At 44.0% G+C, this 71,170-nt stretch overlaps 2 protein-coding genes and 1 pseudogene across 4 annotated transcripts; 2 read left to right on the top strand and 1 right to left on the bottom strand.

Moving 5' to 3' along the window:
• The first annotated feature begins 25,746 nt into the window (after positions 1-25,746).
• On the top strand, positions 25,747-68,177 carry FAM76A (family with sequence similarity 76 member A). Of its 3 annotated transcripts, none has more exons than XM_033227557.1 (9): positions 25,747-27,069; positions 28,379-28,443; positions 34,888-34,942; positions 36,293-36,445; positions 48,025-48,182; positions 52,149-52,235; positions 58,966-59,101; positions 63,330-63,431; positions 65,548-68,177. In XM_033227557.1, exons 1-9 carry the CDS (start codon positions 26,989-26,991, stop codon positions 65,632-65,634), a joined length of 924 nt encoding a protein of 307 aa, XP_033083448.1. In that variant the 5' UTR covers positions 25,747-26,988; the 3' UTR covers positions 65,635-68,177. The 3 variants fall into 3 exon arrangements, with proteins under 3 accessions (XP_033083448.1, XP_033083447.1, XP_033083450.1); XM_033227556.1 differs by lacking the exon at positions 34,888-34,942 and adding an exon at positions 33,800-33,854; XM_033227559.1 differs by lacking the exons at positions 34,888-34,942; positions 52,149-52,235 and adding an exon at positions 33,800-33,854.
• Positions 43,538-44,509, top strand: LOC117093026 (annotated as a pseudogene).
• Positions 64,079-64,985, bottom strand: LOC117093027 (probable ribosome biogenesis protein RLP24). Its single transcript, XM_033227560.1, has one exon. It carries the CDS (start codon positions 64,934-64,936, stop codon positions 64,445-64,447), a length of 492 nt encoding a protein of 163 aa, XP_033083451.1. The 5' UTR covers positions 64,937-64,985; the 3' UTR covers positions 64,079-64,444.
• Positions 68,178-71,170: the final 2,993 nt, after the last annotated feature.

Genomic DNA, 71,170 nt, shown 5'->3' with positions numbered 1-71,170 from the left:
AGTCTAGATCTTGCTGGGAAGTCAGTTTTTAGATAAGATTAACAGTTAAATAAGTAGACTTTGAATAAAGCAGATTACCTTCCATGATGTGGGTAGGCCTCATACAATCATCTGAAGGCTTTAAGAGAAACAGGACTGACTCCCCCAGGGAAGAGGGAATTCTGCCTGCAATCTGCCTTCAGACTCAAGCTGCAACATCAACTCTTCCTTGGGTCTCCAGCCTGCCTGCCTATGTTGCATATTTGGAACTTACCAGCCTCCACAATCGCATGAGCCAATTCCTTAAAATAAATCTATGTATTATTTGTGTTTACATAGGTGAGGAATCAAACCCTGAAATCATACCCTGAAGATCTCTTTTGGTGCTGAATGTCAGCCTACGTTCTCTAGAAAGCAGATAATGAATCAAAGGTCGTATGCTAATGCTTTCCTCGGGGTTGCAATCCTAAAGAAGTAAAAGTCTGACTTTGGGATTGTGTTAACTGCTTCCACTGGGCAGTTGCTGGGGAAATCAGAGCCTTCATATCCTTAGTCGGGTCAGACACAAGTATTTAAGTTGCTGTGGTCTCATTATAGCAGGCTTAATCAAGTTCATGCCAAACACTAGCACTTGTTTCCCCATGAGGCTGAGGCAGCCAATAATATCTGGAGATGAGACAACTATGTTGGCTGCTGGGACCTTCCACTGGGAGGCATCTAAGCTGAGTCTGGCACAGTCAGAGTAAGTAAGGACTTTGGCATTTACTTAGAAGCTATTGGAGGTATTTGAGCAGAGAAGTAACACATCTATCTGCCCAGTGGAGCAAGGATAGCAGCAGGGAGATCAGTTAGGAGTCAATTGCAATAACCCAGTGTATTTGGGTTCTATCGGAGCAGCAGAACCATTAGAAGTTATATAGAATAAGGGATTTATTACAAATAAGGATTTGATCTGATGCAGTTGTGGATGTTGGTTAAACAGTTTATGCACAGCTGCTTCTTGTAGATCTGATTTTGGACTAGAAGTCATCAGGGCAGGTAACTGGAAAGGAAAAATGGACACGAAAAGGGGGAGGACAAGGTCAAAATGGAACCCATGAAAACAAACTAGATCTCCTATTGGTCTCTCCCTACCCCTAAGCCTCGAAGTTTGATGATGACCTACAGGAGAAGCTGATGACCTTCATCAACATATACCTAGCCCAGGAGTTTGGGAAGCTGAAGGTAGAAGTCCAGGGGCAGATGAAGTGGCTTTGGGCCCAGCTGCTGCCTCACACCAACAAGGGGAGCCAGAAGATTAATGAAACCATGCGTAAACTGCAGTAGCATCTGACTCTATGTCGGCCTTCCAATTGCAAACATGGCTACATCCGAACATCTTCTTTCTAAATTGTGTCCACATCTTCTTCTGGTGGCAAATTCTCACCCAAAACTACACAGGAAAGGAATTTCTAAGAAACATAATTCCATCTTAGCTAAATTGACTACCAAGCCCACTATATCAGTTGAGAAATTAAGATGGCTTGGACCAGAGTATCAGCAACAGGGGTGTGAGAAGTGTTTTGTGAAAGCTGTCAGAATCAAAATAGAATCACCCATTTTGATTAAAAAACCCTGACAAATGGAGATGGGGAAGGCCAAAAAGGGAGTTTTCTTATGTACAAATGCCTGATAATAAGAAATATCACAGAAGACTCTGAAAAAACCACATACTTGCACAAAGGCCACCACAAACTTATATACACACAAAAATATATCCATGAGAACATCTGTCAACTGCTGTCCAACCTCAGACTAGCACCACCCTTGTTATGAATATTTGATCATTGTAACCAAGGATAATTATCTCAAAACAATTATGCAATTCTCATTTTTCCTTTAAAAACCTTTGTCTTTCTTTACCTCTGTGAATATAGACACAGTTTAATATGGCATATGTATTCCCATTGCAAATCTCATTTTCAAATAAAAATCATTTTCTCTTAGAGAGCCTCTCTCTGTCTGTTATTTAGGTTGACAAACACGGTGTCAGAAGTGGGATCTGAAGCATAATCACTTTCAGAATAAATTGGTGATTCTTGGAACCAGGGTGCAGTACTCCCTTGAGGCCTTTCAGCTCTCCGCTTCCACAGCTCTCCTTTTTCTGCCCCGGTGAGTCTTCCCTCGAGCCAAGCCTCCCTCTTTTTGGTAGAAGCTCTTTAACTTTATTTGGGATGTGATTTGAGTAACATTACCTTAATAAAGAGTGTTGCGGCCGGGTGCGGTGGCTCAAGCCTGTAATCCCAGCACTTTGGGAGGCCAAGACGGGCGGATCACGAGGTCAGGAGATTGAGACCATCCTGGCTAACACGGTGAAACCCCGTCTCTACTAAAAAATACAAAAAGTCTGTAGTCCCAGCTACTCAGGAGGCTGAGGCAGGAGAATGGCGTGAACCCGGGAGGCGGAGCTTGCAGTGAGCTGAGATCCGGCCACTGCACTCCATCCCGGGCGACAGAGCGAGACTCCGTCTCAAAAAAAAAAAAAAAAAAAGAGTGTTGCATCCCTTCTGGGATGATGAAAGACTCTTTGTCTTTTCTGATGAGCTCTTTCTAATGTAAAGACATTTTGTCTTTCTGGTGAGTATACTCTCTTACAGAGCTTATGTTCTGTCTGTGAGGACCTCATATCTTTTCTGGTGAATTCACCTGTAGTTCTGGAAGCCTGGTTTGGTGTTTTGTTTGGTCTGCATACCTGGCTTAAACCTTTTGTGAACACTCTTATTTTGGTTTGGCTATGCACATCTATAAAAAATTTGGCTCTTTTACTGCCCTCCCCTTAACCCCTGCTTATTTCTAAACATCTTTCAAGAGCAAAAATAAACATTCTAAATATGGGCATAGGATGGCCAATTAAAACCACTAGAGCAGTCACCATCATCTAAAACACCAGTCCAAACCCCTGACATTTCTCTGAAAGGGTTTATGGAATTGTCTTTGCTCTTAAGAAATTAATAAGTAATTTAGGTGTCATTAAAAAAATTAATTAATTAAGGTAAATGTAAATAGGATAAATGTTTAGAAATAAACTTTTCATGTAATTTGACATCTTTAGGTTATGATATATTAAATTAAGCAGTAGATATTCATAAAGTATCTGGATCATTTCCAGATAAGATAAAATGCTACACATTAATTGCTAAACATAGATTCAAATGCATTTACCTTTGGCTTCCTAAATTTTACAAAAAGTGAAAAGATATTTGTAGTTGTTAATAAATATGTCCTGCTCCACCTTAAAAATTATGTTATAAAAATTTCTAAAAATTATAAAATATGTATTCATAAAATGTTAAGATAAAATTCAGAATTTGCTTACTTTCTAGGTTTTCACTAAAAATTAAGGTTGCCAAGAGTTTAAAATTCTAATTAATGTATATAAATCTGTACACACAGTGTACCAAACAAGTAAAACATGTTCTTGAAAGTTGGGTGTGGTGCTGTAATCTCAGCACTTTGGGAGGCTGAGGCAGGTGGATCACTTGAGGTCAGGAGTTCAAGACCAGCCTGGCCAACATGACGAAACCCCGTCTCTACTAAAAATACAAAAATTAGGCACTCATGGTGGCAGGAGCCTATAATCTCAGCTACTTGGGAGGCTGAGGCAAGAGAATCACTTGAACCTGGGAGGCGGAGGTTGCAGTGAGCTGAGATCGTGCCATTGCACTCCAGCCTGGGCAGCAAGAGTGAAGCTCTGCCTCAAAAAAAAAAAAAAAAAAAAAGGAAAGAAAGAAAAACAAACAAACAAAAAAGTGTTCTTCATAAAAAAATTATTTAAAATACACAAAAATGTGTTCTTTATTCAAAAAATAATTTTGATCACTTGAGGTCAGGAGTTCAAAACCAGCCTGGCCAATATGGTGAAACCCTGTCTCTACTAAAAATACAAAAAAATTAGTTGCACATGGTGGCAGGTGCCTGTAATCCCAGCTACTCAGGAGGCTGAGGCAGGAGAATTGCTCAGGAGGTAGAGGTTACAGCGAGCCGAAGTCACGCCACTGCACTCCAGCCTGGGGGGCAGAACGAGACTCCATCTCAAAAGTAAATACATACATACATACATACATAATTTTGTCTAAATACGAGATTATTTAAGGTTGTTTCAAAAAGTAAATACATTAAAAAAACAACAGCCAGGCGTGGTGGCTCACGCTTGTAATCCCAGCACTTTGGGAGGCCGAGGTGGGCGGATCACCTCAGGTCAGGAGTTCAAGACCAACTCGAGGAGTTCAAAACCAGCCTAGCCAACATGGTGAAACCCCGTCTCTACTAAAAATACAAAAAAATTAGCCAGGTGTAGTGGCGGGCACCTGTAGTCCCAGCGACCCAAGAGGCTGAGGCAGGAGGACCACTGAACCCTGGAGGTTGAGGCTGCAGTAAGCTGAGATGATACCATTGCACTCCAGCTTGCTAGGTGACAGAGCGAGACTTTGTCTCAATAAATAAATAAATAAATAAATAAATAAGAGAGCGATTTAATTGGCTCCTGGTTCTACAGGCTATGCAGGAAGCATAGCAGCATCTGCTTCTGGGAAGGCCTCAGAGAGCTTTTACTCATAGCAGAAAGCAAAGTGGGAGCAGGCACATCACACATTCAAAGCAGGAGCAAGAGAGAGAGCCAAGGGGAGGTGCACACACTTTTAAATGACCAAATCTCGTGAGAACTCACTATCATGAAGACAGCACACAAGCCATGAGGGATCCACCCCCATGATCCAAATAACTTCCACTAGGCCCCACCTCCAGCACTGGGGATCACAATTCAACATGTGATTTGGGCAAGGACAAGAATCTGAACTCTATCAACAGCAAAAGGTGAAATTCCAAGAGATGTACCTGAGAAGCTTCAAGAAGAAAACTCTACCTTGAGAAATGAAATAATCATTCTAAATGAAGAAGACACTATTTCTAACTAGAAGCTAGGAAAATTAAATGGAATCTGAAAAAAAAAAAGCTGTAGTTTGGAAGATGGCTGAAAATTTACAGAAACAGATTTTAGAATTAAAAGTCAAAATCTTTTGCAATTTTACTGAAAGCAGATGAATACTTCAAGAAAAACTTATTGTTCTATCATATGGGACCAAAATTTTAGTTTGTATCATTATATTTTTAATATTAAAGCTTATTCATTTTTTAATGTTTTAATTTTTATTTATTTTATTTTATTTTATTTTATTATTTTTTTTTTGAGACGGAGTCTCGCTCTGTCGCCCAGGCTGGAGTGCAGTGGCCGGATCTCAGCTCACTGCAAGCTCCGCCTCCCAGGTTTACGCCATTCTCCTGCCTCAGCCTCCCGAGTAGCTGGGACTACAGGTGCCCGCCACCTCGCCCGGCTAGTTTTTTGTATTTTTGTTAGTAGAGACGGGGTTTCACCGTGTTAGCCAGGATGGTCTCGATCTCCTGACCTCGTGATCCGCCCGCCTCGGCCTCCCAAAGTACTGGGATTACAGGCTTGAGCCACCATGCCCGGCCTTAATGTTTTAATTTTTAATTTTAATTTTTTTGGAAACAGGGTCTCACACTGTTGCCCCGGCTAGAGTGCAGTGGCATGATTACAGCTCACAGCATCCTTAAATTCTGGGCTCAAGTGATCCTCCCTCCTCACCCTCCCAAGTGGCTGGGACTACAGGCGCATGCCATCATGCCTACCTAATTTTTAAAATTTTTTGTAGAGACCTGGTCTCACTGTGTTGCCCAGGCTAGGCTCAAACTCCCAAGCTCAAGCAGTTCTCCTGCCTCAGCCTCCTAAAGTGTTAGGATTACAGGGATGAGTCACTGGACCTGGCTTAAAGCACAATCGTTAGAAAGACCTACAAATAATTCTGTTTTAAGTACATTCAACTTGATCACACATAAAATTTCTTTGATAAATTTATCCTTTCTAAACCTTCTATGACTTACTCTGACCTTCCATAACCTGCTCAGACCTTTTGTTTGTTTTATACTTTTTCTTTCTTAAATAACCAGTCATTTGACTTTAGGACAAAATTTACTGTTTTAAAAAATCATTTTGAATACTTCTTTTTTTCTCCCTTTTTTCTTTCCTTTTGTTCTACTGGAGTCTTCTCAGAAACTTTTCTTTTTTTTTTTTTTTGAGACGGAGTCTCACTCTATGGCCCAGGCTGGAGTGCAGTGGCTGGATCTCAGCTCACTGCAAGCTCCGCCTCCTGGGTTTACGCCATTCTCCTGCCTCAGCCTCCTGAGTAGCTGGGACTACAGGCGCCCGCCACCTCGCCCGGCTAGTTTTTTGTATTTTTTTTTTTTTTGAGACGGAGTCTCGCTCTGTCGCCCGGGCTGGAGTGCAGTGGCCGGATCTCAGCTCACTGCAAGCTCTGCCTCCCGGGTTTACGCCATTCTCCTGCCTCAGCCTCCCCAGTAGCTGGGACTACAGGCGCCCGCCACCTCACCTGGCTAGTTTTTTGTATTTTTTTAGTAGAGACGGGGTTTCACCGTATTAGCCAGGATGGTCTTGATCTCCTGACCTCGTGATCTGCCCGTCTTGGCCTCCCAAAGTGCTGGGATTACAGGCTTGAGCCACCGCGCCTGGCCAACTTTTCTCTTCTTTTAACCTTTCATAAGATAATTACATCTTTAATCTTTTTTTTTTTTTCCTGAGACAGGATCCCACTCTGTTACCCAAGCTGGAGTGCAGTGGTCCATTTGTAGCTTACAGCAAACTCAAACTCCTGGGCTAAACAGTCCTCCCGCCTCAGCCTCCCAAGTAGCTAGGACTGCAGATGTGTGCCACAGTGCCTGGCTAATTTTTTAAAAAATATTTTTTGTAGATATCAGGTCTTACCATATTACCCAGGCTATTCTCAAACTCCTGGCCTCAAGTGATCCTCCTGCCTCAGCCTCCCACAGTGTTGGGGTCAGACATGAGCCACCACGTCCAGTGATATCTTTTACATCTTTCTCTCCTACTTTCTGGTTTTTAAAAATCTTACTGTTTTTGCTTTTGTTGTTGTTTGAGAAAAAGTCTCCCTCTGTCACCCAGGCTGGAGTCACTGTACAATCATAGGTCACTGCAACCTTGAATTCCTAGGTTCAAAGGATCCTTCCATCTCAGCCTCCTAAGTAGCTGGGAATACAGGCACACACCACCACACCTGGCTAATTTTTAACTTTTTGTAGAGCTAGAGTCTTACTTGGTCGCCTGGGCTGGTCTCAACCTCCTGGCCTCAAGCAATCCTCCCACCTCAGCCTCCCAAAATTCTGGAATTACAGGCATGAGCCACCATGCTCAGGCTTGTGTTTTTTTTTTTCTCCCCCACTTATTTTATTTTATTTTATTTTATTTTATTATCTTGAGATGGAGTCTCACTCTGTCACCCAGTCTGGAGTGCAGTGGCTCGATCTCAGCTCACTACAACCTCTTCCTCCCCAGTCCTGCCTCAGTCTCCCGGGTAGCTGCGTCTATAGGCACACACCATCATGAAGATGAACTGGAATGTATGAAAACAAACCAGATCTCCTATTGGTCTATGCCACCACACCTGGCTGATTTTTGTATTGTTTGTAGAGATGGTATTCTGCCATGTTGCCCAGGCTGGTCTCAAACTCCTGAGTTCAAGTGATCCATCTGCCTCAGCCTCATAATGTGCTGGGATTAGAGGCAAGAGCTACCATGCCCAGCTAAACCTCTTTTCTTACAAATTACTCAACCTCAGGTACTCTCACTCTGTCACCAGGCTGGAGTGTAGTGGTATGATCTTGGCTCACTGCAACCTTCGCTTCCTGGATTCAAGCAATTCTTCTGCCTCAGTCTCCTGAGTAGCTGGGACTACAGGTACGTGCCACCATGCCCAGCTAATTTTTGTATTTTTAGTAGACACGGGGTTTCACCATGTTGGCCAGGATGGTTTCAATCTCCTGACCTCGTGATCCACCCGCCTCGGCCTCCCAAAGTGCTGGGATTATAGGCATGAGCCACTGTGCCTGGCCCTGGCCAGGTATTTCTTTATAGCAACGCAATAATGACCTAATACAGAAAATTGGTACCAAGGAGTAGGGTATTGCCATAAAGGTACCTGAAAATGTGGAAACAGCTTTGAAACTGAGTAATGCACAGAGGTTGGAAGACTTTGGAGAGGTCAGAAGAAGATAGGAAGGTGAGGGAAACTTGGATCTTCTCAGAGACTGGTTAAATGGTTGTGACCAAAATGCCGATAGTGATACGGACAGTGAAGTCCAGGCTGCTGAGGTCTCAGATGGAAATGAGAAATGTATTGGGAACTGGACCAAAGGTCACTCATGTTATGCCTTAGCAAAGAGGTTGGCTGGATTTAATTCATGCCGTAGAAGTTTGAACTTCACAGTGATGACTTAAGGTATCTGGCGGAAGAAATTCCTAAGCAGCAAAATGTTCAAGAAGTCGCCTGACTGCTTCTAATAGCCTATGTTCAGATGCAGGAGCAAAGGAATGACTTAAAGTTGGAACTTATACTTAAAGGGAAACAGAGCGTAAGTGTTTGGAAAATTTGCAGCCTAGACATGTGGCAGAGAAAGGAAAAGCCTTTTCTTTTTTTATTTCAATCATTTTTGGGAAATAGGTAGTTTTTGGTTACATGGATAAGTTCTTTTGTGGTGATTTCTGAGATTTTGATACACCTATCACCTGAGTAGTGTACACTGTACCCAATGTGTAGTCTTTTTTTTTTTTTTTTTTTTTTTTTGAGACGGAGTCTCACTCTGTCGCCCAGGCTGGAGTGCAGTGGCCGGATCTCAGCTCACTGCAAGCTCCGCCTCCTGGGTTTACGCCATTCTCCCGCCTCAGCCTCCCGAGTAGCTGGGACTACAGGCGCCCGCCACCTCGCCCGGCTAGTTTTTTGTATTTTTTTTAGTAGAGACGGGGTTTCACCATGTTAGCCAGGATGGTCTCGATCTCCTGACCTCGTGATCTGCCCGTCTCGGCCTCCCAAAGTGCTGGGATTACAGGCTTGAGCCACCGCGCCCGGCCAATGTGTAGTCTTTTATCCTCGCCTCCTTCCTACTCTTCCCCCTAACTCCCTAAAGTCCATTATGTCATTCTTATGCCTTTGCATCCTCATAGCTTAGCTCCCACTTATAAATGAGATGTTCAATATTTGATTTTCCATTCCTGAGTTACTTCACTTAGAATAATGGTCTCCACCTCCATCTAGGTTGCTGTAAATGCCATTATTTCATTCCTTTTTATGGCTGAATAGTATTCCATGGTGTATACATACCACATTTTCTTTCTTTTTTTCTTTCTTTCTTTTTTTTTTTTGAGAAGGAGTCTCGCTCTGTTGCCCAGGCTGGAGTGCAAATGTGCAATCTTGGTTCACTGCAACCTCCACCTCAGGGGTTCAAGCAATTCTCTGCCTCAGTCTCCCGAGTAGCTAGGATGACAGGCACCCGCCACCATGCCTGGCTAATTTTTGTATTTTTAGTAGAGATGGGGTTTCACCATCTTGGCATGGCTGGTCTTGAACTCCTGACCTCGTGATCCACTTGCCTCAGCCTCCCAAAGTGCTAGGATTATAGGGGTGAGCCACCGTGGCTGGCCCATACCACATTTTCTTTATCCACTAACTGGTTGCTGGGCATTTAGGCTGGTTCCATATTTTTGCAATTATGAATTGTGGTGCTATAAACATGTGTGCAAGTATCTTTTTCTTTCTTTCTTTTTTTTTTTTTGAGATGGAGTCTTGCTCTGTTGCTCATGCTAGAGTGCAGTGGTGTGATCTTGGCTCACCACAATCCCTGCCTCCTGGGTTCAAGTGGTTCTCCTGCCACAGCCTCCCAAGTAGCTGGGACTACAGGCATGTGCCACCACACCCAGCTAACTTTTTGTATTTTTAGTAGAGATGGGGTTTCACCATGTTAGCTAGCATAGTCTTGATCTCTTGACTTCACAATCCACCCACCTCAGCCTCCCAAAGTGCTGGGATTACAGACGTGAGCTACCATGCCCAACCTATCTATTTTTGAAGTGGAGTCTTGCTCTGTCACTCAGGCTGGAGTGCAGTGGTGCGATCTTGGCTCACTGCAACCTTTGCCTCCCGGGTTCAAGTGATTCTCTGGTCTCAGCCTCCCGAGTAGCTGGGACTACAGGTGCGCGCCACCATGCCTAGCTAATTTTTGTATTTTTAATGGAGATGGAGTTTTGCCATTTTGGCCAGGCTGCTCTCAAACTCCTGACCTCAGGTGATCCACCTGCCTCGGCCTCCCAAAGTGCTGGGATTACAGGCATGAGCCACCACGCCCAGCCTTCACAGTAACAATCTAGTCATTAACAAACTAGAGCCTGTGAGTCAAATCAGGCTTCGCTGCCTGTTTTTGTAAATAAAGTTTTATTGGAACACAGCCACACTATTCATTTATGTATTGTCCATGGCTACCTTTGTCCTATAATGGCTGAGTAGTTGTGACAAAGACCATAATGGCCCTCAAAGTCTAAAATATTTGCTATCTGGCCCTTTACAGAAAAGTTTACTAGCCCCTGATCTAACGAATTTAAACTAAAGCCTGGGCATGGTGGCTCACACCTGTAATCCCAGCACTGTGGGAGGCCGAGGCAGGTGGATCATCTGAAGTCAGGAGTTTGAGACCAGCCTGGCCAACATGGGGAAACCCCGTCTCTACCAAAAATACAAAAATTAGCCAGGCGTGGTAGTGTGTGCCTGTAATCCTAGCTACTTGGGAGGCTGAAGCAGGAGAATCTCTTGAACCCGGGAGGCAGAGGTTGCAGTGAGCTGATATCGTGCCACTGTATTCCAGCATGGGCAAAAGGGTGAAACTCTGTCTCAAAAAAAAAAAAAAAAAAAAAAATTTTAAGCTAAAATGTAACTGTTTTAAAGTATATAAAATTTGAATGTATTTTGATCAAAAAATGTGAAAATTAAAACTTAAACTGTTTCATATATTTTAAAAAATTTTTAATTTTTTATAGAAACAAGGTCTTGCTATGTTGCCCAGGCTGGTTTCCAACTCCTGGCCTCAAGCAATCCTCCCACCTCAGCCTCCGAAAGTGCTGGGATTACAGGAGAGAGTCACTTTGCCTGGCCTATATTTTAAAAATAACTAAAAAATATCTTAAATAATTTATTAAAAATTAAAAAGCAGATAAATGTGGTGTCTTGCGCCTGCGGTTCCAGTTACTCTGGAGGGTGAAGCAAGAGGATCATTTGAGCCCAGGAGTTCCAGGCTGCAGTGAGCTATAATTGTGCCACTGTACTCCAGTCTGGGAGACAGAATGAGACACTGGCTCTAAAATAAATACATAAATAGGCCAGGCATGGTGGCTCACACCTGTAATCCAGCACTTTGGGAGGCTGAGGCAGACGGATCACGACGTCAGGAGATCAAGACCATCCTGGCTAACACGGTGAAACCCTGTCTCTAATAAAAATACAAAAAATTAGCCGGGCGTTGTGGTGGGCGCCTGTAGTCCCAGCTACTCGGGAAGCTGAGGCAGGAGAATGGCATGAATCTGGGAGGTGGAGCTTGCAGTGAGCCGAGATTGTGCCAGGGCGCTCCAGCCTGGGTGACAGAGCGAGACTCCGTCTCAAAAAAATAATAATAATAAAATGAAAATAAAGAAAACATAAATAGGCCAGGTGCAGTGACTCACGCTTGTAATCTCAGCACTTTGGGAAGCTGAGGTGGGTGAATTGTTTGAGCCTAGGGATTTGAGACCAGCCTGGGCAACATGGCAAAACCCAGTATTTACCAAAAAATTCAAAAATTAGCCGGACTTGGTAGTACACGCCTGTAGGCTCATCTACTTGAGAAGCTGAGGTGGGAGGATCAATTGAGTCCAGGAGGTCGAGGCTGTAGTGAGCTGTGATCATGCCACTGCACTCCAGCCTGGAGACGGAGCGAGACTCTGTCTCAAAAATAAAATAAAATACAAACAGAAATTATGGGCATTAAAAAAGCTTTAAATCAATATTATTTAAAGCTGTTTTTTTTGAACATTTAATCAAATCTTATTAATTAAAAAAAACCTTGCCATTTTAGTGTTCAAGATCCATCTAAATGTCAATAGGAAGAATTTGTACCCTGCTCCGCACATATTACCTGTAGATCTATCCATACACAGATGAGAAAAGATTTGTTCCATTGGAAAACATTCCATGCTGCCATGTCTAACTGTTGCTGTGAATACCAAGGTAATCTGCAAACACCTCCCATTTGGAAAAGTAATTGAAACTGAAAGAGAAGCAAGAAAATTGACACTGGGCACCTCTGGGAAATGATACTCCGTTATGCCATAATTAATTGCATTCATGCTATTGGAAAGGATTTGATGAATCAATTAATTTGTCTTTTCTCTTAACCTAAGTGTTTCTACCTCTCTGCCCTTCCCAGACTCCAAAGCGGTGTCTGTCTCTGATGTTGGCAGTGATAACCATCTGTAAACCTTTATAGCAATCAACACAGTCCATTTTTGTTTCTAGAACATAGGGCAAGACATTTTAGAAGCATTCCCTGGGGACTGAATGGTGCAAGTCCTGGAGCAGATGTTTATGGTAACGGGTTGTGCTAAATCAGCCCTGAGCTTCAGATCCCGGTGATAGAGGCACTCATGTGATCCTTATTTTTTGTGTGTTTGTGATATGCAGAGTCCTCTAAAACACAGGGCCTAGGTCTAAGGATAATAGCAGTAGTAAGGGCTCGGATACTGAGGGATATTTGAAACATTTTGTCTGCATCTCTTTGGTTTCTGAGTTTGGATAACAAGAGTTCAACTAGAGAAAGATATCAGTATTTTGATAATGGAGCCAAAAGTTTTTACTGACAGACCAGATCTGGGATATGAGAGAAAAAGAGGAATCAATAAATGACACCAAGCTTTTCTGCCTGAACAACTGGAAAAATGGAACTGTCATTCACTGAAAGAGGGAGGACAACAGAAGGAACTGGCCATTTTTAGACATACCAAGTTTGAGATGGCTATGGACCTCCAAATGGGGATGCCAAGTTCAGAGGAGAGACCAGACTAAAGACAAATTTCAAAATCATCAGTGATAGAAAAGCCAAGAACTAGATGAGATCACCTAGGATGAGTCGAAAGAGAGAAGAGGTCCAAGGACTTTTACTGTTCCTCCTAGCTGAACCCCACATGACCTAGCCTCAACCACGCCGAGAGTGGAAGGAAAGTGGGTATTGACAGAGCAGGAGCACTGTCATCTTGGACAAATGCCGCCGCTTTAAATTCCAACTCCCTTTCTAGCCTCATGCGTTTCAAGGAAATCACTTCTCTTCTAACTACAAGCAGCCAGAAAGAGCAGACAGTAAACAACAGATAAAACAGCTCGGGCACAGAGGCAGGTGGGGGAAAATCTCTTGGGTAACAGCCAAACTTCACCCTCATACAATGGGCCCCAGTAAAACTGTGGGCCTTAATAAGCACATTCCTTTCCCTTCAGGCGCACTAAGGGAAGCTAAAAGCAGACTCAGGGGATATGCCTGCAGCTGCAGAAAGATGTATGGGAACAGACACACAACTCTCCCTCCCAGATAAGAACAAAGAGATACAGAAGCAGTCCAAGCCTCCGATAAACTCTCCCACCCTGAATCCTTAAAAACTTGTAGTCTGTAAGACTGTGTCTCTGACTTAACTCGGCCAGAAGGCGCCTCTCAGGTTTGTTTTCTCTAAAATAAATCTGTCTTGACTGGAGAGCCACCTTTTCGTGTCCTTTCCTCTTTCTTTTTCGAGATGGAGTTTTTCTCTTGTTTTCCAGGCTGGAGTGCAATGGCGCGATCTCAGCGTACCGCAACCTCTGCCTCCTGGGTTCAAGCGATTCTCCTGCCTCAGCCTCCCGACCAGCTGGGATTACATGTATGCACCACCAAGTCTGGCTAATTTTGTATTTTTAACAGAGACAGGGTTTCTCCATGTTGGTCAGGCTAGTCTTGAACTGCCGACCTCAGGTGATCCTCTCACCTCAGCTTCCCAAAGTGCTGGGATTACAGGCGTGAGCAACCGCACCGGGCTTCTTTCCTCTTTCTTTAATTCTTACAGGTACCTGGATGACAACATGGACCACAGCCACCAGCAGACCTGGAACATTAGCCCTTAGACAATGATAGAAGGCAAAAGTAAACTTCTAACTTGTTCCAACCACTGAATGATTGTTCATTTTCTTTGTTACAGCAGCCCAACCTTACCCTGGGTGACAAACCTTATGGAGAGTCCCACACCCAAGATAGTTCAGGAGAAAAAGAGAAGGAACAGTTGAAGTGTATGACTCCTTCTGCTCAAGGGTGGCAAGGGGAGCAGTAAAACATTTTCCCCAATGGCCTTGAGCAGAGCAGGTGTGGCATATATTGCTGACAGATATGAAGAGGCCTTGAGGTCCAGATGAGACAGACACAACAGCAAACCACATGGACAGATGACCTTACACAAGATGGGAAGGAAGAGGTCAGTGTGGTCATGTGATAAAAACTAGATACTCCTGGGCGAGGCATAGTGGCTCATGCTGTAGTTCCAGCACTTTGGTACGCTGAGATGGGAAGATCGATTGCTTGAGGCAAGTAGTTCAAGACCATCCTGGACAATCTAGTAAGACCCTATTGCTACAAAAACAATTTTAAATTAGCCTTGCATGGTAGCATGCGCCTGTAGTCCCAGCTACTCAGGAAGCTGAGGTGGGACAATCACCTGAGTCCAGGAATTGGAGGCTACAGTGAGCCATGATTGCACTATTGCACTCCAACCTGGGCAACAGAGCAAGACCCTGTCTCAAAATAAAATAAGCTGGGCATAGTGGCTCATACCTGTAATCCCCGCACTTTGGGAGTCTGAAGTGGACAGATCTCTTGAGCTCAGGTGTTTGAGACCAGCCTAGGCAACATGGCAAAACCCCACCTCTACCAAAAATACAGAAATTAACTGGACATGGTGGTGTGTACTTATGGTCCCAGCTACTCAGGAGGCTGAGGTGGGTGGGTCACGGCGACCAGGAAGTTGAGGCTGTAGTGAGCCATGATTGTGCCACTGCACTCCAGCCTGGGTGACAGAACAAGACTCAGTCTCAAAAAAAAAAAAAAAAAAAAAAAGGCCGGGCGCGGTGGCTCAAGCCTGTAATCCCAGCCCTTTGGGAGGCCGAGACGGGCGGATCACGAGTCAGGAGATCGAGACCATCCTGGCTAACATGGTGAAACCCCGTCTCTACTGAAAATACCAAAAAACTAGCCGGGCGACGTTGGCGGGCGCCTATAGTCCCAGCTACTCGGAAGGCTGAGGCAGGAGAATGGCGTGAACCCGGGAGGCGGAGCTTGCAGTGAGCTGAGATCTGGCCACTGCACTCCAGCCTGGGCGGCAGAGCGAGACTCCGTCTCAAAAAAAAAAAAAAAAAAAAAAGTAAAAAGGACTTACATACTCCTAACCACTCCATTTCACCTCCTACACACATTCCCTGGGGACTGTGGGACAACCTAAATTATCCCTATTTAAGACCAAATTTTCACTTATATACTAGATCCTATCCCCACTCACCTATCAAAGATTTCACTCCCACAAGTTTTTTCTCTTTCTCTTGCACAATTTCCCCCTTTACTGTAATAGCCCCCACTTAACAAAAACAAAAAATCAGGCCGGGTGTGGTGGCTCAAGCCTGTAATCTCAGCACTTCGGAAAGCTGAGGCAGGCAGATCACTTCAGGTCAGGAATTCAAGACCAGCCTGGCCAACATGGTGAAACCCTGCCTCTACTAAAAACACAAAAAAATGCCTGGCGCAGTGGCTCACGCCTATAATCCCAGCACTTTGGGAGGCTGAGGCAGGTGGATCACCTGAAGTCGGAAGTTTGAGACCAGCCTGACCAACACAAAGAAACCCCATCTCTACTAAAAATACAAAATTAGCTGGGCGTGGTGGCACATGCCTGTAATCCCAGCTAACTCGGGAGACTGAGGCAGGAGAATTGCTTGAACCCGGGAGGCGGAGGTTGCGGTGAGCCAAGATTGCGCCATTGTACTCTAGCCTGGGCAACAAGAATGAAACTCTGTCTCAAAAACAAAACAACAACAACAAAAACACACACACACAAAATCAGTCGGGCACGCTAGCTCACACCTGTAATCCCAGCTACGTGTGAGGCTGAGGCAGGAGAATTGATTGCACCCAGGGTGCAGAGGTTGCAGTGAGCCGAGATCATGCCACTGCACTCCAGCCTGGGGAACAGAGTGAGACTGTCTCAAAACAAACCAACCTTCCCCTGACCCTCACAGCCCGCTCAACTACTGCCCCATTTTCTGTTTTCCTTTGTAGCAAAATTCCTCTAAAACTTTATCGATACTTAATGGTTCCACTTCCACACTTCTCATTCTCTCTTTCTCCTCCCCACAACGCCCATTCTATCTAAAGACAAAAATTAAAACCCATTCCAATCATGCTTTTCTTTCTGCCAAGTCAGTGAAACCACTCTTATTAAGGTCAGCAAACACATCTATTGTACCAAAGCTCTAAGCAACCTTTAACACAGCCAATTATTTACTTTCTTCACCTGGCTTCTCAGACTCAAAGCTCTCCTAGTTTTCTTCCTACCTCACTGATTATATCTTCTATCTCATTTGTCAGATACCAGTCCTCCTTCTGCACCTCATCCTTGGTTCCCAATCTCCTAATGTTTGGAGTTCCAAGTCTCTCTTAGGAACTACTCAAACTTACTCTGGTTTGATGTCCCCCCCAAAACTCAGCTTGAAATTTAATAGCAATTGTGATGATATTAAGGGGTGGGTCATTTAAGAGGTAATTAGGTCATCTGATTTCACCCTCATCGATGGCTTATTGCCATTGTCACAGCAGTTTGGCCCCCTTTTTCTCTCTCCCTTGTCCACTCTTACTATATGACATCTTCTGCCGTGGATGACCCTCACGAGGCTGGTGTCATGCTCTTGGACTTCCCAGCCTCCATAACCATGAGTCAAATAAGCCTCTATTGTTCAGAAATTACTCAGTCTGTGTTATTCTGTAATAGCAGCAGAAAACAGACTAAGAAAAATTCTTCTCTCTCTTCACTCACTCTCCAGGTGATCTCATGGCTTGTAAAACAATCTAAAATGTTCATGATTTCCAAATTACACCTCCAGCCCTGACTGTTGCTCTGCACCCAAGGCATGTATCTCTGTCTACTCATCTCACAGTCATTTCAAAAGTTTCATGGCCAAAACAGAAGCCTTTCTTTCCCTTCCAAATCTGTCCCTCTACTGCTCTTCCCACCTCAGTAAATTCTATCACTGTTTACCCAGTTGCTTATGCCAACAACCTAGGATGCATCCCTGATTCCTCTTCACTGCTCATACCAGATCCAATCCCTCACCAGCCATGTAAGTTCTAGTCTTAAAATGTATCCCATCTTCATAATCTTGGATTTGGCAATGGGTTTTTTTGTTTTGTTTTGTTTTTTCTTTGTTTTTTTTTGTTTGTTTGTTTGTTTTTAATGGAGTCTCACTCTGTCACCCAGGCTGGAGTGCAGTGGCATGATTTCTGCTCACTGCAACCTCCACCTCCTGGGTTCAAGCAATTCTGTCTCAGCCTCCTGAGTAGCTGGGATTACAGGCTCCTGTCACTACGATCAGCTAATTTTTGTAATTGTAGTAAAGACGGGATTTCGCCATGTTGGCCAGGCTGGTCTCGAACTCCTGACCTCAGGTGATCTGCCCGCCTTGGCCTCCCAAAGTACTGGAATTACAGCCATGAGCCACTGCACCTGGACATGGTTTCTTAATTATAACACCAAAAGAATAAGGAAAAAACAAAATTAAATTAGACTAAATTAAAATTAAAAATGTTTATGCATCAAAGGACACTATCAAGAGCATGAAAAGACAACTCACGAAATGGGGGAAAATATTTGCAAATAATTTATCTGACAAAGGATTAATGTTTAGAATATATAAAGAACTCCTATAACTCAACAACAAAAAACAAACAATTTAATTCAAAAATCAACCAGGCACACACTTGTAGTCCTAGCTACTCAGGAGGCTGAGGCAGGAAGATAGATTGTTTGAGCGCAGGAGTTTGAGGCTTCAGTGAGCTATGATTGTGCCACTGCACTCCAGCCCAGGTGACAGAACGAGACCCAGTCTCAAAAAAAAAAAAAAATTAAAGTTGCCCTGACCCCTGATTGCTAATATTTTCTAGCCCCTTCCCTGCTTTGCAGCCCTCACCAGACTACCCAACCTTCTGGCACCATGATCTTGGACTTCTCAGCCTCCAGAACTTTGAGAAATAAATGTCTGTTCTTTGTAAATTAGCCAGTCTCAAGTATTTAACCAGTCTCAAGTATTTTTTATAGCAACGCAAAACAGACTAAGACAGGTGGGACCAATCCAAATGTCCATCAACAGATTAAAAGATAAACAAACTGTTTATACATACAATATTATTCAGCCATAAAAAGAATGAAGTTCTGATATATGCTTCGACATGGATGAAACTTGAAAACATGCCAAGTGAAGTACCCCAGACATAAAGAGACAACAATCATGATTTCAGTCACCTAAGAAGGCAAATTCACAGAGAAAGTAGAATAAAGCTTACCAGGGGCTGGAGGCTGGATGTAAAGGGGAAAGGAGAGTTATTGCTAAATGGGTACAGAGTTTTTTGGGTTTTCTTGAGACAGGGTCTTACTCTATCACCCACAGGCTGGTCTTGCTCTGTCACTCACAATGCAGTGGTGTGATCTTGGTTCACTGCAGTTTTGACCTACTGTGCTCAAGCCATCCTTCTACCTCAGCCTCCTGAGTAGCTGGGACTACAGGCACACATGCCACCATGCCAGGCTAATTCTCTGTATTATTGGTAGAGATGGAGTTTTGTCATGTTACCCAGGCTGGTCTCGAACTCCTGAGCTCAAGCAAGTTGCCTGCCTCGGCCTCCCAAAGTGCTGGGATTACAGGGGAATGAGGGCTAAAAATCTCCCTATTGTGTACTGTGTTCACTATATGGGTGACAGGACAATGGAAGCCCATACCTCAGCATCATGTAATGTACCCTTGTAACAAATTGCACATGTATCTCCTGAATGTAAAAAAATAAATAAATAAAACAGAGCCACTCCCATAATCCTATGTTCCTTTTCCCTGCTTTATTTTTTCAGAACTTAGCATCACCCGAAATGGTATTATTCAATTTCAAATAAAAATATTTATTTATATGCAAATATTTATATATGTAAATATCTATATGTAAATATATATAATATATAAATATATATGTAAATATTATATGTAAACATTTATATGTAAATATTTATATTTACATATAAATAAATATATGTATTTGCTCATATATAATCTGTCTCCTTATCCAGGAATGGAAGCTCTAGGAGGACAAGGTCTTGGTCATTTCATCGTTGTGCTTTCAGGACCCAGCACTGTGCCTGATACTTAGTAGATGTTCGGTGCATGTTTATTGAATAAATAAATTAGAAATTAAATTTAGTTTTTTAAAAAGTTTTATTTCAGCCGGGCATGGTGGCTCACGCCTGTAATCCCGATACTTTGGGAGGTCGAGGGGGGAGGATCATGAAGTCAGGAGTTTGAGACCAGCCTGACCAATATGATGAAACCCTGTCTCTACTAAAAATACAACAAAATTGGCTGGGTGTGGTGGCGCACGCCTGTAGTCCCAGTTACTTGAGAGGCTGAGGCAGGAGAATTGCTTGAACCTGGGAAGCGGAGGTTGCAGTGAACCGAGATCATGCCATTGCATTTCAGCCTGGGCAATAGAGTGAGACTCCGTCTCAAAAAAAAAAAAAAGAAGAAGAAAAGAAGAAGAAGAAGAAGAAGAAGAAGAGGCATTGTCTCTTCTTTCTCTGGGCTTCCAAGATACTATTATCCAGTCCCAGGGATATAAATACCACATACCTGCTGACATTCCCCACAAAACTATATCTTCATCCCAGATATACAGAATAGAGCCTGCTGCCTACGTGATGTCTCCCCCCAGTACCCCACAAGCATCTAGAATTTAACATGTCAGAACAAAACTCTTGGTTTTATCTCTGAAACCTGTCCTTCTAGTCTTCTCTTTTGCTGGAAATACTACCACCATACACACAGCTGAGCACGTTGACCATAATTTCTTCCTTTCCCTTACCACCTCCCAAGTTCAATCCATCCCTAAGTCCTGTTGATTCTACCTCCAAAATATATGTTGAATCTGTTCACTTCTTCCTACTGCAAACTTTTAACCATCACCTCTCATTTAGATGCCTGCAATAACCTCCTAAATGATCTCTCTGTCTTTACTCTGGCCCCCTGCTGTCTTTTCTCCTCTTAGCAGTCAAAGAAATCTTAAAAATACAAATCCAGACTGGGCATGGTAGCTCACACCTGTACATCTCAGCACTTTGGGAGGCTGAGGTGGGAGGATCACTTGAGCCCAGAAGTTCAAGAGCAGCCTGGACAACAGGGAGAAACCCCATCTCTAAAAAGAAAAAAAAAAAGCTTAAAACAAACAAACAAAAAACCCAATCATGTTACTTGCCTGCTTAAAAACTGTCACTGGCTTCTTTCCCATTGTACTTTGAGCAAACTCCATATCCACGGCAGGGTTTACCAGCTCTGCACATTTGGCCCTGCTGTCCCTGGTGATGTCTTCACCCATCCTTAGCTATACTGGCCTCTTCTCCATTTCTTGAACATGCCATGTTCTATTCCATCTCAAAGTCTTCCCCTTCTCCTCTGCCCAGAACATTCTTGGCTAAGTCACATGGCTAAGTCCTTCTTGACCTTCAGGTCTTGGCATCTTCTCTGAGAGCTTTTTCCCTGACCGGCTCTATCTAAATGAGTCCTCCTGCCTTATAGCATTGTCTGTCCCTGTGGTGTATCTTTTAATTCACAGTCCTCGCTTCTTGGCTGTCTTTGCCATTACATTGTTGGCTTCACAAGGGCTGGGATCATGCCTTTTTCTTTTCTTTTATTTTATTTTTTCTTTTCTTTTCTTTTCCTTCTCTTCTCTCCTCCTCCTCCTCCTCTTCTTCTTCTCTCTCTCTCTCTCTCTCTCTCTTTCTTTCCTTCTTTCTTTCTTTTAAAGAGGCAGGGTCTCGTTCTGTTGCTGAGGCTGGAGTGCAGTGGTGCCACTGCAGCCTCTAACTCCTGGGCTCAAGTGATTCTCCTGCCTCAGCCTTTTGAGCAGCTAAGACTATAGGTGCGCACCAAGTGGTAGAGACAAGGTCTCGCTATGTTGCCTAGGCAGGTTTCAAACTCCTGGCCTCAGCAATCCTCCAACTTCGGCCTCCCAAAGCACTGGATTGCAGGTGAGCCACCATGCCTGGCCATATCATGCTTTTTTTTTTTTTTTTTTTTTTTAGACCAGGTCTGTCTCTGTAGTTCAAGCTGGAATACAGTGGCATGATCTCAGCTCACCATAACCACCTCCCTGGTTCAAGCCATTCTCCCACCTCAGCTTTCTGAGTAGCTGGGACTAGAGTCCCACGCCACCACAACCACCTAATTTTTTTTTTTCTTTGTAGAGACAGGGTTTTGCCACGTTGCCTAGGCTGCTCTCAAACTCCTGGGTTCAAGTGATCCTTCTGCTTCAGCCTCCCAAAGTATCAGTATTACAGGCTTGAGCCACTGTGCCCAGCCCTCACGTTTTTTTAATATACCAGTGTATCCCCAATGCTTAAGCCAGAGCCTGGCACAAATGCTCTATAAAGATTTGTTGATTGAATGGACTGTTGCTTGAATGGGCACACTCCAGCCTGAACGATAGAGCCAGACCCTGTCTTAAAAAAAAAAAAAAAAATTGGAGGCATGATATGGCCAGGCATGCTGGCTCCCCTGTAATCCCAGTGCTTTGGGAGGCCAAGGCTGGAGGATGCTTGAGGCCTATAATCCCAGCACTTTGGGAGGCTGACAGGGGCAGATCACTTGAGCTCAGGAGTTCGAGATCAGCCTGGCCAACATGGCCAAGCCATGTTTCTACTAAAAATACAAAAATTAGCCAGGTGTGGTGGCACAGGTCTGTAATCCCAGTTACTTGGGAGACTGACGCATGAGAATCGCTTGAACCCGAGAGGTGGAGGTTGCAGTGAGCCAGAGTTCGCGTCACTGAGCTCCAGCCTGGGGAACAGAGGGAGATTCTGTCTCAAAAAAATAAATAGGCTGGGCACAGTGGCTCATGCCTGTAATCCCAGCACTTTGGGAGGCTGAGGTGGGCGGATCACCTGAGGTCAGGAGTTCAAGACCAGCCTGGCCAACATGGTGAAACCCCAGTCTTTACAAAACTCCAAACAATTTTTCTACTAAAAGTACGAAAATTAGCCGGGCATGGTGGCACAGGTCTGTAATCCCAGCTACTTGGGAGGCTGAGGCAGGAGAATCACTTGAACCCAGGAGGCAGAGGTTACAGTGAGCCAAGATCGTGCAACAAGAGCAAAACTCCCTCTCAAAAAAATGAATAAATAAATAAATAAATAAAATAAAAAATAAATATTTGTTTAATGAATGGATCAATTAGCCTTGCACTGAGTGAAGGTGTTATAGAGATGACCCTGATATGATGACCCATAGTCTGATGAAAACCAATAGGTAATTGTAAAACTGGTAATAGAGTGGAGATCAGAACTGAAGACAGTGGGAACAAAGAGAGGCTCCTACCCCACTGTAGGGTTTGTGTGTGAAAAGGGAGGCTGTGTTTACACGATTCAGTTCACCAACATCTCTCTAGAAGAAATGCAGTTTTTTTTCTTCTAGTACTAACATATACTAGTGTGCCAAGTTCCATGTACTGTTTCTTGTTTGTTTTGTTTTTAATGTGCTCAGTCATACAACTTCTAAGTAGTAGAGCTGGGATTCAAAGTCAGGCAGTCTGGTTCTGAGCTTGCATTTTTCTTTTTTTCTTTTCTTCTTCTTCTTCTTTTTTTTTTTTAAGGCAGAGTCTCACCCTGTTGCCCAGGCTGGAATGCAGTGTGGTGCAGAATCAGCTCACTGCAACTTCCACCTCCCGGGTTCAAGTGATTCTCCTGTCTCAGTCTCCTAAGTAGCTGGGATAACAGGCACTCACCACGATGCCCAGCTATTTTCTGTATTTTTAGTAGAGACAGGGTTTCACTATGTTGGCCAGGCTGGTCTCGAACTCCTGACCTCAAGTGATCTTTCTCCCTTGGCCTCTCAAAGTGCTGGGATTACAGGCGTGAGCCACCACTCCCAGTGGCTTACATTCTGTTTTTTTTTTTTTTTTTGAAATGGAGTCTTGCTCTGTCCCCCAGGCTGGAGTGCAGTGGCGCAATCTCAGCTCACTGCAACCTCCACCTCCTGGGTTCACGCCATTCTCCTGCCTCAGCCTCCCGAGTGGCTGGGACTATAGGCTCTCACCACTACGCCCAGCTAATTTTTTGTATTCTTTAGTAGAGACGGGGTTTCACCATGTTAGCCAGGATGGTCTCGATCTCCTGACCTCATAATCCACCTGCCTCTGCCTCCTAAAGTGCTGGGATTACAGGCGTGAGCCACCGTGCCCGGCCATTCTGTTTTTAAAAAAAGTAATTTGAGGCCAGACGCGGTGGATCACAGCTGTAATCCTAGCACTTTGGGAGGCTGAAGGTGGAAGGATCACTTGAGCCCAGGAGTTGGAGAGCAGCCTGAACAACACAGTGAAACCCCGCCTCCATAAAAAATATAAAAATTGGCCGGGCGCGGCGGCTCACGCCTCTAATCCCAGCACTTTGGGAGGCCGAGGCAGGCAGATCATGAGGTCAGGAGTTCAAGACCAGACTGGTCAATGTGGTGAAGCCCCATCTCTACTGAAAATACAAAAATTAGCTGGGCGTGGTGGTGCATGCCTGTAATTCCAGCTACTCAGGAGGCTGAGGCAGGAGAATCACTTGAACCTGGGAGGCAGAGATTGCAGTGAGCCGAGATCGTGCCACTGCACTACAGTCTGGGTAACAGAGTGAGACTCCATCTCAAAAAAAAAAAAAAAATTAGCTTGCCATGAAGAACTTGGTGGTGTGCGCCTGTAGTCCCAGCTGCTTGGAAAGCTGAGGCTGGAGAATCACCTGAGCCCTGGGATGTTGAGGCTGCAGTGAGTTGAGATTGAGCCTTTGTACTCCATCCTGGGCGAGAGTACAAAGTAATGATAATAATAATTTGAAATGAAATTCACATAACATAAAATTGAGCATTTTAAAGTGAACAATTCAGTGGTAGTTAGTATATTCACCATGTTAAGGCTGGGCGTGGTGGCTCATGCCTGTAATCCCAGATTTTGGGAGGCCAAGGCGGGCAGACTACTTGAGGTCAGGCGTTCGAGACCAGCCTGGCCAACGTGGCAAAAACTGTCTCTACTACGAATACAAAAATTAGCCGGCCATGGTGGTGCAACCTGTAATTCCAGCTACTCAGGAGGTTGAGGCAGGAGAATCGCTTGAACCCAGCAGGTGGAGGTTGCAGTGAGCTGAGATCGCACTACTGCACTCCAGCCTGGGTGACAGAGTAAGACTCTGTCACAGAAAAAAAAAAAAAAGCTGGGCACAGTGACTCATGCCTATAGTCCCAGCACTTTGGGAGGCTGAGGCAGGTGGATCACCTGATCCAGGAACTCCTGAGGTCAGGAGTTCAAGACCAGCCTGGTCAACATGGTGAAATCCGTCTCTACTGGAAATACAAAAATTATCCAGGCATGGTGGCATGTGCCTGTAATCCCAGTTACTCAGGAGGCTGAGGCAGGAGAATTGCCTGAACCCCTGGGAGGTGGAGGTTGCAGTGAGCCAAGATTGCGCCACTGCACTCCAGCCTGGGCGACAGAGCCAGACTCCATCTCAAAAAAAAAAAAAAGTAAAAGAAAAAAAGTATATTCACCATGTCGAACAACCATTACCTCTATCTAGTTCCAAAACATTTTCATCACTCCAAAAGCCCCTTACCCATTAAACAATTTCCCCACATATTTCTCCATGTAATTTTTTATTTGTATTTGCATATATATTTTGAGACAGGGTTTCACTCTCTCACCCAGGCTGGAGTGCACTGGCACAATCACGGCTCAGGGCAGCCTTGACTGCCCAGGCTCAAGGGATCCTCTTGCCTCAGCCGCTGAGTAGCTGGAACCACAGGCACGTGCCATCACACCCAGCTAATTTCAAAAAAAGTTTTTGTTTGTTTGTTTGTTTTTGTAGAAATGGGGTCCCACTGCGTTGCACAGGCTGGTCTTTTTTATTTTTTGAGACGGAGTCTCGCCCCGTTGCCCAGGCTGGAGTTCAGTGACGTGATCTTGGCTCACTGCAACCTCTGCCTCCCAGGTTCAAGCAACTCTCCTGTTTCAGCCTCCCAAGTAGCTGGGACTACAGGCACCTGCCACCACGCCCAGCTAATTTTTGTATTTTAGTCGAGATAGCTTGACCGTGTTGGTCAGGCTGGTCTGGAACTCCTGACCTCAGGTGATCCTCGGGTGATCCACCCGCCTCGGCCTCCCAAAGTGCTGGGATTACAGGCGTGAGCCACCGCGTCCGGCCAACCCAGGCTGGTCTTAAATTCCAAGGCTCAAGTGATCCTCCGGCGTCGGCCTCCCAAAGTGCTGGGATTACAGTTGTGAGCCATCCTGCCCCGATTCGTGTACTGGTTTTGATTCTCACAATGACCTAATTGTACAATTGAGAAAAATGAGGCCATGAGAAGTTCAGTGATAGATCTAAGGTCATGTAGTTAGTTATGGAACAGTGATTTTGAACCTTTGCTTTCTGATCCTAATGATGAATGCACATCTTTGGGGGAACCTACAAGGAAGCAGCCAGATGTGGGTTCAGAGACAGTAAATTTTGCTGAGGCAGGAAAATAGCCATAAGTCAGCTTTTAATTGTAAAGAGCACACGTTGAGGTAAAACTGCAATTAGTACTGTACAGGTGGTTGGCAGAGCCAATAGTAACCTAAGCCCAAGAGCAGCTACAAGGCAGGACTTGGATAGGTCAGCCGTGCAGGAAGCTTTGCCAATGCCTCAAGAACAAGAAGTCTGTCATTCCTCGGGCAGCTCCTATACTTGCCAAGCTGGAGCGAAAGAGGCAGAGGAGCCCGGAGGGCGTGGCTTGCCTTCTGGAAGCCAGGCCTTGCCAGGAATCACCAGGTGGTTGCTTGCGAGAGAAGCTCGGGGTGAAACCGGAGAAAACAAAGTAGGAAGCAGGCCTGGGCCAATTGCGGCCCACTCTGATCAGGGCCTGCACGCCACCTGACGCCTGAATATCTGTCCAATCCCTCCTAGGATTGCCATCTCTTTAGTCCCTCTTCCGCAGCATAGGGGTGCTCTCTCTGGGGCTCTCCTTTTCTCTCCTAAGGCCCACGGCCCCACAGTTCCCTATTTAGGGGTCTTAAATTGAGGGCACACTTCTAAATTGTCCCTCAGAGTTTCCTCTCCTCCTTTGAGCGAGGCTGGGCGGGCTCCTCCAGCTCCGATTATGGGGAACTTCTTTCCCAAGCTCCCCACCTTCTTTGGGCTTGGACGGCTGCAGAGTTCCAGTTAACTGTGCGCCGCCTTCGTTCCAATTGTACCCCTCGTGCTCCCAGAAGGCAGCTCCATGGAAACCAAAACATCACAAATTCCTGAAGGTATCGCGAGAAGCGCAGATGAGCCTGAGGCCGTGGAAAGGCGGAGCGAGGGCGGGAACGCCGAGCAAGTAGGGCGGAGCCTCAGCTCTTCCGAGGTCTGCCAGGCAGGGAGCCTGTCCCCTCCAGGCAGCGCCCCCGCGTGACTGCGCTTTACATAATCGCGGCCTCTAGCGTCACAGTGGCGTACTCCAGGCCAGACCGAATCAGAGTGGACGAAACCTCCGTGTTCCGCCCCTTCCCACTTGATCGACGTCAAAGTCCACCAGTGAGCGGGCGTCTAGAGTCGCCGAGCCCGCCCCAGCCCGCCCGGGTCCGCCCCGACCCGCCTGCGCCCGCCCGCCTGCCGCAGCCAGCAGCCTGCCGCCGCCGCCGGGTTGTGCCTCAGACTGTCAGATAAATCGGCGGGCCGGGCCGGCTTGTCGGTGAACGCGGCCCGGGCCGGACATGGCGGCGCTCTACGCCTGCACCAAGTGCCACCAGCGCTTCCCCTTCGAGGCGCTGTCTCAGGGGCAGCAGCTGTGCAAGGTGCGCGGGCTGGGGCGGCGGCCGGGAACTGGGGACGCAGGAGGCGCGGCCCGGAGCTCCTGATTCTGTGGGGACGCCCGGCGGGGTCCCCGGAGCAGGGTGTGGCAGGCCCGCCAGGCTGAGGACCCGCACCCACCCCGCTGGGGGCCGGAGGGGCACGTGCGGGAGCCTGGGCCGGGTCCACCCTCCTGCGGCCGGCGTGTCCGGGTGCTTAGCAACCGCGGGGATTGTTCTCGGACCCCGTGAGGTCGGGGGAGGGACAGCGGGTCCTCTGCTTGCCCTGACTGGCCGCCCTCGGGATGCCTTTGCGCTGCCTCCCCGGCCGCCGCGGTCTCCCTGGTCACAGACGAGGGGACCTCCTGCCCCTCCTGGGACTGAACTCCAAAGTTGGGTGCTGCCTGGGAGGAGTGTGTCGAACTCGGGCTTCTCACGGGCAGTTCTCGACCAGTTACAGAATCGGAGGTAGCAAGGCTTGATTTTTTTCTTTAAGCCCCGCACTTTTCGGCCCGTCTCAGAGTCGGAGGCAGCAAGGCTTTATTTTTTTAAAAACCCCACATTCTGGCTCTCAGATCCGAGGGATCACTTCTCAGCATCCAATTGGTGGTCTTCGGTCTTCCCTAACTAGCTGCTGCTCAGTTTTTACTCCTGAAGGTCCAACTTCTTTTTCTTTTAAGTTACTTCATCCCACTTTGACTTTTTAAGTGACTAGAGGTGCTGTGAGGCAACAGTTAAAAAGTCACTAAACTGGCTGAAGAACAATGTTGGCGTATTCCCAATAATCCAGAGTTTGTGTCTCTGATTTGGATAACTCACAATTGTCACTTTTGCCTCAGATGGTCATGACTTTCCATTTGCCAGTCTTTATATACCAGGTCTGAGGGAATGCAAGTGCTTGAGTGCCCTTTTTGGCCTCAAAATATGTATATATGATTTTAAGGAAGTTATAAATAATAATAATTTTAATCCAGCACCTTCATTTCACAAGTAAACCTCAAAATCACACAGTGGCAGAAGAACCAGGCCTGGAATTCAGGGCTTCTGATTCCCAGTCTGGGGGCTTATTCATATATATGTTTGTTTTACAATTTATGGCTAGTTCCATATAATCCATATAAGTTCTTACTTAACTCCCACATCAAAGTAGGGAGGTGATGCCAGTATTACAGAGGAGAAAAATAAGACCCAGAAAGTTTAAGTGACTCACTCAAGCATAGTAGCTATGCTAGAAATAGTACCCAGGTCGGTTTCCTACTGAAGGCTGTTTCCATTTGTGACTGCCTTTTAAAATTATATCCTCATTTCATTTCAGGAATGTCGGATTGCACACCCTGTTGTGAAGTGCACCTACTGCAGGACTGAGTACCAGCAGGAGAGGTAGAGTTTTGTTGACCATGAAAGATATTAATAGGCTTTTTTCCTCTTAAAATCTGTAATTGGTTGCATTTCATGTACAGATCTGTAATCAGTTGAATTGTAACATACAAATCTGTAATCAATCACATTATATACAGACTATAATTGCTAAATATTTAGGTCTGTGAACCATCTTGAGTTAGTTTGTGTGTGGGGTGAGATATACAATGAAGGGTATATAATACATATATTGTTTCCTAGTTATTATCCATTGATTGCTTAAATTTTTTTTTTTTTTTTTTTTTTTGAGACAGAATCTCGCTCTGTTGCCCAGGCTGGAATGCAGTGGCGTGATCTCGGCTCACTGCAACCCCTGCCTCCCAGGTTCAAGTGATTCTCATGCCCCAGCCTCCCAAGTAGCTGAGATTACAGGTGCCTGCTACCACGCCCGCCTAGTTTTTTTTGTATTTTTAGTAGAGACGGGGTTTCATTGTCTTGGCCAGGTTGGTCTTGAACTCCTGACCTCATGATCCACCTGCCTCAGCCTCCCAAAGTGCTGGGATTACAGGCGTGAGTCACCGCGCCCGGCCTACTTAAATTTTTAAAGTTCTTTTTAAGACCCTTGATCATTTTATATTGTGGCTGTAATCTTTCTGACAAGAAGAAACCAATCCCACAACAGTAAAACATGAGCCTCATGTTTCAATATGTACATATACAGAGATTGAAGAGTGTACAAGCCCAAAGAAGATACTTTTGGAAATGTGACAATCCTGATAATAGTTTGTTAGCTCTAGTCACATTTGAAACTCACTTGCCATTACACTTTTCCTTGGGCAAATCTCTTTTTTTGTTTGAAACAGAGTCTGTCTCTGCCAGCCAGGTTCGAGTGCAGTGGAGCCATCATGGCTCACTGCAACCTGGACCTCCCGGGCCCAAGTGATCCTCTCACCTCAGCCTACAAAGTAACTGGGACCACAGGTGTGTGCCACCATGCCCAGCTAATTTTTTAATTTTTGTAGAGATAGGATTTTGCCATGTTACCCAGGTAGGTCTCTTACTCCTGGTCCCAAGTGATTCCTTCCTCCTTAGCCTCTCAAGATGTTGGAATTACAGGCATGAGCCACCATGCCTGGACAAATCTCATTTTTGAAAGTGTGAAATGGGCCAGGTGCGGTGACTCACGCCTGTAATCCCAACACTTTGGGAGGCTGAGGCGGGCGGATCAGGAGGTCAGGAGATTGAGACCATCCTGGCTAACATGATGAAACCCAGTCTCTACTAAAAATACAAAAAAATAAGCTGGGCGTGGTGGCACGCACCTGTAGTCCCAGCTACTCGGGAGGCTGAGGCAGGAGAATTGCTTGAATCCAGGAGGTGGAGGTTGCAGTGAGCTGAGATTGCGCCACTGCACTCCAGCCTGGGTGACAGAGCAAGACTCTGTCTCAAAAAAAAAGTGTGAAATGCAGGTATGAATGGTCAGACATCTTTAGGGGGCATTTCCATAGCAACAAAGTTATTTTTTGGTATAGCAAATTTGACTTTTGTGGAACTTTTGTAAGTGTAGGTGATCCTGCCTTGAGGAGGGTGGGGTCTATTTGTTAATTCATCCATTAGACCTAGAAGCCTATTTTTTTTTTTTTTTTTTTTTTTTTTTGAGATGGAGTGTCGCTCTGTCGCCCAGGCTGGAGTGCAGTGGCCGGATCTCAGCTTACTGCAAGCTCCGCCTCCCGGGTTTACGCCATTCTTCTGCCTCAGCCTCCCCAGTAGCTGGGACTACAGGCATCCGCCACCTCGCCCGGCTAGATTTTTGTATTTTTTAGTAGAGACGGGGTTTCACCGTGTTAGCCAGGATGGTCTTGATCTCCTGACCTCGTGATCCGCCCGTCTCGGCCTCCCACAGTGCTGGGATTACAGGCTTGAGCCACTGCGCCCGGCCTAGAAGCCTATTTTTAATTAGTCATTTCAATTCTTAGAATAGCTTCTCCAAGATTTTATCATGGATTTTTTTTTTTTCTTTTTTGAGACAGGGTCTCTCTCTGTCACCTAGGTTGGAGTGCAGTGAGATGATCTCAGCTCACTGCAACCTCCCCTCTCCAGGCTCAAATGATTCTCCCACCTCAGCCTGCCATATAGCTGGGATCAGGGGTGCATACCACCACACTTGACTATTTTTTTGTATCTTTAGTAGAGACAGGGGTCTTGCCATGTTGCCCAGGCTGGTCTAGAACTCTTGAGCTCAACCAGTCTGCCTGCCTCAGCCTCCCAAAGTGCTGGGATTACAGACGTGAGCTATCACACGCAGCCTATCATGGATGTTTTCAAACAAAAAAAAGGTTAAAAGAATTAGTGAATACCCATATACCCTCTACTTAAATTCTATAATATACACTTTACTGTATATTCACCTATCCATCTGGTGCATCTCTCTGTCCATCACTATATCAATTCATTTTGTTTCCGATGTATTTAAAGTTGCAGACATCAGTATACATGATCCTTAAACACTTCAGCATGCACAGCATTATTTAGAGTTAAATATTTGTTTGCAGTTTTTTTTTTTTTTGGCAAAATTGGCTTATACTAACATACTTAAATCTTAAATATATCAAGTTTCACAAACGTAGACATCTGTGTAGCCCCAAACCCTATCAAAATACAGAATGTTACTATCACTCCATAGAGTCCTCTCATGCCCCATCCTAGACAATCCCCACACCCTTGCTTCCTCCAGGCAACCACTGCTCCACTTTTCATTCCCACCATAAATTAGTTTTGCCTATTCTAGGACTTCATGTTAGTGGAATCATACAGAATATACTCTAGAAGCTTTATATTTTCGTTCTTAAATTTAGGTCTGTGGTCCATCTTGAGTTAATTCATGTGTGGGGTGAGATAGGAACTTTGACCCTTTATTTAAACTATACATACAAATTAATTCAAGATGGATCATAGAGTTAGTTTTTCTTTTTTTTTCTTTTTTTTCTTTTTTTTAGTTGTTGTTATTGAGACAGAGTTTCGCTCTTGTTGCCCAGGCTGGAGTGCAATGGCGCAATCTCGGCTCACTGCAACCTCCGCCTGCCTCCCGGGTGCAAGCGATTATCCTGCCTCAGCCTCCCAAGTAGCTAGGATTACAGGCATGTGCCACCACACCCAACTAATTATGTATTTTTAGTAGAGATGGGGTTTCTCCTTGTTGAGCAGGCTGGTCTCAAACTCCCAACCTCAGGTGATCTGCCTGCCTCAACCTCCCAAAGTGCTGGGATTACAGGCGTGAGTCACCACGCCCAGCCTAGAGTTAGTTTTTCTTTGCATGTTTTTTAACATGTTAGGAGCATATGTATATATTGGCATCTATCCCATTCCTTCAGTAGTAAATCTAGGCGTAAATCGAAATGTTGTTCAACATCACAGAATCACTGATGCTAATCCTCTTTCTAGAGATTTCTTTGAATGTCCTTCACTTCTTTTACTGTCTTTTAAAAGTAACAGAAAATTGCCCTGGAAAATAATTTTTAATGTAAATATTTTCTACTCTAAGGTTGTTCTTTTGTCTAGTTTAACTTTATAGCCACTTTCATAGGAATTGTATGGGAAAATGATCACAAAGCAGAGAATAGACTAGACTTTTTTTTTTTCCCAAGACAGGGTCTTACTCTGTCACTCAGGCTGGAGTGCAGTGGTGAAATTGTAGCCCACTGAAACCCTGGACTCCCAGGCTGAGCCTCCTAAAGTGCTGGGATTACAGGCATGAACCACTGTGCCTAGTCTTAGATTTTTATGTGATTTATTAGTTTTTAGCCCCAGAGTACTGTTTAAATTGTTCTTATACATGAGACATTCATTTTTACCTCCTCATATGAAGAGTTAGACTTTTATTTGAAGATGATTTTTCCCCCAGGGCAGCTTTATTAATTCACACATTTAGGTAATATGACCTCTGGATCTTCACAAGGCAAAGGATGTTTTTATTTTTGTCAGTGCTTAACTCTTAGAGAAATCAGAATTTTTTTTTTTCTAGACACAGTTTTGCTCTGTCGCCCAGGCTAGAGTGCGGTGGATCAATCTCGGCTCACTGCACCTTCCATCTCACAGGTTCGAGCGATTCTTCTGCCTCAGTCCCCTGAGTAGCTGGGATTACAGGCACACGCCACCACACTTGGCTAATTTTTTTGAATTTTTAGTAAAGACTAAAAATAGCCTCCCAAAGTGCTGGGATTACAGACATGAGCTACTGTGCCCAGCCTAAATATTGACAAAATATTTGATCATAGTGTCTTTTTCCCCACCGCTGGTGTTTTCATATGCCTTTACTTATGAAGGAGAACACAGAGTAAGGTTAGCAAAGATAGAATCTCTGAGTTTATATTCCAAACACACATACTTTATTTGTCACTTCAAATTTCCCAACTATTCATCTGAATTAAGGAGAATTTTTTTTTTCCTGCTAGTCCATTTTAGTATAATATTTTGAGGGTGTTCTCTGTATCTGATAATTTTACTTAGTGATACTTGGGGATGTCATAATTAGAAATAACTCACTCTCCATTTTAGCCAAAGCCTCACTTTATTTGAGATTAAAAAATCCATAACCACATAATAATCTTTTTGTTTTTTTGAGATGGAGTTTTGCTTTCGTTGCCCAGGCTGGAGTGCAGTGGGACGGTCTCAGCTCACTGCAAACTCTGCCTCCTGGGTTCAAGCGATTCTCCTGTCTCAGCCTCCCAAGTAGCTGAGATTACAGGCGTGCACCACCACGCCTGGCTAATTTTTGTATTTTTAGTAGAGATATGGTTTCACCATGTTGGCCAGGCTGGTCTCGAACTCCTCACCTCAGGTGATCTAACCCCCCTCAGCTTCCCAAAGTGCTGGGATTACAGGCATGAGCCACCATACCCAGCCACATAATAATTAAAAGAGTTATTAGAGGCTAGGTGTGGTGTCTCACACCTGTAATCCCATCATTTTGGGAGGCTGAGGCAGATGGATCACTTGAGGTCAGGAGTTTGAGACCAGGGTGGCCAACATGGTGAAACCCTGTCTCTACTAAAAATACAAAAATTTGTTGGGTGTGGCGGCATGTGCCTATAATTCCAGCTACTTGGGAGGCTGAGGCATGAGAATCGCTTGAACCTGTGAGGCAGAGGTTATAGTGAGCAGATTGTACCACTGCACTCCAGCCTGGGGAACAGAATGAGACTCTGTCTCAAAGATATTAAATAAAACAGTTATTAGAAAGATACTCAAACTTCTGTTAACCAAGTATCCAGACCATATTTCACCTTGGCCTTTAGCAATGAGCAAATTCCTTGGACTTAAGGAGGTATCAGTTTTCAGATATTCTAAGAAAAGCCTGTATCTGTTTTTTCCTTAACAGTAAAACCAATACAATATGCAAGAAATGTGCTCAGAACGTGCAGTTGTATGGAACGGTAAGTAGGATATTTTCAAACCTAACGGTGAGTACTAGGGTCTTGTGGAACCTTACCTTCTGTGGCCTACTAATGTCTTTACAATATTTTTATTAGAAGAAATAGTTATGTGTAATATATCTGGTACTGATTTCAGCTTTCACATTTAGCTAATGCTTATCGTTAAGGAATTCCATGCTTATAGTCACACTGCCAGGATTATGATTATAATTTTCCTTGAGAGGCTTCATTGACCAATATGGAAAGAGAAAGGGAAAGATGAAATTTTTTTTTTTTTTTTTGACCGAGTCTTGCTCTGTCACCCAGGCTGGAGTGCAATGGCGATCTAGTTCACTGCAACCTCCACCTCCTGGCTTCAAGTGATTCTCCTGCCTCAGCCTCCCGAGTAGCTGGGACTACAGGCATATGCCACCACACCTGGCTAATTTTTGTATTTTAGTAGAGATATGGTTTCACCATGTTGGCCAGGCTGGTCTCGAACTCCTCACCTCAGGTGATCTAACCCCCCTCAGCTTCCCAAAGTGCTGGGATTACAGGCATGAGCCACCATACCCAGCCACATAATAATTAAAAGAGTTATTAGAGGCTAGGTGTGGTGTCTCACACCTGTAATCCCATCATTTTGGGAGGCTGAGGCAGATGGATCACTTGAGGTCAGGAGTTTGAGACCAGGGTGGCCAACATGGTGAAACCCTGTCTCTACTAAAAATACAAAAATTTGTTGGGTGTGGCGGCATGTGCCTATAATTCCAGCTACTTGGGAGGCTGAGGCATGAGAATCGCTTGAACCTGTGAGGCAGAGGTTATAGTGAGCAGATTGTACCACTGCACTCCAGCCTGGGGAACAGAATGAGACTCTGTCTCAAAGATATTAAATAAAACAGTTATTAGAAAGATACTCAAACTTCTGTTAACCAAGTATCCAGACCATATTTCACCTTGGCCTTTAGCAATGAGCAAATTCCTTGGACTTAAGGAGGTATCAGTTTTCAGATATTCTAAGAAAAGCCTGTATCTGTTTTTTCCTTAACAGTAAAACCAATACAATATGCAAGAAATGTGCTCAGAACGTGCAGTTGTATGGAACGGTAAGTAGGATATTTTCAAACCTAACGGTGAGTACTAGGGTCTTGTGGAACCTTACCTTCTGTGGCCTACTAATGTCTTTACAATATTTTTATTAGAAGAAATAGTTATGTGTAATATATCTGGTACTGATTTCAGCTTTCACATTTAGCTAATGCTTATCGTTAAGGAATTCCATGCTTATAGTCACACTGCCAGGATTATGATTATAATTTTCCTTGAGAGGCTTCATTGACCAATATGGAAAGAGAAAGGGAAAGATGAAATTTTTTTTTTTTTTTTTTGACCGAGTCTTGCTCTGTCACCCAGGCTGGAGTGCAATGGCGATCTAGTTCACTGCAACCTCCACCTCCTGGCTTCAAGTGATTCTCCTGCCTCAGCCTCCCGAGTAGCTGGGACTACAGGCATATGCCACCACACCTGGCTAATTTTTGTATTTTAGTAGGGATGGGGTTTCACCATGTTGGTCAGGCTGGTCTCTAACTCCTGACCTCAAGTGATCTGCCCACCTCAGCCTCCCAAAGTGCTGGGAGGCAAACTGCACCCAGCAAGATGAATTTTTATAACTTTGACCTCTTTGTTTGGTAACAGTTGACGTTATTTTGATGAATGATTCTCTTTTTCTCTTAGTGTTATAGTTCAGGATGTTATGTGCTTGTAGGCATTCTCCCAACATGTTTATATGCTGATAATAGCAAAGAGGCCTTTTCAGAAATTTGGAAGCCCTTGCTAGTTTCTCCAAAGAGCTGGTTCTGTTGAATGTCTCATAGAAGTCTCTGCATACATACTAATGGGTTTTTGTTATTTGCTTGTTTGTTTATTTAAAAATCAATAGTCCTGTGCAGAAAAACACTTCACATAGTGTTAAGAATTGGGCTTCATGGCCAGGCGTGGTGGCTCATGCCTATAATCCCAGCACATTGGGAGGCTGACACAGGCGGATCACCTGAGGTCAGGAGTTCTAGACCAGACTGGGCAACATGGTAAAACCCCGTCTCTAGGAAATAATACAGAAATTAGCCAGGCATAGTGGCAGGTGCCTATAATCCCAGCTGCTCCAGACGGAGGCTGAGGCAGGGAGAATTACTTTAACCCAGGAGGCGGAGGTTGCATTGAGCTGAGATTGCACCACTGCACTCCAGCCTGGGCAAGAGAGCGAGACTCCATCTCAAAAAACAAAAACAGCAACAACAAAAAAGAATTGGGCTTTATTTGGTCAATATAAAAGCATATTTATGAAGTTGGCAATACATTTGTACATGATTAATGAACTACAAAGTAGGAATTATTGCTTTTTTAAATGCAGTGGTATTTTATGAAAGTAACACTTGACTCTTTTTTCCCCCTTTAAGCCCAAACCTTGTCAGTATTGCAACATAATTGCGGCATTTATTGGGAATAAATGCCAGCGCTGCACAAATTCAGAAAAGAAGTATGGACCACCCTATTCTTGTGAACAGTGCAAGCAGCAGTGTGCATTTGACAGGAAAGATGATAGAAAGAAGGTAAATTTCTGTGTTTTTCTTGATTTCTTTTCTTCCTTTCAGATAAATTAAGGTGGGCTAACTATGTTAAAAACACATTTAATAGGCCAGGCACAGTGACTCATGCCTCTAATCCCAGCACTTTGAGAGGCCGAGGAGGCGACTGGATTATGAGGTCAGGAGATCGAGACTATCCTGGCTAACACGGTGAAACCACGTCTCTACTAAAAATACAAAAAATTAGCCAGGCGTGGTGGCATATGCCTGTAGTCCCAGCTACTCTGGAGGCTGGGGCAGAAGAATCACTTGAACCCAGGAGGCAGAGGTTGCAGTGAGCCGAGATCGTGCCACTGCACTCCAGCCTGGGTGACAGAGCAAGACTCCATCTCAAAAACAACAAAAACAACAAAGAAAAAACAACAACAAAAAAACACATTTAGCAAAGAAAGATTTCTCAGTTTCTTTCCTGGTTCTATTATTGACCTTAAAGAAGATATTCGTATTTTGTTCATAAAATGTGGACCATTGGCCGGGCGCGGTGGCTCAAGCCTGTAATCCCAGCACTTTGGGAGGCCAAGGCGGGCGGATCACGAGGTCAGGAGATCGAGACCATCCTGGCTAACGCGGTGAAACCCTGTCGCTACTAAAAAATACAAAATATAGCCGCCTATAGTCCCAGCTACTGGGGAGGCTGAGGCAGGAGAATGGCGTGAACCCGGGAGGCGGAGCTTGCAGTGAGCCCAGATCGCGCCACTGCACTCCAGCCTGGGCGACAGAGCAAGACTCCGTCTCAAAAAAAAAAAAAAAAAATGTAGACCATTATATTCTAACATTTCACAAGAATATGAATTACAGTGATCACATAAGTGAAATGGTGATTGGCAGAATTCTATAGAATTCTGTAAAGGAGAGATTGTAACTTAAGCAAGATGGAGTGGCATTACCAGTTTTACTATCTGGCTCTTTAAATGTTTCTATCTGTTGAAATTCAAGATTACAAGGTTACATTAGAGGGAAGCTCTATGTGGAAGGGTGTACCTTGATAGAATCAAAATGATTTAGAGCTTGGTCATATTACTCTCTTGCTTAAAATCCTCCAGCGGTTTCCAGTTGTGCTTATAATAAAACTCAGATCCCTTCTATGGCCTGCAAAGCCCATACCCAGCTCTCAGCCTCATCTTGCATCATACTTTCTGCCTCTCACCTTGCTCCAGCTATACTGGCCACCCTGTAGTCTGTCTGACATGCAGATCTCACTCCGACCTTTGCACTGTCTATCCTTGTGCCTAATGTACCCTTCTCTAGAGTCTCATAACCGGCTCCTTATGTCAGCTCTCAGCTCAGATACCACCTGCTCACAGTGACCTTTTACTGACTCCCTCAGTCATTATTTACCATACCATTTTATTATCTTCATAGCATCTCACATATTGAAAACTAGTCTTGCTTATTTGGTTACATGTTTGTCCACCCCCACTAGAATGTGAGCTCTTTGTCCATCTCATTCCCTGCTTTATTTCCAGTGGCCTGGCACATAGTAGCTGCTCAATAAGTATTTGTTGAATAAAAGATTGCAGTTGAGAAACTCTTTTTCAGTGGCCAGAGGTGCTTTTAAGAGGTGCCTGGGCTCAAGGATTGATTCTTGCTTATCAAATTCATTAACTTAACAATGGAAGGATATAACTTTCCATTGATTAGGATACTCCTGCCTGCCAACCAGGGCACCTCTTCCCTGTATCAAGATACTGAAGAATCTGAATTAGTAATCAGGAGGTAGCACAAGCAGCAGTCCCCCAAACCTGGGTCCCATCCGACTCCTGGGGCTAGCTGAATGACCCTGCCTACTTACCCTCATTATGCATCACTTTCTTCATCTTTCTCCGTGGAAATAACAATAGTTACTTCACAAAGACATGGGGAAATGTAATTCAGATAGGTATATAAAACAATATTGAACCTGGCACATAATATAATGCAGTACATGGCTCCTGTATTGTTACTGATTGGAATAGTTCATTTTTATTAATCTGGTTATACTAGAATTTATTACCTTTCTGCTTGATAAATTACAATCCTGTCTTAAGTGTTTATAGATATTTTTAGACATCTACATATTCATAAACTTTAGGAGAAAGCTAAATTTAGGGATTAAGAGTAGGGAATTTGGGCCAAGACCGGTGGCTCACACCTGTAATCCCAGCACTTTGGGAGGCCAAGGCGAGTGGATCACAAGGTCAGGAGTTTGAGACCAGCCTGGCCAACATGATGAAACCCCGTCTCTACCAACAATATTAAAATTAACAGGTTGTGGTGGCTCGCACCTGAAATCCCAGCTACTAGGGAGGCTGAGGCAGGAGAATTGCTTGAATCCGGGAGGCAGAGGTTGCAGTGAGCCAAGATCACACCACTGCACTCCAGCCTAGGCAACAGAGCAAGACTCCGTCTCAAAAAAAAAAAAAGTGGGGTATCTGAACTCAGAATGTGTGGATTGAAATCTTGGTTCTGTCACTTATTAACTGTGTGACTTCAGGCGTGTTAATCTGTCAATGCCTCAGTCTCCACATCTGTAAATGGGGATGATTAGATCTCAGTGTTGTTACAAAGGTCAAGATATTAGTAAAACTCTTAGAATGGAATCTGGTACATGATAAATACTCAGTGTTTTATCTATGATGATTTGTTTTTGATGGTTTAATTCTCAGAGGATGCTATTTTATTTTATTTTTTTGAGATGGAATCTCACTCTGTCACCCAGGCTGGAGTGCAGACGCATGACCTCAGCTCACTGCAGCCTCTGCCTCCCAGGTTCAAGTGATTATTCTACCTCAGCCTCCAGAGCAGCTGGGATTACAGGTGCGCACCAACATGCCTGGCTAATTTTTGTATTTTTAGTAGAGATGGGGTTTCACCGTGTTGACCAGGCTGGTCTTGAACTCCTGACCACAAACTACTGACCTCAAGTGATCAGCCCACCTTAGCCTCCCAAAATGCTGGGATTACAGACATGAGCCACCACGCCCAGCCAGTGCTCTTTAATTTCTTTTGTTGTTGTTTGAGACGGAGTTTTGCTCTTGTTGCCTAGGCTAGAGTGCAATGGCACGATTGTGGCTCATCACAACCTCTGACTCCTGGGTTCAAGCAATTCTCCTGCCTCAGCCTCCCAAGTAGCTGGATTACAGGCATGTGCCATCGTGCCTGGCCAATTTTGTATTTTTAGTAGAGGCGAGGTTTCTCCATGTTAGGCTGGTCTCAAACTCCTGACCTCAGGCGAGCTACCTGCCTTGGCCTCCCAGAGTGCTGGGATTACAAGTGTTAGCCACCGTGCCCGGCCTGCTCTTTTACTTCTAAAGTTTATTTTTGAGAGATCTGAAAAAAATGTCTTGTGAATCTGTGTGCAATTTTGATGTTCATTGTTTGCTCTCTTTCAGTGGAGTTGTATTGTTTTGAAACTCTTTAATGAAAGCTCTTACCTGGGGAAGGTCTTACAGAGTGTTTTAAAATTATGCCTTCAAGGCCAGGTGCAGTAGCTCATGCCTGTAATCCCAGTACTTTGGGAGGCTGAGGTAGGCGGATCCCTTGAGGCCAGGAGTTGAAGACCAGCCTGGGCAACATGACAAAAATTCCGTCACTGTTAAAAATATAAAAAACTCGGCCAGGCATGTTGGTTCACAGCTGTAATCCCAGCACTTTGGAAGGCTGAGGCGGGCAGTTGAGGTCAGGAGATTGAGACCAGCCTGGCCAACATGGTGAAACCCTGTTTCTACTAAAAATACAAAAATTAGCCGGGCATGGTGGCATGTGCCTGTAATCTCAGCTACTCAGGAGGCTGAGGTGGGAGAACTGCTTGAACCTGGGAGGCAGAGGTTGCAGTGAGCTGAGATCATGACCTTGCACTCCAGGCTGGTTGACAGAGTGAGACTCCATCTCAAAAAAAAAAAAAAAAACCTAGTCACACGTGGTGGTGCATGTGTGGTTCCAGCTATTTGGGAGGCTGAGGTGGGAAGATCATTTGAGCCTAGGAGTACAAGTCTCCAGTAAGGTGTAATTATACCACTGCGCTGCAGTGTGGGTGAAAGAATGAGACCCTATCTATAAAATAAATAAAAATAGGCCTTCAAGCCAGGCCAGATGGCATGCTGTGGTAGTTCCAGCTACCCTAGAGGCTGAGGTGGGAGGATCACTTGAGCCCAGGAGTTCGAGTCCAGCCTGGGTAACATAGTGAGACTTTGTCTTTAAAAAGTAATAACAGGCCGGGCGTGGTGGCTCAAGCCTGTAATCCCAGCACTGTGGGAGGCCGAGACGGGCGGATCACGAGGTCAGGAGATTGAGACCATCCTGGCTAACATGGTGAAACCCCGTCTCTACTAAAAAATACAAAAAACTAGCCGGGCGAGGTGGCGGGCACCTGTAGTCCCAGCTACTCGGGAGGCTGAGGCAGGAGAATGGCATAAACCCGGGAGGTGGAGCTTGCAGTGAGCTGAGATCTGGCCATTGCACTCCAGCCTGGGTGACAGAGCGAGACTCCGTCTCAAAAAAGTAATAACAGACCAGGTGCAGTGGCTCACGCCTGTAATCCTAGCACTTTAGAAGGCTGAGGAGGGCAGATCACGAGGTCAGGAGTTCGAGAACACCCTGGCCAACATGGCGAAATCCCGTCTCTACTAAAAATACAAAAATAAGCCAGGCATGGTGGCACATGCCTGTAATCCCAGCTACTCAGGAGACTGAGGCAGGAGAATTGCTTGAATCCTGTAGTGAGCTGAGATCACGCCCTTGCACTCCAGCCTGGGTGGCAGAGCAAGACTCTGTCTCAAAAAAAAAAAAAAAAAAATGATAATAATAATAAAGAGACTTTCAGGCCATATCCCGTAACTGTGAAATGAACCAGATTGAAGTTTGGTTTCAAAGTTCATTGTTATGTTTCTTAACAAAAAATTAAATGCCTATCGGGTACCAGACACTGTTCCAGGTATTAGCAATACACTAATGAACTGAACAGACAACACCTTACTCTCACAGAGCTTACATTTATGTGTGCAAAAGAAAAATGGGTGAGAAGAAAAATAACATAAATTTTAGATATTAGTGCTATAAAGAAATAAAGTACATGATAGGGAGTGACTGGGAAGTCAGCCTATATTGGGCAATCAGGAGAACCTCTGAGGAAATAACATTTGAGTGGAAACTAGGATGGTGAAAAGGTGGTAGCCGTAGGAAGCTGTGGAGGACAAAAATTCCAGGAAGAAGGACCAGCTGTGGAGAATCCATAAGGCAGGAATGAGCTTGGCACATGATTAGAACAGAAAGAAGGTGGAGTGAACATGGGGAAGAGGAAGGAAACAAGGTTATAGAGGCAGGTAAGGGGCTATATTTAAGTCAACATAGGCCATGAGGCACACTGCAGATAGCCCACTACACTACAGGAAGGTGAGTGTGTGAGGCTTTGAGGAGTTCACCTGGGCTGCGGAATGCCACAGTGGCGTTTTCGCCTACTTTATTGGTTCTAAGGATGCTGGAGGAAAAGCTGGTGCCCCTATTGTATGCATGCTGAACCAGTCGTACGAAAGGGGCTGAAGCATGTTAGTGAAAGGTGTGTGTTCTTCTGCTGCCAAGTAGAAGAAAAACCTTATTGGAAAGATCCAAATAATGACTTCAGAAAAAACTTGGAAGCAACCACAGTGCCTACACTACTTAAATATGGAACACCTCAAAAACTGGTAGAATCGGCCGGACGCGGTGGCTCAAGCCTGTAATCCCAGCACTTTGGGAGGCCGAGGCGGGCGGATCACAAGGTCAGGAGATCGAGACCATCCTGGCTAACATGGTGAAACCCCGTCTCTACTAAAAAATACAAAAAACTAGCCGGGCGAGGTGGCGGGCGCCTGTAGTCCCAGCTACTGGGGAGGCTGAGGCAGGAGAATGGCGTGAACCCGGGAGACGGAGCTTGCAGTGAGCTGAGATCTGGCCAGTGCACTCCAGCTTGGGTGACAGAGTGAGACTCCGTCTCAAAAAAAAAAAAAAAAAACTGGTAGAATCTTAGTGTCTTCAGGCCAGCCTCGTGGAAATGTTTTTCTCTAAGGATTAAGATTTGATGATGGCAATTATGTCTTGATTTTCTGATTTGTTCTAGTGTAAAAAAACTGCATATGGCAGGGTATGGTGGCTCATGACTATAATCCTAGCACTTTGGGAGGCCGAGGCAGGTGGATCACTTAAGCCCAGGAGTTGGAGACCAGCCTGGACAACATGACAAAAGCCCGTCTCTACACAAAAATACAAAAAATTAGCGGGGTGTGGTGGTGCACACCTGTAGTCCCGGCTACCTGGGAGGCTGAGGTAGGAGGCTCACCTAAGCCTGGGAAGTCGAGGCTGTAGTGAGCCAAGATTGCACCACTGCACTCCAGTCTGGGCGAGATTGTGAGACCCTGTCGGAAAACAAAAATACATAGTTGTTTTGAATTCATGTTAGCAATAAATAAATAAATGATAATGTAAAAAAAAAAAAAAAGGGGGCTATGCACCAGGTGTGGTGGCTCATGCCTGTAATCCCAGCACTTTGGGAGGCTGAGGCAGGCGGATCACGAGGTCAGGAGATTGAGACCATCCTGGCTAACACGGTGAAACCCTACTAAAAATGCAAAAAATTAGCCAGGCATAGTGGCAGGTGCCTGTAGTCCCAGCTACTCGGGAGGCTGAGGCAGGAAAATGGCGTGAACCCGGGAGGTGGAGCTTGCAGTGAGCCGAGATCGCGCCACTGCCCTCCAGCCTGGGCGGCAGAGCGAGACTCCGTCTCAAAAAAAAAAAAAAAAAATGGGCTATGGTACAGAGTTTGAATTTTTTTTTTTTTTTTTTTTTTTTTTTTTTGTGAGACGGAGTCGCGCTCTGTCGCCCAGGCTGGAGTGCAGTGGCCAGATCTCAGCTCACTGCAAGCTCCGCCTCCCGGGTTTACGCCATTCTCCTGCCTCAGCCTCCCGAGTAGCTGGGACTACAGGCGCCCGCCACCTCGCCCGGCTAGTTTTTTGTATTTTTTTAGTAGAGACGGGGTTTCACCGTGTTTGCCAGGATGGTCTCGATGTCCTGACCTTGTGATCCACCCGTCTCGGCCTCCAGAGTTTGAATTTTATGGTATGATGAGAAATCACTGGGTTTTAAGGAGAGAAGATGGACTCATAGGGTAACTTACTCTTGGGAGTCAGCGCTATGGCTTTACCCTGCAAGATTGGCTTGCCCATCCTCAACAGCAACCTGGCCAGTTTAGGGGTCAAGTGCCTCTGTGTGCTAGACTCTGGGGCCACCTGGATGTCATGGATGGGCACTTTGTTCCCAACGTCACCTTTGGTTATCCTGTGGTAGAAAGCTTTCAAGAGCAGCTAGTCCAGGACCCTTTCTTTGACATGCATGTGATGGTGTCCAAGCTGGAACAGTGGGTAAAACCAATAGCTATAGCAGAAGCCAGTCTGTACACCTTTCACCTTGAGGCTACTAAGAACTCAGAGGCTTTGATTGAAGACATTTGGGAGAATGGGATGAAGGTTGGCCTTGCCATCAAATCAGGAGCTACAGTTGAGTATTTGGCACCATGGACTAATCAAATAGATATGGCCTTGGTTATCACAGTGGAACCTGGGTTTGGAAGGCAGAAATTCATGAATGATATGGTACCAAATATTCACTGGTTGAGGACCCAGTTCCCATCTTTGGATAAGCGGTCAGTGGTGGAGTAGGTCCTGACACTGTCCACAAGTGTAGAGAGGCAGGAGCTAACATGATTATGTCTGGAAGTGTTGCTATTAGGAGGAGTGAGGACCCCAGATCTGTTATCAACTTGTTAAGAAATACATGTTCAGAAGCCACTCAGAAATGTTCTCTTGATCAGAGTGAGACCATAAGGTGCCCAATGTTGCTGCTCATGAGATCTCCTTTTTACCAGAAAACAGGAATATTGACTACCAAATCATATTGCAGCTGAGGCAGTACTGCTTTTCTGAGCAATTATTCATTCTAATGATTAAAATTGATTGTGCAGAATATTCTAAGAAGTTAGAAATTGGCATGTCTAACTACATTTTTAGTGAAGCAATTTAACGATTCATGTGGTGAAATGCTCAGTTTTTATTAGGAGATTTGATTTTTTTTTTTTTTTTTTTTTTTGAGGCAGGGTCTCACTCTGTCACCCAGGCTGGAGTTCAAGTGGTATAATCTAGACTCACTACAGCCTCAGCCTCCCGGGCTCAGGCGATCCTTCCAAGTAGCTGAAACTACAGGCATGTGCCACCACGCCCAGCTAATCTTTGTACTTTTTGTTGAGACAAGGTTTCACCATGTTCCATGTTGCCCAGGCTGGCCTCAAACTCCTGGTCTCAAGCAGTCTGCCTACCTCAGCCTTCCAAAGTGCTGGGATTACAGGTGTGAGCCACTGTGCCCACTTGATTGTTTATAAAGAGTAAAAATATGGCTGCATTAAGGTTACAAACAGAAATGTGTCTTAATACCTAAGGATGGCATATTAGCTACACTATAAAAAATTTTTTTTTTTCCAATTTACAGTAGAGAGAAAAAGAAAAACAGGCCGGGCACAGTGGCTTACGCCTGTAATCCCAGCACTTTGAGAGGCCAAGGTAGGCGGATCACCTGAGGTCCGCAGTTTGAGACCAGCCTGGCCAACATGGTGAAACCCCATCTCTACTAAAAATATAAAAAAATTAGCCAGGCGTGATGGTGGGTGCCTTGTAATCCCAGCTCCTGGGGAGGCTGAGGCAGGAGAATTGCTTGAACCCAGGAGACGAAGATTGTAGTGAGCCGACACAGTGCCACCGCACTCCAGCCTAGGCGACAAAGTGAGACTCCGTCTCAAAAAAAGGGAGGATGTAATAATTTACATTTAAGAAACCCTTTGGCGGCTATGGGGAAATGGCTTATTGGAGGTGGGGTGATCATTTGGGCAGCTTTTACAGCAGTGAGAGATGAGAATGCCAATGGAAGCAGTGGAGTTAGAAGTGAGTAGATTCAGACTGATGGACTTGCTGATGAGTTGGGGGATGGGGAGCAAAGAGGCTTTTGCTGATGAGATAAAACACTTCAGGTAAATGATGATGTGGCCTACCCATGTTCAAGATGAGGCACAAGATCTAATTTCAGAAATAAGAAATGAAAACTGTAAAATTCTGTAATGTATCAGCATATTCCTTGCCTAACCTGAGAAATTCCAACCAGCCCTACTGCCCTGTCATCTGTCCTACTGTGCCTCCAGTGGTTTTTCAGTCTGAATGCTGCACAGAGACACCACAGCTTCAGAGGGTGGTAGAAGCCACATTATGCTTCCTAGCTTTGGGCCCTGCTCCGTGGTGCAGAGTTACTTCTGCTCAAAGGAGTCAACTTTTTCTAATTCAAACAGTGCCATGGCAGGCCACCACCAGGGACCAGGCCCTGGAAGCTGCTTACTCATTGTTGTTTCTCTGGGGACCCTCTTTCCATCTGAGAGATGGTATCCAGCATACCACTTTGTGAACCTTTTATAAAGTATTAAAACTGAGGTATTGGAGGGTGGGTTTGGGAGATGTTGGCCAAAGGATTTCAGTTATATAGGAGGAATAAGTTGAAGAGATCCATTGTACAACATGGTAACTATAGTTAATAAAATGTACTCTTGAAAGTTGTTAAAAGAGTAGCTTTTAAGTGTTCTCACCACAGGGAAAAAAAAAAAAAAAAAAAACTAGGCCAGGTGCAGTGGCTCATGCCTGTAATCCCAGCGCTTTGGGAGGCCAAGGCGGGCAGATCAGGAGGTCAGGAGTTCAAGACCAGCCTGGCCATCGTGGTGAAACTCCATCTCTACTAAAAATACAAAAAAAAAAATTATCTGGGCATGGCAGCAGACGCTTGTAATCCCAGCTACTCGGGAGGCTGAGGCAGGAAAATTGCTTGAACCTGGGAGATGGAGGTTGCAGTGAGCTGAGACCGCACCACTGCACTCCAGCCTGGGCAACACAGTGAGACTCTGTCTCAGAAACAAACAAACAAAAATTATGTGAGGTAATGCATGTTAATTATCTTGATTTAGCCGTTCCACAATGTATACATATTTTTGAAAATATTTATTCATTTTTGAGAAAGGGTCTCACTCTGTCACCAAGGCTGTAGTACAGTGGCACGCTTACAGCTCACTGCAGCCTCAACCTTCCAGGCTTAAGTGATTCTCCCACCTCAGCCTCCCTAGTAGCTGGGACTGCAGGCATGCACCACCACAACTGGCTAATTTTTGTTGTGTTTCTTTTTGTAGATGGGTTTTGCCATGTTGCCCAGGTTAGTTTCGAACTCTTGGGCTCATGCAGTCCACCTGCCTCAGCCTCCCAAAGTGTACGTATTTCAAAACAACATGTTTTACACAATAAATATATACAAATTTTGTCATTAAAAAAAAAAATGGCCAGATGCGGTGGCTCAGGCGTATAAGTCCAGCACTTTGGGAGGCCAAGACAGGCAGATCACTTGAGCTCAGGAGTTCGAGACCAGCCTGGGCAACATGGTGAAACCCTGTCTCTACAAAAAAAAAATACAAAAATTAGCCAGGCACGGTGGTGCATGCCTGTAGTTCCAGCTACTCAGGAGGCTGAGGTGGAAGGATTGCTTGAGCCCAGGAGGTGGAGGTTGCAGTGAGCCGAGATCATAACACTACACTCCAGCCTGGGCAACAGAGCAAGACCCTGTTTGGGGGAAAAAAAAGGAAAAAAAAAACCCAACAACTGTTTAGGTGAGCTTGTGGCATGTGTCTGTAGTCCTGGCTGCTCAGGAGGCTGAGGCAGGAGGATTGCTTGAGCCTAGAAGTTTAAGGCTGTAGTGTACTACAGTGACACCACTGCATTCCAGCCTGGGTGAGTGAGATCCCATCACTAAAAAAAAATCCAAAAAGCTGTAAGTTTGAATTTTATAATTCATCTTCTGTCTTCTCTTCTCCCTGCTGAGTTTTCCTTAATGAGAACCATGTTCTTGTGAGAATTTTACTCTTGTCTGTGTTTGCTAAGTTGAAGAGAAACAAAACAAAAAGATATAAAATTAGCAGCTGAAATTAATTTAATTTAATTTATTAATTTATTTATTTATTTTGAGATGGAGTCTCACTCTGTTGCCAGGCTAGAGTGCCATGGTCTAGTTCACTGCAACCTCCACCTCCTAGGTTCAAGCGATTCTTCTGCCTCAGCCTCCTGAGTAGCTGGGACTACAAGTGCACGACACCATGCCTGGCTAATTTTTGTATTTTTAGTGGAGATGGGGTTTCACCATGTTGGCCAGAATGGTCTCAATCTCCTGACCTCGTGATCCACCCACCTTGGCCTCCCAAAGTGCTGGGATTACAGGCATGAGCCACCGCGCCCAGCCCCGCAGCTGAAATTTATTAAGCAACTTTTATGTGCCTGGCACTGTGTTAAGTGCTTTACCTACATTATGTCACTAGATCCTTGTAGCAGCCCCCTGTGACATGCCCAAAATCACAGCTCATAAGTTTCAGAACTGGGACTGAACCCAAGGGTTCTAGCTCCTAATACCATGTTTGCAGCCACTGCACTAGATTCCCGCTTCTTTATCTTTGTCTCCTCATCTTTCAGGTAGATGGGAAATTGCTGTGCTGGCTATGTACACTTTCATACAAACGGGTCCTTCAGAAGACCAAAGAGCAGAGGAAACACCTGAGTAGCTCTTCTCGTGCTGGCCACCAGGAGAAGGAGCAGTATAGTCGCCTGAGTGGTGGTGGCCATTATAACAGGTAACCTCAAGATACATGAGATAGGACTAGAAGTGCTGGTAGGTCAGATGTAATGCTCACACAACCATCATGGTACATACCATCTCATATGCATTTTCTATATTCTCTGTAGGTACTAGTCTGTAGGAGGAAATTCATTTGTCATATTTTATAATTCATATATCTTCCAAGAACCAGAGAGATTTCCATAAAGTGTCAGGATTTCCTGACTTTGTATTGTGTCTGAAATGTTTGTGGAACTTACCCTACTTTGGTTTGTAGTGTTCTCACCCTTAGAGTGGATTCTCTTTCCAGAAGATTGGACATTTCACTTTCTGAGAGATACAGCTTTTCCATGCATATTTAGCCAGGAGGCTGATAGATGTTCTAGGTTTGTCCTGGTGGCACCTAGTCAAAAAGATATATTTTCATTGTTGTTTTAAACTTACTTTCAGAGTATCTAGTATTGTTAACAGTTCTGGCTCTGGATGGAATCCTGCTGTGCCAGGTTCTCTGTGGGGATCTTGGGCAAGTTTTCTCATCTGTAAAATGAGGGAAGTAATAGTATTACCTCATGGGGTTGTTGTGAAGATAAATTAGTGCATGCACAGTGATTGTTTTTATAACTGGCATATAGGAAATATTCAATACATTTCAGGTTTTTTTGTTTGTTTGTTTTGTTATTACCATTATGACTTTGTTTAATCAGCAAGCATTAAGTACTCTCATGGGTCAGGGATGCTGGTGGGAATGAAGAGCTAAGTACAAGTCATGCTGCTCTCCAAGAGTATGCAGTCTGGTAGGAAAGACAGACTTATAAACAGATGATCTTAGTATAATGTAATGGGTACCACAGTGAAGACATGTCAAGAATGCAGACATGAGGGTAGTAATTAACTGCCTTGAGAAGTCGGGCAAGCAGGCTTGGAGAAGAGCTGGCATTAGAGCTAGATCTTAGGATGAGTTGGAATCCTCAGGGATGGAATGGGCAGAGGCATTCTAGGCTGAGAGAATAGCATTTGCAAAGGCATGGAGGGCATGAGACCACATGGAACCCTGGAGAATTGTAAGTCCTTTTATATTACTGGAGCTTTTGGCTGGGAGCTGGGGAATGGAAGGAAAAAGGGGTCCTGCATCCTGGTAAGGAACGTAAACTTAATCCTAAGGTCAGGGTGTTAGTGGGAAGCTATTGAAGGGTCTATGCAGAGGAGAGACCAAATCTTCATTGAAAAAATTAACCCTGACTAGTGTGGAGAATGCATTGGAGGAAAAAGGGACTGGGGGTTCATTTATATATAAATATAAATTATATAAATTATAAAATTATATAAAATATAAAAGCCTTTTTTCTAAGAGTCTGGGTAAGAGATGTTAAAACATGAACCTCACCTGAGGCAGTGGCAGTGAAAGATTGAAAAGGCTGATTCAGGAAGATGTTTTGGATGGAGAATTATGAGAACTTAGATAATCTGATGAACAGGCACATGGGCAAGAACTGAGTAAGTAAAGGGTAATTCCCGGGTTTTTTATTTGGGTGAATAGCTAGATCCTTAACTGAGAGACAATATAGGAAGGGGAGAAAATATGTTTAGTTTTGAAAGGTTGAGTTTGAAGCTTGAAGAATTACTTTTAGGAGCTTAGCCTAGAACTTAGAAGAGAGGTTTGGACATGGGCCACAGGTAGCACATAAGAATCTGGCTGGGTGCCATGGCTCACGCCTGTAATCCCAGCACTTTGGGAGGCCAAGGCGGGTGGAGCACGAGGTCAGGAGTTTTGAGACCAGCCTGACGAACATGGTGAAACCCTGTTTCTACTAAAACAAAAAATACAAAAATTAGCCAGGTATAGTGGTGCGTGCCTATAATCCCAGCTACTCAGGAGGCTGAGGCATGAGAATCGCTTGAACCCAGGAGACGGAGGTTGAAATAAGTTGAGATCGTGTCCCCACACTCCAGGCTGGGTGACAGAGTGAGACTCTGTGTCAAAAAGAAACAACAACAGTAAAAAGAATCACTGGGGGTAGGGATTATTTGAAAATGCAGATTCTGGCCAGATACATTGGCTGGCTTACACCTGTAAACCCAACACTCTGGGAGGCCGAGGCGGGAGGATTGCTTGAGGCCAGGAGTTTGAGACCAGCAGGAGCAACATAGTGAGACCCCATCTCTACAAAAAACAATATTAGCCAGCTGTGGTGGCACATGCCTGTAGTCCCAGCTACTTGGATTGCTGAGTTAGGAGGATTGTTTTGAGCCTTGGAGTTCGAGGCTTGCCATGAGCCATGATTATGCCATTGCACTCCAGCCTGGGCACCAGAACAAGACATTCTCTCTAAAATTAAAAAAAATTAAAAAGCAGATTCCTGCAGCAATCCCACCCCAGAATTTAATTCAGTAGGGACTAGGATGGAGTCCAGGAATCTACATTATTTTATAAACATCCCAGATGATTCTTATGCAGGTGATATAGTTAACACCATTTCCAATCACTATGATAGGTAGTTGTTAAAATCATGCTCTTGAATGATATAATTCAGATTCCGGGCTGAGAACAGAACTCTAAAAGCATTCAGTATTTAAGGATTAGGAACTAAGAAGCAGCTGTCACAAAAGTGAGCTGACCAAACCAGGAGAACATTTGAAGAAGGATGCAGTATCAGTGGTATCAAATGCTGAAAAGAGGTCAAGTAAGAAAAGGTCTGAGATAGGCTGGGCGCGGTGGCTCACGCCTGTAATCCCAGCACTTTGGGAGGCCGAGGCGGGCGGATCACGAGGTCAGGAGATCGAGACCATCCTGGAGAACACCGTGAAACCCCTCTCTACTAAAAATACAAAAAATTAGCTGGGTGTGGTGGTGCGCGCCTGTAGTCCCAGCAGCTACTTGGAGGCTGAGGCAGGAGAATGGCGTGAACCCGGGAGGCAGAGCTTGCAGTGAGCTGAGATAGTGCCACTGCACTCCAGCCTGGGCGACAAAGCGAGACTCCGTCTCAAAAAAAATAAAATAAAATAAGAAAAGGTCTGAGGAATCCTTTGGACTTGGCAGTTGAACACCAATCAAAGTCAAAGGATTGCATAGCAGAGACAGACCTCCAGCTTTTGTTTCAAGACCAGTTTTGAGTGAACTTATTGGGGCTAAAACTGATTTTTAGTCTTGTAGTGTGACTGAAATACCAGTAGGTTAACATAAATATAGTGAAGAAGAACTAGCCTGGCCGGATGTGGTGGCTCATGCTTGTAATCCCAGCGCTTTGGGAGGCTGAGGCAGGTGGATCACTTGAAGTCAGGAGTTTGAGACTAACCTGGCCCACATGGTGAAACCCCGTCTCTACCAAAAAATACGAAATTAGCTGGGTGTGGCGGCACGCACCTTTAGTCCCAGCTATTCGGGAGGCTGAGGTGAAAGGATCACTTGAAGTCAGGAGGCAGAGGTTGCAGTGAACCAGGATCGTGCCACTGCACTCCAGCTTGGGTGACAGAGTGAGACTCCATCTCAAAAAAAAAAAAAAAAAAAAAACTAGGAGTTCAAATATATTGACCTGGTTTCTTTACTTTACTACTACTAGCTATATGTCCTTTGGTAGATAAGTTGATCTTGAGCTATTTCTGCACAGTAGAAATAGTAACTTACCTCTACCTCACAGAATTACAAGATGCATGTGAGACAGTGAATGTAAAAGAATGTTTTAAACTAGAAGACAGATTATACTTCTTATTGAAGTTTTATTGATTTTTGTTCTCATGGTTATTAATAAAGCAGGTAATATTTAATTAATTAAGGCCAAGAATTTTTTTTTTGATCCTGTGGAAACTAGCCACCCATCCATCCAGGCCTACAAAATCATCACCTTGGTAGATTATTAATCGAGAATTATTAGCTCTTGCATAGTAGAGCTGCTATCTTACATTGGTCTATTTGACAGACTTTCATTGTGATGTTTTGTTAATCTTTGATTTCTAATGTGTGTCTCTCTATTTTTGCCATTAAAAGCCAGAAAACACTTTCTACATCTTCAATTCAAAATGAAATCCCAAAGAAAAAGTCCAAGTTTGAGTCAATCACAACTAATGGAGACAGGTGAGCCAGTTGAGTATGTGTGCGCACACATTTGAAATGCATACACAGTTCCTGAAACAGGAATACATTTTAGGGTCTGCCTTGGAATTAGTCTATGGCTGTCAGTGCATCTTATAAGTAAGCAGTACTGATATTTGTTTATAAATCTAATCTTGTCATTAAAAGATAAGAACTTGTAACTTGATTTAATAGCAGTTGAATTCTGCAGTCCACTAAATTATTCCCCTACATTAATTCCTAATTCTTTTTTTTTTTTTTTTTTTTTTTTTTTTTAGAGACAGAGTCTCACTGTCGTTCAGGCTAGAGTGCAGTGGTGCGATTTTAGCTCACTGCAACCTCTCTCCTGGGTTCAAGCAGTTCTCATGCCCCAGTCTCCCGAGTAGTTGGAATTACAGGGGTGCCACCATGCCCGGCTAATTTTTGTGCATTTAGTTTCACCATGTTGACTCAAACTCCTGGCCTCAAGTGATCCACCCACCTCGGCCTCCCAAAGTGCTGGGATTACAGGCAGGAGCCACCTTGCCTGGCCTTCCCTACAGTAATTCTAAGAAGTCCAGAGCTGGATGCTTTTCTTTGTGATCTGTGCCCATGTCCTCCTGCAGGCAGAAGAGGAGTTGATCTTGAGAGGTAAAAACAGGTTGGGAATAAGGCAATGTTGCCAAATTTGTGAGGATACATACTTCCTTAACATTCAGAAAGCCAGCCCAGTGCAGATTCTGGATCAGGAGAGAATGAGATGCATTTGCATATTTTTATTTCATTTCAAGCCAGTCTAAATGCATACTTTTAGTCCTCACTTTCCTCTCCCCTCCTCAGTGATACTTCCTCTTGTGAGTTGCTTGGGTCCTAATATCCTGAGTGTCCCATCTGTGTTTATACAGTGGGCTGCTTCTCAACAAAAGTCTTGGGACCAACCATTTTCCTGTTCCTCAGGCCTGGGCATCCCGAAGTGAAACCACCTGACACACTTCCTAAGATCCTTGAAATCATCTCCATTCTGAAAACTCCACCCATTCACAGTTCTCTTTCCCAGCCAGTAGTGGATATAGGAGCAAACCAGCATATAAGCTTACCAGGACTGATTTTATTTAGAGGGATACAAAACATTCTTTCCCATTGCCTTTTTTGTTAACTTGCTTTCAGATTCTACAAGGTTTTTAGAACTAGTTTCATTGATTTTAAACTTCTTGAATTGAACCTTCTGGATTGCTTAATTTAGGTAGTCAGATTACATGGCGGGAGGAACCATAAAGATGATCTTTCTGGCCAGCTTTACTGTTCTCTCAGAAGCTAGTCTGGCCCTTGTGAAGAAAGAGATGTGGCACAGGTTGTCCATCACCTCTGCCAGCGCATGTGACCCTGCAAAAACTACTTCAAGGAATGAACTTTTTGAATGCCCTGCTTTATAAAGGCCTACGCCAAGACCTATGCCTTTAGATTCATTTCTGTTTTGTGCTTATTTATGATCCAGGCTGTGTTTGAATGACCTGGAAAAAGCTCATTCGTATCCTCCAGTTTAACTGACCAATCCTTAAAGTTCACTTTCTTTTTTTTTTTTTTTTTTTGAGGCGGCGTCTTGCTCTGTCGCCCAGAGTACAGTGGCGCAATCTCGGCTCACTGCAAGCTCCACCTCCCGGGTTCACACCATTCTCCTGCCTCAGCCTCCTGAGTAGCTGGGACTACAGGTGCCAGCTAACTTTTTTTACACGCCCGGCTAACTTTTTTTTGTATTTTTAGTAGAGACGGGGTTTCACCATGTTAGCCAGGATGGTCTCGATCTCCTGACCTCGTGATCTGCCCGCCTCGGCCTCCTAAAGTGCTGCAATTACAGGCGTGAGCCACCACGCCCGGCCAGGTTCACTTTCTATTAGCTTATTTTGTTCCTGAGATACTGCCGCTATTCTTGCTGTCCATTGCTATGGATACACCAAGCTAAAAACTCAAGTTTTCTGTTCAGTGTTTTATTGCATCCAGTCATCAGCAATGCTGTTTTCCTCAAGTTGAAAGCTGATCCTTGACATAGGTACATGGTCTTTCATGATGTCCTCCAGAAAAGATATTAAATGATCATTTTGACCAGGCACAGTTGTTCACACATGCAGTCCCAGCACTTTGGGAGGCCAAGGCTAGTGAATCACCCGGGAGTTTGAGACCAGCCTGGGCAACATGATGAAACCCCATCTCTACAAAACATACAAAGATTAGCTGGGCATGGTGGCATGTGCCTTCCAGCTACTCAGGAGGCTGCGGTGGGAGGACCACCTGCGCCTGGGGAAGTTGAGGCTGCAGTGAGCCATGATTGCACCACTGCACTTGAGCCGAGGCAGTGAGACTCTGTCTCAAAAAAAAAAAAAAAAGGTAGGGGAGATAAGTTTTTCCTTAAAATGACATGCTAATTTATTTTTCTAAGTAATTTATAATTTGAAAATTTGGAAATGTTTTCTGCTGTCACAAAAACTATTTTCATACCCATATAAATTCCATTTGAAATGTTCTGCATTAACATTTTTAACATTCTATTCTACTTGTTTGCTTTTCTTGTTTTTAAATGTTCATAACACAAGATAAATTCTACTTTGCTGTCCTCTTTACTTTTTGTGGGTTTTTTTCCCTGCATTTACTTTGCCTTGAAAAAAGCATTCTGATTTTTTTTTTGACAGTCCTTTTTTAATGTCATCCAAACCAAAATTTCACTGGCTACCTATTTCTTTTCTTTTTTTTTTTTTTGAGACAGGGTCTCACCCTGTTGCCCAGGCTGGAATGCAGTGGCATGATCTTGGCTCACTGCAGCCTCGACCTCCTGGGCTCAAGTGATCCTTCCACCTAAGCCTCCCAAGTAGCTGGGACTACAGATGTGCACCACCATGCCTGCCTAATTTTTGTATTTTTTGTAGAAACAGGGTTTCACCATGTTACTCAGGCCAGTCCTGAACTCCTGGGCTCAAGTGATCCTCCTACGTTGGCCTCCCAAAGTGCTGGGATTACAAGAATGAGCCACTATGCCTGGCTTTTTTTTTTTTTTTCTTTTGAGACAAGGTCTCACTTTGTCACCCAGGCTGGAGTGCTGTGGCGCAATCATGGCTCACTGCAGCCTTGACCTTCTGGACTCAAATGATCCTCCCACCCCAGCCTCCCAAATAGCTGGGACTATAGGCACATGCCACCACACTCAGCTAATTTTTTTTTGTAGATGGAGTCTTAAACTCCTGGCCTCCCAACATGCTGGGAACAAGTGATCCTCCTGGTTTGGCCTCCCAACATGCTGGGATTATAGGCATGAGCCACCACACCCAGCCCCTAAAATATTCATATACTTTTAGATTTATGCTCTTAATCTTATTCCCCATGTTTTCTGCAAATTGCTGCCTAATGGTTTTTCATTGACCTTTCTATACTACCACATTATCTTTTCTTATTTATTTAATACTGAGGTATGTTTGATTATTTTTCCTCCTCTTTTTCTTTATCCATTAGCCTTCCATTTTGTTCAGACAGAACACATTTTAGCTTTCAAAAATGGCTTTATAATAAGATGCTTTAGTCTTTTTTTTCTAAGTATCCTACAAAATCCACAGTCTCTGTCTCAATGTGTCCTAATTTGTTTGTTGAAATTGTGACAAAAACTTTTCAATTTTAGGAAAATCTAAGTTAATTTCTAGTTTTCCTCCCTCTAGAAAATACACCGGCTACTTTTTAATCATGCTTGTTTGTTGTTCCATAGGCAATCAAAAAAGCAGCCGCAACAGCTGGTGGCACTCAGGCACAGCTTGTGGTTTACTGTTTCTAAAAGACATTTTTTTTTTTTAACTTATAGTTTCATTTTATCCTCCCCAGAAATGTGCCTGGAAGGTTAGACTTAATCTGTATAGCCTTTGAGGACAGTCTCAGGACCAATATGTAGGGTTATAGAGAGGCAGGTTTTGGCTCAACCCAAGAAAATTGTTCTTACATTAAGAGCTTTTGTAAAAGACAATTTTTCTGGAGAAGTAGTAGTTCCCTGTCATTGGAGCCATTAGGAAAGAGACTGGTTTTTTTGCCTTGTTACCCTAGCCATCTTTTTTCATTTCTAGCAGTTCTTACTGAACCAAGAATTAGAGAGTGAGGGCTGGGCGTAGTGGCTCACGCCTGTAATCCCAGCACTTTGGGAGGCCGAGGCGGGTGGATCACCTGAGGTCGGGAGTTCGAGACCAGCCTGACCAACATGGAGAAACGCTGTCTCTACTAAAAATACAAAAATTAGCCAGGAGTGGTGGCGCATGCCTGTAATCCCAGCTACTTGAGAGGCTGAGGCAGGAGAATCGCTTGAACCTGGGAGGCAGAGGTTGTGGTGAGCCGGAGGTTGTGTTGAGCCGAGATCACACCATTGCACTCCAGCCTAGGCAACAAGAGCGAAACTCTGTCTCAAAAAAAAAAAAAAAAGAAAAGAAAAAAAAGAGAGAGCGAGGCCAGTCCCTAACACAGGATAGAAAGGATGGGTATTGTCAACTATTTATTGGTATGGGGGGAATCCTCTCACAAGAAGCAAGAAGGATAGGGCATTAGGAGTTTGGGGACAGCAAAAAGTTACTTACGTTAGCTCATTATTCTAGTTATGGGTTTAAATAGACTCATTCAGTTGAAGAAAGACAGGTCCTTAGCAGGTATTGAAACAGATGTGAGACTGCAGCTATAAGGGTGCTTCCAGCTCTGAAACTAGTAGAGACGATAATAGTTCCTTTCAGCACTTTCTCCTGCCTGCCTTGTTTTATGATTTTGCATTTATTTTTGTTACGCAGTAATTCCATCCATTCATTAGTTATGAGAACATTGATTCATTCTTCCTCTGACAGTCTTCGCATATGCTTCATGTAGACTGAGAGGAGGGTAGGAATATTCCTGTCGAATATCTTTATCTTCCTATTCTAGCCATAGAGATGTTTGACTTGGTAACTGTGAGGTAGTTTGTCCACTGGTTAGGCTTGCTATTTGGAGTTTCTTCCTGTGTAGAGAAATGTTGGCTCTTAGATGTGGTTTAGGATATAAGAACTGTGAGTTGTTGCTGTATCTAGGGAGTTGAGAATGAGTATTCCAGTGTCTGCTTAGGAAAAACAGGTTTGTGTTTTACTTCAAAGATTGTCATGGGAAAAGTAAAGAGCGTTATTTGGGAACTCTCTAGAGAACAGGATTTGACCCTCTTGGCAGTGATTCCTTAACTTGTTTTGAGTCTGAGGCATTTATGAGTGGCCATTGAAAGCTATGGATCCTCACTCTAAAAACCACCCATTATATGTGTAGACAAGATTGTACATACAATTTGGGGGTTTTGTAGATTTCGTGAAACTATCCCTTCTTTTTCTTTCTTTTTTTCTTTTGAGACGGAGTTTGCTCTTGTTGCCCAGTCTGGAGTGCAAAGGCGCAATCTTGGCTCACTGCAACCTCTGCCTCCCGGGTTCAAGAGATTCTCTTGGCTCAGTCTCCCGAGCAGCTGGGATTACAGGCATGCACCACCATACCCAGCTAATTTTGTATGTTTAGTAGAAACGAGATTTCTCCATGTTGGTCAGGCTGGTCTTTAACTCCCGACCTCAGGTGATCCGCCTGCCTTGGCCTCCCAAAGTGCTGGGATTACAGGCGTGAGCCACTGAGCCCGGCCTAAAACTGTCCCTTCTGTTTTTTTTTTTTTTTTTTGAAACGGAGTCTTGCTCTCTCCCCTAGGCTGGAGTGCAGTAGCGCGATCTCGGTTCACTGCAAGCTCTGCCTCCCGGATTCATGGTTCACACCATTCTCCTGCCTCAGCCTCCTGGGTTGCTGGGACTATAGGCGCCCGCCACCGTGCCTGGCTAATTTTTTGTATTTTTAGTAGAGACGGGGTTTCACCGTGGTCTCGATCTCCTGACCTTGTGATCCGCCCACCTCGGCCTCCCAAAGTGCTGGGATTACAGGCGTGAGCCACTGCGCCTGGCCAAACTGTCCCTTCTTAAGAGGCTCTGCTAAAAGGACATAGAGTCCACCTGGCACTTGGACAAAATGGAGTGCTCCTATGCTGTTATTGGGAGGAATCTGTTGAAAGCCCAAGTTGTGGTGTGACTCTGGAATTTGCCACCTCTTGGTTCCTTTCCTAATGCAATGTTACAAAATTCCTGATATTGGAAATGACAATCTGCAGGCCATTTGTAGTGCAGGGGAAGCTGGCTTCATTCCTGTTTCATCTTTTTTGAAAAAGAACTGACTGCTCCTGGGTGGGAATCCAGCAGCTTCTCGGCAGATACACTGACTGCATTGTGGTGCTTTGAGACAGAAGACAAGGCCCTGAAAGACGAGCTCTGAGTGGAGCATTAAAGAAAAATGCATGAGCTCACAGTTTATAATTTATCTGGAATTCTAGGGAATTTATCTAATCACAAAAATTAGGACTGTTTTTCTAGTATATCATTGGGGATCTTCAAGGAACCTGAAACAGTATCCTTAGCTCTTGGGATGTGGCATTTATTTTAGTCCTAAATGTGAGAGAAGATGCTGCAGGGATGCTGCTGGGTTGTGGCTTTGGTTTGTAGAGTTATCTGATGGCCACCTTACCTCTGCAGTTCAGTTCAGCAAGTGCCGTTGAGCCCAGCATGTGTGGTGCAATGTGCTTGATGCTAGGATTCCTGCTCTTGAGGAGCTTGCAGTCGAGTGGTCTAGGATGCATCCTCAGGTAGGGAAAAGTTTATCCATCCAAGTTACAATATTTTCCCCTGATTTTTAAATCTAGCTTCTCCCCAGACCTGGCTCTGGACTCACCAGGCACTGACCACTTTGTCATCATTGCCCAACTGAAGGAAGAAGTGGCTACCCTGAAGAAGATGTTGCATCAAAAGGATCAAATGATTTTAGAGAAAGAGAAGAAGGTATGGTTTATTTTATTCCTCTCCGACCAGAATGATGTGAGGGTGAGAAATGTGGTATGGGACATGATAATAACTCTTTTTAACTGATGTTTGTTGGGTACTTAACATTGACACTTTGAGAGCCTATGTCAAGGTTGGGATATCCTGGGGAGAGGATGGTTGTCTGCCGAGATGACTCTTGGGATGGCATTACTCCAGTCAACTGGGCTCAAAAAATGGATTTTTCTCAGTACTTGCAGCTTCCATTTCTCAGAGAGGACATTTTATTTTGTTTTGTTTTGTTTTTGAGACAGGGTCTCAGCTGTGTCACCCTGGCTGGAGTGGCTGGAGTGCAGTGGCACGATCATGGCTACTGCAGTCTCTACCTTCCAGGCTCAGGCAGTCCTCCCATCTCAGCCCCCTGAGTAGCTGGGACTACAGGCATGTGCCACTGTACTCGGTCAATTTAAAACATTTTTTTGTAGAGACATGGACTTATTATGTTGCCCAGACTGGTCTTGAACTCCTGGGCTTACGTGATCCTTCCACCTCAGCCTCCCAAAGTGCTAGGATTACAAACGTGAGCCACTGCCCCTGGCCTCAGAGAGGACATTTGTTAACTGAGCTTATAGAGACAATGTATTAAAAAAACAGTGTTCACATCTCAGTTCACAGCAGAGCATGTAACAGCACACTGTTCTTGGCATGAACTACCTGGAGAGGCTGTAATCAGAAGGTGCTGAATAAGCATAGAGTTGGGACAAGAGGAGGTAGTTATGTAACTGGAATGTTCAATGCTGTCCAGCTAAAAGAACCTAATGTCTCCTTCTCTTATTATGGGGATGGCCATGTCTGTGGGACAATAATACTCAAAGTTCACGGGCCAGTTCTTCCTCTTCCCTGAACAGTGTTCATGTGGGCCTTCTGCCATGACTTTTACGTCACTATGATTCCATTGCTAACAAGTCTGTTACTAAGTGACCCATCTTTAATATGTTAATATTTTAATCTTAATTTATCTTCAGTATTAATATTCTTTTTTCATATTTTGTTTTTTGAGACAGAGTCTCTGTTGCCCAGGTTCACTGCAACCTCTATCTCCCGAGTTCAAGCAATTCTCCTACCTCAGCCTCCCAAGTAGCTAGGATTATGGGTGCCCGCCACCATGCCTGACTAATTTTTCTATTTTCGGTAGAGACGGGGTTTCACCATGTTGGCCAGGCTGGTCTCAAACTCTTGATCTCAAGTGATCTGCCTGCCTCATCCTCCCAAAGTGTTGGGATTACAGGCATGAGCCACTGTGCCTGGCCTCAGTGTTAATATTTTATTTTCACATCAGAATATCTTCTGCTTTATATTTCTAATATCTTCACATTAATATCTTCAGAATAAGACCAGTCTTATTATGGTTTGATAGTTATCTTCCTTTTTTACATTCTTACTCTGATTCATGTCTCTTATCTTGTTTTCAGGTTTTCTAAATAGTATCTCATTTTTAGGCTGGGTGCAGTGGCTCACACCTGTAATCCCAATACTTTGGGAAGCTGAGGCAGGCAGATTGCTCGAGCCCAGGAATTCAAGACCAGCCTGGGCCATTGGTGAAACCTCATCTTTGCAAAAAATACAAAAATTAGCAGGGCTTGATGGTGTGCACCTATGGTCCCAGCTACTTGGGAGGTTAAGGTGGTAGGATCACCTCAGCCCGAGAGGTCAAGGCTGTGGTGAGCCGTGATCATATCACTGCACTCCAGCCTGTGGGTGACAGAGCCAGACCCTGTCTCCAAAAACAAAAAATAATATCTCATTTTGCTTTAATATTATAATAATAATAGCTAACTTTTATTGGATGCTAACTTCATGCCTGACTCTGTTTTAAGTGCTTTATATGTATTAACTCATTTATTCCTTTTTTTTTTTTTTTTTTTTTAAAGACAGAGTGTTGCTCTGTCACCCAGGCTGGAGTGCAGTGGTGCGATCTCACTGCAACCTCTGACTCCTGGGATCAAGCAATTCTCATTCCTCAGCCTCCTGAGTAGCTGGGACTACAGGCGCCCGCTACCATGCCTGGCTGGTTTTGGTTTTTGTTTTTGTTTGAGACAGGGTCTCTCTCTGTCACCCAAGCTGGAGTGCAGTGGCGCAATCTCTGCTCACTGCAACCTCTACCTCCCTGGGTTCAAGTGATTCTCCTGCCTCAGCCTCCCGAGTGGCTTGGATTACAGGCACATGGCACCACGGCCAGCTAATTTTTGTATTTTTCATAGAGATGGGGGTCTCACCATGTTGGCCAGGCTGGTCTTGAACTCCTGACCTCAAGTGACCCGCCCGCCTCGGCCTCCCAAAGTGCATGAGATTACAGGCATGACCTACCACACCCGGCCTGTTTATTCTTATAATAAGCCTTTGAGGCCAGGCTTGGTTGCTCATGCCTGTAATCCCAGAACTTTGGGAGGCCAAGGTGGGTGGATCATGAGATCAGGAGATCGAGACCATCCTGGCTAACATGATGAAACCCCATCTCTACTAAAAATATAAAAAATTAGCCGGGAGTGGTGGCAGGTGCCTGTAGTCCCAGCTACTCAGGAGGCTGAGGCAGGAGAATGGCGTGAACCTGGGAGGCAGAGCTTGCAGTGAACCAAGATCGCGCCACTGCACTCTAGCCTGGGCGACACAGCAAGACTCCGTCTCAAAAAAAAAAAAGTCTTTGAGGTAGGAATTGTTATAATCATTTCATAGATGAAGAATGCTTCCAGTATTTTTCTTCTTAGGGGTTTCTAATCCCCTCCCCTGGCTCTTTATGTTGTCTTGTGCCAAGTTCAGAATGCTGTGATTCATTCTGAATAGCTAAGACATTGATGTAAATTCCTTTCTTGCATTCTTATAATTTCTACCTCATTTTACAGATGAGGAAACAGACCAAAAGAGGTTAATATGTCCAAACCATACAGCTAGTAAGTGGCGGAACAAGGGACTGGAAGTCTTTCTGACTCTACCATTCTTTCTACTGTGCTATGCTTTCTCCTGCTAGGAAGGTGGAAATTCATGGGAAGAGATCTGTGTTCTTTCACATGACTACATGACTGTCAAGTGAAAATGGCCCAAGTATATTCTCTCCATGGACTAGATCAGAATGGCACATAAAAGGATTTCGGTAAATCAGGGACAAGATGAACACTTGTTTCTACTGCTTTGCAGAGATAGAGTTTTTATTTATTTATTATTTTTATTTTTTTGAGACAGGGGCTTGCTCTGTTGCCCAGGCTGTTGGGCAGTGGTACAATCTCAGCTCACTGTAAACTCAACTTCCCTGGCTCAAGCGATCCTCCCACCTCAGTCCTCTTAAGTAGCTGGGACTGCAGGCGCACAGCACCACGCCCAGCTATTTTAATTTTTGTCTTTTTTTTTTTTTGTAGACACGGCGTTTCACCATGTTGTCCATGTTGGTCTCAAACTCCTGAGTTCGAGTGTTCCACCCTTTTGGCCTTCCAAAGTGCTGGGATTACAGGCATGAGCCACCGCGTCTGGCCCAGAGTTAGGGTTTTTAAAGGAGCAAAAACAAATAGATTGTTTCCCAAAGCTTTCAGGATCAAGGTCACACTCCTCAGCTTGGAATACAGGCTCTTTAGCATATAATGCCTGCCCATCTCTCCAGCCTCATCAGCCATCCAGATAATCTCTGTTATCTCACATTTATCTGTCTGTGCCTATACTGTTCTCTGCTTAGATGCCCTCCTGCTCACCCTATGTGCCTATTGTTACTACATCTCAAAGCTCAGCTCACACATCACCTCTCTGATTTAGAATTTCCTTGAATAGTAGTCAACTATTCAGAAGGGGGTCTGGGATTTGAAATCTAGCTCTGCCCCTTGCTAACTCTGTATATGATCTTGGCCACATTACTTAACTCTTTCTAAAGATCAGTTTTCTCCTCTATAAAATGGGACTACTACCCTCACAATGTTATCATAAAGATCTTCTGAAGTAATCAGTTTTTCTACAACATAGTAAAAGTTCAGTAATTGGTAGCAGCTATTATTCTCAAATATTCAGAAATGTTAGTTCAGGACTTTGTGTAATTTTCAGGAAAGCTTTAGAGAAAAAGAGAGTGTGGAACTCCCTGGCTTTGATTTAGATATGGATCTGCAGGAGAGCCCTGGGTTTCATTAATTTGGGTGACCATTTAGCTCTCTGAAAGCAAATTTTTTTTATTGCACAGAAATTTATTCTGGTTACTCTGCCTTGTTTCCCTCAGATTACAGAGTTGAAGGCTGATTTTCAGTACCAGGAATCGCAGATGAGAGCCAAAATGAACCAGATGGAGAAAACCCACAAAGAAGTCACAGAACAATTGCAGGTGACTGCTTATTTTACATGCTAAAATTGTGTACCTACCTGGTATACCTAGCTGATTCTATTTTAAGTGATCATCTCATAGATTCCTTTTTTTCTCAAAGTATTGACAAATCATGTTAATCCCCTTTTTAGATTTTTTTTTTTTTTTTTTTTTTTTTTTGAGACGGAGTCTCGCGCTGTCACCCAGGCTGGAGTGCTGTGGCCGGATCTCAGCTCACTGCAAGCTCCGCCTCCCGGGTTCACGCCATTCTCCTGCCTCAGCCTCCCGAGTAGCTGGGACTACAGGCGCCGCCACCTCGCCCGGCTAGTTTTTTTGTAGTTTTTAGTAGAGACGGGGTTTCACCGTGTTAGTCAGGATGGTCTCGATCTCCTGACCTCGTGATCCGCCCGTCTCGGCCTCCAAAGTGCTAGGATTACAGGCTTGAGCCACCGCGCCCGGCCTCTTTTTTTTTTTTTTTTTTTTGAGACAGGTTCTCTCTCTGTCACCCAGGCTGGAGAGCAGTGGCACGATCATGGCTCACTGCAGCCTCAACCTCCCGGGCTCTGGTGATCCTCCCACCTCAACCTTCCAAGTAGCGAAGACCACAGCCATATACCACCCTACCCCACTAATTTATTTATTTATTTATTTATTTATTTATTTATTTATTTTTACTGCAAAGAATATTTTATTTTATACATCACTAGCCATGAATTTTTGCCATTAGTTACTATACAAATGCTGCCTAGTGCCATTATCCAAATGGCATAACCATTTTACATCCACAATTCACTTCTATAGTTATAAGTAGAATTTTCATGATTTACGTAAGTACATCTATCAGTGAAGATTTAACACTGAGATGCAATCTAACATCCGTAATATCTGATGTTATGTAGAAGGCAATGTAGGAAAGATGTATTTTAATTACTTTTCATTTAAGTGACCTTATGTAAAAAATAAGATAATTTAGCAGTTCCAAGTATCCAAAGGGTATTTTCAAATGTACACAAAAGAAATGGTTACAGAGATTTTTAAGGAGCATCTTCCATGTCCACATCCTCTTGTAACTGCTGTACCATTTTCTCTTCCAACTGCTTCCCTTTGCCTGCAAGAGGGGCTCGGATAAGATGGATGTTTTGCTTGACTTCTTTGATATCCTGAACTTTCTGTAGCTCTTTATTTTTCTTCAGTCTGTTCATTATAAATTTAGCTTGGCGTTTCTGTTTGATCTCTTCAACTCTCTTCATTGCATCAATAGTTTTATTCCATAGCTCTCGCTGGTATTTGATAGGTTCATTTCTACGTTTTTCAAATTCAAATGAATTATCCACTGTAAGCTCTTTACCAGCTGCTTTCCGGAATGCTTTGGTCCACCTAACTTTGCGAGGATTGCGCTTCTTTTTAAAGTTTTTATGACATTTAGATTTGCAAAATCTGAACACCTTGCAATCGTTGCGGACGAACATCATGCTGTGTCCAGGGTAGATGGGCCCCGAACAGAAATAACACTTCTCGATACGCATGTTGAACCCACGTGGGACCTCACCAAACAAACGCCAAGCTTGACACTAATTTATTTTTTTAATTTTTTTGCAGAGACGGGCTCTCGCTATATTGCCTGAGCTAGTCTTGAACTCCTGGCTTCAAGCGATCCTCCCACCTCAACCTCACAAAGTGCTAGGATTACAGGCGTGAGCCACCATGCCCAGCCTGTAGATATTTTGTATTGTTTTACTCTTGGATGTGTTCTGATCTTTTCCCCTCAAAAATAGTAGAAATATTAAGTGTGTTCTTTGATTTTTGAATAAACCAGATGTGATTCCAGATGTCTGAATTATAGATTCTGTTTATCCAGCTCATGAAGTCACTCCACAGTTTGTATTGCATAAAGCATCCCTTTGTAACAGTGGGTCCCAAGAGATTGAGGTACACTGATTAACCTCTGGCAAATACTTTTTTTTCCTGAACCAAGTGTCAAGCCCTAGAGCTTCCTGTTGTTTTCTACCTCTAGAATTGTTTGTCTCTTTCTGACCCTCCACATCATCTGCCTTAGCATGTGCACTTATTCTGCATGAAAAAACAGATTATATCCTGTTTAAAACATCCTTCTTACACTGATTTTTTTTTTCTTTAGGCCAAAAACCGAGAGCTCCTGAAGCAGGCAGCTGCCTTGTCCAAGAGCAAAAAGTCAGAGAAGTCAGGAGCTATAACCTCTCCATGACACACCTCAAGGAGGCTCCATAGCAACAGCAAATGGAGTTGTCCAGGGTTAGGGTTGGAGACCTGGCTGTTCTGTGGGAATTGCAAGCTTTCTTAAGAAATCTCTATTTTATTACAGTTATCCTTCTTTGTGTGATTGCAGTGGGCTGAATGGAAACACCTGGTTTGTGCTGTGTTAGACTGCATGCTTGAGTGTTTGGGATTTCAAGCTCGCTCTGTTTCTCTCACTATTAGGACTTTTCTTTTTCTTCTTCCTCTTCTCTCTCTATTTTGGTTCTATTTTAATTTTTTTTTTTTTTTTTTTTTTTTTTTGTGGTGGTCACTGCTCAGTATAATGTGCAGAATGATTTTTTTTTTTTTTTTTTTTTTTTTTTTTTTGGTCCATCGTTGCATCCTGCCATACCCATGAGCAAACAGTTTGGCATTAATTATATATCACTGCCACCCTCTGAACTTTGAAAACTGCCACCTTCAGACTTGGTATAATGGAAGAGGCTTTCTCTCTCCAATAAACCTTTTGCTTCAGGGTATACTCTTGGGTTTTTTTCCAGATGTATTATGTATGAACTTTGTACTATGTATAGCCAGAGTTTTATTTATTTTTTAAAAAAGAAACTTTTTCTTGATAAAGGAATAATGGTAGCCTAGCTAGTTCTTGTAAAAGTGATGCCTCTTGAAAAAAAAAAAACAGTCCTATTCACTAGCTTTTAGTAAAAGAATCAGATCTTTTCTTTCTTGTTACCTTGGAGTCTTAAAAACATTGCTAAGGTGAAACAATTCAATGCATAAGTATGGAGCTAAGTGCCTTTTGGAGGATTTCTTGGAAGAGCATTTATGGAGATACTTAAGGGAGGTAGCAAAGATTTGAACCGTCTGTCTTTTTAAGTAAGGGCAGAAAGCAAGGTTGTCCAGGTTGTACTGGACACTTCTCTCCCCACCCTTTTCCTGATTGTTTTATGTGATTGATTTTTAATTTGAACACTGCCACTTCTTTAAAAAATAAAATCCTTTATTTGCTTATATCAGTTGTCATACTGGGCTGCTGTCAGAGAACTTTTTTTTTACATGAACAGATTAAAAATGGAATAATATGGCCAGGCGCAGTGGCTCACGCCTGTGATCCCAGCAATTTGGGAGGCTGAGGTGGGTGGATCATTTGAGGTTAGGAGTTTGAAACCATCCTGGCCAACATGGTGAAACTCCACTACTAAAAAAAAAAATACAAAAATTAGCTGGGACTGGTGGTGCGCACCTGTAATCCCAGCTACCCAGGAGACTGAGGCAGAAGAATTGCTCGAACCCAGGAGGTGGAGGTTGCAATGAGCTGAAATCGCAACACTGCACTGCAGCCTGGGCAATGGAATGAGACTCTGTCTCAAAAAAAAAAAAAAGGAATATTATTTGAACTACAGAGCATTTTGGGGGTCAGCACGAGCTGCTCTAGTAAGGACTCTGAGTCTGATTGGGAAAAATGGTATCACTATACCTTCTCCCCACTCCTCACCCACCCGAGCCCATACACTCCCTGCTTTTCATGGATAGGTATTGAAAACAGGTGCTTCTCAGAAGCACTTTGCCTCAACCAGAGTTATGTGTGCCCTGCCTGTCTTCCCTTCTTAACCCTGTAGGCACATGGATTTACTTTTCCAGGAAAGGGGATAGATTTACATTTCTAGGCATACTCTCAGGTCCTCTTTGTGATGTTTGTGAAAGGAATTAGGGTGTGTCATGTGTGCCATGAAACAACAAAACCAACTATCCTAGAATCATTTATGCAGGGGGTACTACAGTTAGAAATAATAATGAGGGCAGATAACATTTGTACCTCAGTCTACCAAAAAATTGTAGCACTAAATTTAATTTCTAGGCGTTTCCTGGAAGCAGATGCTCTATAATTTGTGATAGCATTCTCATAAATGGAGTCCTGCACATAATTGGACAGAGATGTGGAAATGGTGGTTTCCTTCTGATAAGGGATACAGTGGACCATGTCGCTTATATATCACCCTACTAGGGGATATAATTTTCCCTTCTAAGCAAGGGAAATGGCAGTGCTAAATAGTTTTGTAAAGTTTTTGAATGAGAAACTTTTAGGTAAAGATAAACTGTCATAGTATTTTTCAGATGCATTTGCACTGACTATGGGAGAAAAATTTGGGGGAAATGACAGTCATGGTGTTGTTTTTTTTTTTAATTTTATTTTGAGGACTGAAATTCTGTTACATGATGTATGACAATATAAAAACATATTTAGTTTTATACTAAGTCTTTTTTTAAGGTCTTGGCATTTAATATAAAGTAAATTCACGCATTTTCTAACTTTCCATAAGTTCCAAAAAGGGAAAGAAGAAACCTCAGTCTTGAAATTTTGATTTTTAAAGATCATGACACTGTTTTACCATGAAATTGAGTAGCTAACTTTTGGTAACACCTTTTGTTTCTTTGTATGTTTGTAATAATGGACATTTTAAAACAGGAATGTTTTGGTTTGTACAGACTTTGACAAATGTGTGTTAATAAAAATTCATATTGACTCAAGTGTAATTGTTGGATTTTGTTTTTATTTCTTGCTGATTTACCAATAGACATACCCCATTATCCCCTTCAGCCTAGAAAAGTTTGTCTTGCTTGTAGACTTAAAAAATTAAAAGCCTAACTGCTAATTGGGAATTTCCTGTCCATTAGAGAATAAACTCATTCTCTTTCTTTCTTCTATGACTTTGTTGTGAGACAAGAGTCTCCCTCAGTCATCCAGGCTGGAGTGCAGTGGCAAGTGGATCACTGAGCCCTGACTTCCTGGGGATTCTCCCACCTCAGCCTCACAAGTAGCTGGGACTACAGATGCACACCACCATACCCAGCTAATTTTTGTATTTTTTGTAAAGGTAGGGTTTTGCCATCCAGGCTGGTCTCCAACTCCTGGGCTCAAGCCATCCATCCACCTCAGCCTCCGAAAGTGCTGGGATTACAGGCATGAGCTACCACACTGAACCTCTTGGTGATTCTATTTACCCAGTTTAAGTGCTCATGTGATAGGCACTGTGCTAGGCAGTGCAGTTACAGCAGTGACAAAAACAAGTTACTGTCCTTATGGGGCTTCCATTTAGTGGAATATTGGACACCACTCACACCACCATTGTTCCTTGATTTAAAAAGAAAAAAAAAAAAAATTTTTTTTTGAGACGGAGTCATGCTCTGTTGCCCAGGCTGGAGTGCAGTGGCATGATCTTGGGTCACTGCAACCGCCACCTCCCGGGATCAAGCAATTCTCCAGCCTCATTACAGGCATGCACCACCACATTTGGCTAATTTTTTTGTATTTTTAGTTGAGACAGGATTTCACCATGTTGGCCAGACTGGTGTCGAACTCCTTACCTCAGGTAATCCACCTTTTTTGTCTCACAAAAAAATTATTTTGAGACAGCCTTTCTCTCTCACGCCAGAGTGCAGTGATGTGATCTTGGCTCACTGCCGCTTTGACCTCCCAGGCTCAATTGATCCTTCCACCTCAGCCTCCCAAGTAGCTTGGACTACAGGTGTGTACCACCATTCCTAGCTAATTTTGTTTATTTTTTGTAGAGATGAGGTCTCAGTATGTTGCCCAGACTGGTCTTGAACTCCTGGACTCAAGTGATCCTCCCACCTTGGCCTCCCAAAGAGCTGGAATTACCCAGGTGTGAGCCACAATGCCCAGCCATGTTCCTTGATTTTTATTCTTATTATTCAAAACATAATACAGAATGAATCTTCATGAAGTATGAGTGAAAGCTTTTTGAAATGTCATCTCACAAGGAGAGGAATGCATCCCTTTGAAACCCTAGAGCCAGTAGGTTTTAAAATGAGAAGTGCCTTTCAGACACTGTCACTGTTACATCCTGGTCATTCTATAAACTCAAAGCTAATTGAAGATAGTTTTATTTTGTAGGCTATGTTTTTGTTTTTGTTTTTGTTTGAGACAGACTCTTGCTCTGTCACCCAGGCTGGAGTGCAGTGGTGCGATCTCGGCTCACTGCAACCTCTGCCTCCTGGGTTCAAGTGATATTGTGCCTCATCCTCCCAAGTAGCTGGGATTATAGGCATGCGCCACCATGCCTAGCTAATTTTTGTATTTTTAGTGGGAGACAGGGTTATGCCATGTTGGCCAGGCTGGTCTTGAACTCCTAATCTCAGGTGATCCACCTGCTTTGGCCTCCCAAAGTGCTAGGATTTCAGGCATGAGCCACTGTGCCTGGCCTGTTTTTGTTTTTTGTTTTTTGGTTTTTCTGAGATGGAGTCTCGCTCTGTCACCCAGGCTGGAGTGCAGTGGTGCAATCTCGGCTCACTGCAACCTCCGCCTCCCTGGTTCAAGCAATTCTCTAGCCTCGGCCTCCCAAGTAGCTGGGATTACAGGTGCCTGCCACCAAGCCTGGCTAATTTTTGTATTTTTAGTAGAGACAGGGTTTTATCATGTTGGCCAGGCTGGTCTCGAACTCCTGACCTCAAGTGATCTGCCTACCTCGGCCTCCCAAAGTGCTGGGATGACAGGTGTGAGCCACCACACCCTGCCTATTTTGTAGGCTATTTTTATGACTACCTTTATTGTGTGAATTATCTTAATTGACTCATTTACTCAGCCTTTAAAACCACTTAGGGTAAGAAAATAGTATAAACAGGCCAGGAGTAGTGGCTCATGCCTGTAATCCCAGCACTTTGGGAGGCCGACGTGGGCAGATCACCAGGTCAAGTGTTCGTTAGACTAGCCTGGCCAACATGGCGAAAACCCATCTCTACTAAAAATACAGAAATTAGCTGGTTTCTACTTTATTTACTGTCCCTGGTGTAAGAACATGTCAGCCTTGATGTTAATTGCACAAATTATGATGCATATGGCACTTCTGCCTGTCCTGGAGGATTGCCTTTAATTAACTGGCTTCCTAGAACATGTATACCTATTCACTATGGCATATAAGCTTTGGGTCTGGGGAGTAACAGCACGGAAATCTACCTGTCTTGTGGCTGCCCAAGACTATGCGTTTGTCCATAAGTTCCCTCAGTAAATCAACCAATACTGACAAATTGGATTTGTCTGCCTCCTCCTTTGTCTTCTTGGCTTCTTGGCATTTGGAGGTCACTTTGCATATACAGCCATTTCACAGGACAGAGGACAACAAAGTAGAAGAGCATGTGAGGTGGAGGCTATTGTGCTGACCATCTTATAAAATACAATCTGCCACACAGGGAATGGGTTTTGGAACTAAGCCAGATCAGAGATAGCAAGCTATAATGTCCTTCATGTCCTACCTTCAGACATCACACTCCATCATTTCTACAATAGTCTATTGGTTACAGTGGTCAAGTTACTGACACTTTGATGTGGGAAGAGACTGTCCAGATGCATTAATACCAGAAGATGATATTGAGGGTCCACCTTGGAGGCTAGCTACCACATTGACTTTTGGCCAGCAGGATTGAGTAACGATTGTGTGAACCTCTGGATTTTGAAGATAGCAATAAAAATTACCTTTTGGGGGAAAGTAGTTCATACTTCTTAGCTATTA

This window comes from Trachypithecus francoisi, unplaced genomic scaffold (genome assembly GCF_009764315.1).
Source record: "Trachypithecus francoisi isolate TF-2019V2 unplaced genomic scaffold, Tfra_2.0 Lachesis_group12, whole genome shotgun sequence".
NCBI classification, from domain to species: domain Eukaryota; kingdom Metazoa; phylum Chordata; class Mammalia; order Primates; family Cercopithecidae; genus Trachypithecus; species Trachypithecus francoisi.
This window is presented reverse-complemented; position numbering and strand designations above follow the sequence as displayed.

Bases quoted from the DNA above. Each gene is read 5' to 3' on its own strand.
- FAM76A (XM_033227557.1), top strand. From the start codon at position 26,989: ATGGCGGCGCTCTACGCCTGCACCAAGTGCCACCAGCGCTTCCCCTTC. The intron at 36,446-48,024 runs GTAAATTTCTGT...CTCATCTTTCAG, and splicing joins GGAAAGATGATAGAAAGAAG to GTAGATGGGAAATTGCTGTG. The intron at 52,236-58,965 runs GTGAGCCAGTTG...TTTTAAATCTAG, and splicing joins ATCACAACTAATGGAGACAG to CTTCTCCCCAGACCTGGCTC.
- LOC117093027 (XM_033227560.1), bottom strand. From the start codon at position 64,936: ATGCGTATCGAGAAGTGTTATTTCTGTTCGGGGCCCATCTACCCTGGA.